At 30.4% G+C, this 60,712-nt stretch overlaps 2 protein-coding genes across 3 annotated transcripts; one reads left to right on the plus strand and one right to left on the minus strand.

Moving 5' to 3' along the window:
* Nucleotides 1-530: 530 nt before the first annotated feature.
* Nucleotides 531-7,144, minus strand: LOC132713755 (acyl-coenzyme A thioesterase 8-like). 2 transcript variants are annotated; one of them, XM_060696435.1, is made up of 6 exons: nucleotides 6,991-7,144; nucleotides 4,035-4,180; nucleotides 3,054-3,279; nucleotides 2,004-2,155; nucleotides 1,252-1,443; nucleotides 531-698 (listed from the first exon to the last, which is right to left on the minus strand). In XM_060696435.1, exons 1-6 carry the CDS (start codon nucleotides 7,128-7,130, stop codon nucleotides 589-591), a joined length of 966 nt encoding a protein of 321 aa, XP_060552418.1. In that variant the 5' UTR covers nucleotides 7,131-7,144; the 3' UTR covers nucleotides 531-588. The 2 variants fall into 2 exon arrangements, with proteins under 2 accessions (XP_060552418.1, XP_060552417.1); XM_060696434.1 differs by lacking the exon at nucleotides 2,004-2,155 and adding an exon at nucleotides 2,202-2,359.
* A 2,937-nt stretch (nucleotides 7,145-10,081) lies between these two features.
* LOC132713749 (inositol 1,4,5-trisphosphate receptor type 2-like) lies at nucleotides 10,082-60,371 on the plus strand. Its single transcript, XM_060696429.1, has 67 exons — nucleotides 10,082-10,176; nucleotides 11,008-11,081; nucleotides 11,339-11,466; nucleotides 12,374-12,460; nucleotides 12,760-12,837; nucleotides 13,681-13,761; nucleotides 14,811-14,908; nucleotides 15,382-15,472; nucleotides 15,865-15,952; nucleotides 16,279-16,386; nucleotides 16,753-16,898; nucleotides 17,686-17,764; nucleotides 18,217-18,311; nucleotides 18,679-18,804; nucleotides 19,164-19,214; nucleotides 19,724-19,804; nucleotides 20,161-20,346; nucleotides 20,614-20,736; nucleotides 20,942-21,046; nucleotides 21,506-21,616; nucleotides 22,013-22,090; nucleotides 22,455-22,587; nucleotides 22,960-23,069; nucleotides 23,609-23,725; nucleotides 24,037-24,169; nucleotides 24,897-24,996; nucleotides 25,436-25,490; nucleotides 25,677-25,783; nucleotides 26,618-26,717; nucleotides 27,067-27,174; nucleotides 27,314-27,450; nucleotides 27,596-27,663; nucleotides 27,935-27,990; nucleotides 28,313-28,474; nucleotides 28,783-29,021; nucleotides 31,527-31,611; nucleotides 31,858-32,045; nucleotides 32,299-32,412; nucleotides 33,217-33,388; nucleotides 33,770-33,874; nucleotides 34,351-34,422; nucleotides 34,697-34,826; nucleotides 35,300-35,438; nucleotides 37,287-37,445; nucleotides 39,548-39,704; nucleotides 40,419-40,516; nucleotides 41,139-41,241; nucleotides 42,094-42,144; nucleotides 42,399-42,707; nucleotides 43,233-43,307; nucleotides 45,129-45,278; nucleotides 46,921-47,022; nucleotides 47,438-47,521; nucleotides 48,673-48,855; nucleotides 49,126-49,231; nucleotides 49,563-49,678; nucleotides 51,557-51,726; nucleotides 51,991-52,128; nucleotides 52,379-52,540; nucleotides 52,748-52,862; nucleotides 54,161-54,284; nucleotides 54,770-54,945; nucleotides 55,952-56,104; nucleotides 56,441-56,518; nucleotides 57,379-57,498; nucleotides 58,047-58,184; nucleotides 58,487-60,371. The coding sequence occupies exons 1-67, from the start codon at nucleotides 10,082-10,084 to the stop codon at nucleotides 59,219-59,221; spliced, it is 8,541 nt and encodes a 2,846-aa protein (XP_060552412.1). The 3' UTR covers nucleotides 59,222-60,371.
* Nucleotides 60,372-60,712: the final 341 nt, after the last annotated feature.

Below are 60,712 nucleotides of genomic sequence, written 5' to 3' on the forward strand. Positions count from 1 at the left end.
AAATAAAATGCAGATAAAAACAAACATACATAATAAATAAGCATAAAATAGACTGCAAAGTCCAAAACGTCATAATATTATACAATATTTCATTTCCTGTTATACATCCAACCCGAGAGAAGATCAACAACAGATCCATCTTCCCAGATATAACCGGATAAGATATGTGACATAAAAGTAATGCTAAATAAAAATTATCACAGTTAATAAAGTGCTTAAATGTTAGCCTTAGATTTTTTTGTTAATAAATCATAATTATCAATTAAAAATTTGGAAATTTTATTTGCCTTCAAAAGTACTTAAGTTAAATATGCAAAAAATTTGCATTTCCACTTTTCAAAATCTAATTTTAAGCCTCCATCTTATTATTTATTTAGTACAATACTTGTGCATTTCTTTCATTATTTCGCATGTGATACACCCATTCTGTACTGAACTTTCAATCTGTTTTTTCTATTTCATTTCAAAATTATCAGTATCCTATCCACCCTTTTATAAATGAACAATTCCATAGTTTATTCTCAGAATTTGTATTCATCATCACAGGTTTACACCATTATTGTTAATAGGTAGAACACTTATAAAATGCTACATTTTAGACACAGGGGTGTTTCTGACCACCCCCTCCTGGGCCACTGACATTGCAAGTGTTCCATCCTGTTTCCACACTCTTCCCAACACCAAAGCTTTTCCATTTCCTTATGAAACAAACATGAAAATAAATTAGTCAAAACACATGACATTCACATGATAAAAAAAAGTAGTTTTTACAAAGTACATCATCAAAACTGTAAGTTTGTTTAATGTACAATAAAATAATACAAGTAGAAATTAATACTCATATTCATCACTTTTTAACAGAATTCAACATTTAAAAATGAAAATGGTAAAATTTTGAACTAAGATACATCTGTAGATGTGTTCATATGGTGGTTTTAATGGAACCTTTAATAAGTCACTTTAGTGCCATTTAGACTCAAATTTCCAAATAATAAGGTCCATACACAAGTTTCACAAATCTAACAGGTACTCATCTTCTGTCAATTCAAAGACTTACATAGCCTGGGATTCAGGCGTTGATATTTTTGCTTATCCATACCGTACCCTCTATTTCATACTCTTTTTTTATTTTTGATAATAGCCAAACAGAAGCACATAAAATAATTGACAGACTGGAACATTTATTTTTGATAATAGCCAAACAGAAGCACATAAAATAATTGACAGACAGGAACCCAGGCTACGACTTACCAGCATGAGGACTAAAAGATTCATACAGCATCCACTCATCAACTCTGAATGGATTATGGAACCATAATGTATGATCTAATGAGGTCATAAATCGAGTTTCAAAGTTTGGTCCACCGGGCTGTAGTGCCGTCCCCAGCAGGGAAAAATCTGACATGTACGCTGCGACACATTGGTGAAGTTTGTTGTCGTCACCTGAAGGTTAATAATTATCATTTTATTTAAAGGCAAATTATGTGTCATCTTCTTAAGGTTATAATTGTCATTTTATTTAAAGGCCCATTATGTGTCATCTCCTTAATGTTAATAATTGACATTTTATCTAAAAGCCAATTATGTCTTAGGAATGCTATATTCTTTATTTCTCAAAAACTATTTATTTTTGGTATCTTTACTTTATACATGACCTATTCTTTGCATCTTTAGTTCTTTTTGGCAACTGGTATAATTTAAGTGAATTAGTAATTTGAATGGAAGTCAAAATACTACTTTGTTCACATTTTGCTTCATTTATGATAAATTATTTCACCTTTAGTACTACTTTATACAGATATCAAACATGCCCTATAATAATTAATTTAGCATTATAAAATTCATATTTGCTTTTCCTAATTTAAAGAAGTAAAACTTTATTGGTTGTCTGAGGCAAAAATGTGGCTTTAATAAATATTCAAGTGTTATAAAGTGAAAAAATCTCTGTAATCTATAAATGTTACAATTCAGTAAATATGACATTTTGACGTTCATGTATATACCAATAACACCATCGGTTTTCATCCAAAAGAGCCTCCTTGGTTCTCCATCTTTTTGTTTGAAAAACAGTCTCGGATCTGTAGGACGTATAAGTATCTTCAACTCTTCCGCTAAATAATGTTCCCATTCTTTCTTTATTGCCGACCCCTCTACTCTACAATAAAAGAATTATATCGATAAACAGCAAACTAAATATTTACCAATATTTCCGTTGGCTCTCATCCATAGAAGTCGCTCTGGTTTTCCAGTTTTTATACGGTAATAGCTTTCTGGTTCTGTTGGCCTTATCAACAATGGTATCTCTTCGGCTAGCGTTCTACTTATATGTTCTTTTTCTTGATCTGAAACCCCATCTTCACTGCAAAATTTTATAAATACCAATATTTAAGCTCTTTTGCTTAATAATTAAATGATGTAACAAGCTAATACAGAAAAAATTTAAACGTTTTTAATGATAACTATGACATCCCTACTAAACAGTGACTTTTTTAAATTTATAATGATCTTTTCAAATTAGAGCACTCGATCACCAAAGGCAAAACAGCCACCATTTAGTAGGGGTGTATGAAAGACTGTTTAATACTTATAGTCAATTTATTTATAAGTCTGAGGACCACCAAATGTTTCAAATAGCATAAACTTTTTGAAAGCTGACAAAATTTATACAACTTCTGTAAAAATTTAAAATGCTGACATTGACAATGTGAACTGACAAATGCTCGCAATGTTAGAGTGTTGGCATATCTTCAATTTTCAGACCTATAAATCAATAAAACTATCAAGTTCACTTTTTAATTTCTTTCAAATGTTGTGAACAAGGTCACAAAGCTTGTTTTTTAATTATTTAAGTTTTTCTCTAAACGGTCAAATATGTCAAACCATGTATAAATATACCTATTGATTGAATAAACAAATCTTTCCAAAATCAAACAAAGAAGAGATCTTTTACTATTTGTCTGCACTAATAATGAAACAAAAAACAACAACAAAACAACAACATATACAATGTATAATAATAGTAATTACACTGAATTTAGTATATGATAACTTACTCTAATCTCATTTTGAGAATCTCATTTGCATCCAAATATTCCTCTGGCCCTTTCACTTTAGGCATATCCATGGTGTATCTATAAACTTGTTTCTCATCTGTCTTAAATGAGCTCTGCATGGTAAATATAGCCTTGCCATCTTGTGTAGCTTTCACAGACCTACTCGCATAGGTTTCCCCATCACGTGTTCTGTCCACATGGTACAGGATTGGCCAATTAGAGTTACCTGAAATAAAATGATAACTCACATGGAGTCAAATGATAATGATAATTCACCAGGAGTCAAATGATAACTCATCATATTTATACATCAATTGTCTTATACTCATGTGTCAACACAAGGCACTTTTTTTATTTTATTCACTGCTTTTTCTGTTGGTACATGTATGTAATTGCCTATACTCTCCTGCGCATAAGTCGCTCTAAATTCACTTTTAATTGCTAAAGGAGTAATTGCCACAAGTACCATTTGATCAGCTAAAATTAATAAGTCATATAACATACAAATTTTCAAGTATAACCATTAATTTTATTGTGTTCATTAACAAATCAATAATGACAGGCTTGAACCCCTTTTGCGGACAATAAAACTCCAAATAATGCATTTTAAATTTTTTGACTTGTACATGTTTAGTATAAAGAAACTTCAATTTGACCACATCAGCTTTTGTATGGTTCATGCATGGTAATTTTATAAAACATTATCTCAGACATCTGTGAAAAAATAAGAAGAATGGGAATTTAGATCAGTGAAAATGAATTATCAAGAAAATTATCCATCCAATAAGTTGTGTCTGTCTGTCTGTCTATCTATCTATCTATCTTCTTTTTCTGTCATTCTCCTTGAGAGGATGTAGACAGTTATTATTACAGTACATCTCTCCAAAACTCGAGAAGCATTATTTCTAGATGAAGAATAATAAATTCTGATTTAATATAGTGCTTTCAAATAATACAAAAATTAAACAGAAATATGCAAACCTCCTCTAAGAAAGTAGCAATGTAGACTGTGAACAAGATGATCAGGAGATACTGTATTACAGGCTGCAACAAGAGCTTGACCTACGACCTGACCACCAAAAATAAATCTACTTCTACTTGGGTGCCATAGATTTTCTTTAGGTGCTCTGAAATTTGGGGGGAAAAGGATTATTACCCATAAAAAAGGGTACCAGAGTAGAACTCGTGGTACTACATTTTCTTATTTTCACTTCTTACTTTAATGTCTTGCAACTAATTACTTGTTGCTTCTTAAAAAAGACATAAAATTAAAAAAAAACACCCAATTTTGTAGGGCTATCATTGAAAATCGCAATATCGATATAATCATCAATGATATTCAACTGGTTTAAAAATCAATGCCTGACAGTGTTAAATATTCTAGAAATACTTCATATCAGTATTTATCCACATTTCTTGCAATACGCAGCATTAAAATATACAGCATCTTTTAATTTCTGAACTGGGAAATGTCTATTTTTCTATTATAGATTTTACAAATTTGCCTTGTCAGTTTTAACACATTCAGAAGATAATACATTTTAAAGAAAATATTCAAATACATTATTATAAAACTTTTGCAACTTGCTTTTCACTATTACGCAGATCTGTTTTGTTCTTTGTTGGTTTTTTTTTAGTAAAATATCATACATGTCAGAGCCACAGGTGAACGTCGTGTGGCCATGACTTACACTATATCCGGGGCCGTTCCCCCTCTACAACCCAAAACCCTTAAAACATCATCAAACATCATAAGTATTGACAAAAATAAATTTTATGACTCTAAAAGATTATAATAATAAACGCGACGTTTACCTTTGGTCAGAGCAGAAAGATTAAAATGTCAGAAGTCATTCATGCTTCGTATAATATGTTTTTATATAATAAGTACATACATGTACCTTCCTGATAAGAGAGTCCCCAGCGTAAATAACATAATGCAGATGATAAATAGGCAATGTAAATACCTTAGCGCATGGTTTGGAACTTTTCTTTTGTTCTTACTAACCCATTATACTCAGTACACTTTCAGTGAGCATTTGAAAACTGTATTGATATATAACAGTAGTTACAGTACAGTTTTTCCATTATGCTTCAAATAGGGAAAAAAACTCGACTGATATATAACGGTTGAGTTTCTTTCGCACCTGTTATATATCAATGCATTTTTTTTCACAGAGGCTCCAATAAGGCAGTGGTAACGAACATTCCCAGTAGCAAAAAAAAATGGATTGAATAGAATAAAATTAAATAAATAAATAAACAAATACAATGAAAAATATAAACAAAGATAATTTATGAAATGAAATTTACTCTCATTTAATCAAAAAGCCACATCCGTTGAATGAATTATTTCCACTGAAAAAAGCCCTTTAATTAATTTTGAATCAATATTGGTGACAGTTTACAATTCGCCTCAAACATTGGATGTCTCTTGTATATCTTTATTTTTGCGGCAGGGAAAACAACTTGAAAAAACTGCCTTACCTTGAATAGCTGTAATGTTGCTAACAATTTATTTATTTATTTCCATTACAAAAAAAGAAAACATTACGCCATTGCGATAAAACAGTTATAGTATATGAAACTCATTAGTTACGGGTATAACACTGGCTTGGGCGACATCTCGGGATGTTTCTGCAAAAAAAAAATGACTTGGCCTAAAGTTCATATACTATAACTATTAGGTATTCCTTGATGTTGGTACAATAAATTTTATTGTAAGTAGTACAAAAAGAAAACTAAGATATTTTAGTATTTTATCATAAACACATAAAAATAATCATATTGCATATGTTACAATGCATAAAAAAAGACTTTTGTTGTCTCAAAAAATGGAATTGAAAGATTTTCTAATCTTTTTGTTAATATCCATGTCAGTTCAAGTATTCTATAGCCCCACAGGTTATTTATCAAGTTACACTTTTCAATACTTACGGTACTTAATGCACATTTCATAGTCATTACTACCATTTTAATTATATAATTTTCATTTTCAGAATATATTATATCATTTATATAGATCTTATGTAAATCTCAATTTGAGAAGGTAAGAGAGATAATGAGATAAAATTGACAAAAATATGCCAATTATAAACATATAAATTCTTTAATGTATAAAAGGCTACTCATGCTTAAAATCATTACCTTTGACTAAATCAACCATAAGTTACGATAAAAAATAACTACATTAATTGTAATTGGTATAATTTGCCCCCCCCCCCATTTTTTCCATTTAGCATTTATAGTTTAATATTTCATTACCAGATTATAAAATAGTTATAGTATATGAAAGAGTTAGTTACAAGGATATAACATTGGCTGGGGGGACATCAAGGGATGTTTTTGCCAAAAAAAAATCAACCGATATATAGTAGGTACAACAAAAATCCTTATATTTCTTGAATAGCAAAGAAGATATTTCTTCTACAATTGCCTTATTCTAACTAAAGATACTTCAGCGAACAGGTTTTATAGTACTGCTTGACAACGTCAAAATAAAAGTGACATATAAAGTATAAAATGGAAGCCAGAAATAGCTTTATTGTTTTTTTAGCGTATTCATGAAACATGACACAAATATACATTGAAATTAGAATATCTTGATTAAATTTAGATATGTAAGATTTTTGTTCTTTTTTTTTCCGATTTTATTGACTCATCATTTTCATTGTAAATGGCAATCTCCTAGACACCTACATATTTTGTCTAGGGATGGTGGCATGTGTAGTTTATGTTATATTTCTAAAAAAAATGGTTAATCATAAATGTGAAATAATTTCCTGTCACATTCAACACGTACTGAATAAGATAATGGACTAAATACACCTGCGTCCTATCTTTTGAACGAAAGACTACTCGTGTCCGAGGACTATTACACTTTTGACATATTTCTCTCTCAAAAGTTGATTAAAAGAAGACATAAAAATAAAGTTACCTAAAAATATTTGGATCCAATGACTCTAGGGAAATAAAAGAACGTATAACTTCTCCTTCTAAGTCACTGTCAGAGTTTGTAGCCATCGTTCCAATTCTTGACATTTGTTTCAATTTTCTTCCGATGATCCGGGCTGTCATTGCGTGTGTGGGAAAATCCCCGAGTTAGCCGAATGAAAAAGAGCGCCGGTGTACCGTTTTTTGAACGAAATCGTAAGAAATGATGTGATTAGTTGGTGGGATTTGCGTTGATTTAGGATAATGAAGACTAGCTTATCATCACAACGTGAAAATATATTTATATCTAAGATATACAGTACTTTTTTTCTATTTTGTGAAAATAACTTATTTTTTGTTTAACCAGCAATTTTAATAGCAATTATCACAAAACCTTTTAAGAGAAACACTTACAAGTATATGGACGAAAACATAAATGATTGTTTGTTAGAATAGAGCCAGGTTTGTTTAAAGCACTTAAACCAAATAGGTTAACTTTCGCGAAGAAAGGACCTCGTTTCGGGGTGGGGGCATAATCATATAACGTCTGAAAACCTTACACAATTTAAAAGATAAAATATTAACAAACAAAAAGTAGTACATAAAGATACCAGTATATAGAGCGGTTCTTAGACCGATTTTCGTTTTTAAAAGGTTTTTTTTTGCACAATAAAAGTGTTTACTCTGGAAAACGATTTAAGCAAATGATATCAAATTTTGCGCACAAGTTATTTATTTGTAATTAGCTCCACCAAATGCTATAAAAATCTTGCAACATCAATTCCAGTCCTGTCATTTCTTAAAACCTTAATGGTCAGACACTGACATTGAGTTTCCATGAAACAATGCGAAAGTATGACCTAATGGAGTCCCTTAATGGTAGCGTATGAAAATTTACGCTTCCGTAACAGACTTCAAAAGGGAAAAAGCCATCATCAAGAAACATCGTTCATCGGCGTTGCAAAAGATAACATATATATGAAAAATCTTATTTTCAACAAGGTCTTCAATAAACACAAAAAAAAAAGAAAACAAAAGAGATACTACAAGTAATTATAAAGATCATTACATTCAGTACATTTTATCCAACAGAAAAGACGGATATACTATTATATAAAGTACAGCACTTGAATGAATTACGAATTGATCCGAAATTTACCGACATTATAAAAATATATTTGATCGTTAGCGTCTATATAATTGCTGTATTGCATTATTTAAGATTACAAAGAGTCCAGAAATGATTAAGAATATGTTTTATGATTCGTAACATGAAAAATAACTACAGACATGAAAAAAGCCTGGAAAGATGGATGGTTTCAATATTTCTCTCTAGGGTGACGTTATCCTGAACACGTCCTGGTGGCATTAGTAGTCCTTAGATGGAATACGAAATGCAATAAGAACAGTTGAACTCATCCTTCTTGTTATTGCCTTGCAGATTAGGCCAAATATCTTTATATAGGTTTTATGTCTCTCTATTGTTTGATAGGGATTTCAGTTTTCATAATGGTTTAACTTTTTATTTTTATTGTTGATAAGTCCAAGAGAATAAAACATCTCGTGGAAAGTTGGTTTAAACAGTATTAATTTCAAATACATGTAGTTCAACCCAGTTAATTATAAACCATTACATGATTTAATACTGGATTGAAAAGAAAGTCAAAGATTTATGTAAGTTTCTTTCCCGGAAGGTTGGAATAGAGTACAAAAACATTATTGCTAACTCAGCATAAAAATAATTTTAGTTTTGATATAGTTTAATATTAAAGACGCCTCATTAGATCTATGACTTGCTTTCTTTATGTGTGATTAAAAGTGTTTAAGCAGTTAGTAATATGCTGTCATGCGCATAGACATAATTTAACTGAAATATAAAATTTGATTTGAATATTCACTCGATATTTACGTAACAAAATAAGTCATAATACTATTACTTAAGAATGACATAATAATTTAATTCGTTAGTCACTATATCTAAAGGTATATACTGCTTAAATTTGCTGTTTGAAAAAAAAATAGATTAAAAAATAATAAAACAACTTGTAATTACTATACAGTCTCGTGAAATAAATATCTTTTGAACACACAGAGAAAATATGACACGTTTGAAACTTAACGACATGGAGTTATTCAAAAAAATAAAACTGGCAGTTTTTATAAGAATAGACCAAATTAATTTGGTAAGTCTAGGGAAAGGCAGCTTTCAAAACATAATTTATTTACTCATTTATTCAACTTAGACATATATTCTGGATGAATTTTTTAGATTTCAATAAATTTCTACAATAAGGCAGTTTACTCAAAGATGAGCATAATATATCTCTAATAAATATGTTTTAAAGAATGCATTGAAACATAAACATGTGTATGAAATACGAATTATAGGGCAATACATCCAAATAAGAGAGACCGAAACCCAATCAAACCATAGGACTGGCCTATGGGCAAAACATGGAAGCTATCTGCTTAATTACCAAGTTTTTTTTTTCGATTGACAAAACTCCATGTAGACAGCAATTTGAATCGTTTTTTAACGTAAGTCTGGTCCAAATAAGATACGAGGTTTGATAGGAATGAACTTTCATACGAAACATTGGAAGACCATGAGGATCTTCCGGAATATAAATTATATCAGTAAATAAATATTATATTGTTTTTCTAATATTGTTTAATTCTTATTAAGTAGTATGTTTTAAATGGTATTTAATGCTCAGTGAAATTAGATATTTAAAATTGTGTTTAGTAAGTATTGTGGAAGGCTGATTTCATATAAAAATAATCCAAATATATTTTTTTCTTTTTCGAAAAAAAAAATATTAAGTAAAATGACATCTTAGCATGTATTTGTTGTAATTTTGCTTTAATTTCATTGATATCTGTTAAAGAATTTCCTAAAGAAATGATTTGAAATGAATACAGATATTGGCAAAGATTTGAATTGCATTTGCATTACATGTACTTGATTAAAACTATTGTTATTGTCATGAAATCATATAAAACTGATTTTTTTATGTATTTTGTTCAAATATATTAGACTTTTATTACATGTGTGTCAAAGTAGGTAGTTAGATGTAAGATGCGCTAAAAGCAAGATGGCACAGAACTTAGGAGAGTTTCTGTGTGTCGGTGACTCAGTTTGTTTCTTTTCCGTGGAGACGGAAGGATTTGCGTACAGTCTTCAGTCAAGGTAAGTTATTGTTTCAGACTCTTTTTCAATCTTACTGATTTGATACAATAAACGTACATACAAAATTATAGTAGACTGATACTAGTGTTTAATAAAATATAGAGAACACAGGAGTACTAAGAAGAGAACTATCAAGGAATATTTTTTTAGAGCAGCAGTAGTAGTAGAAAAGAGCATCTTCAAATAAAAAGATAACGTACAGTTAACTACCTTATTCCGTCAAATAATGTGAATAAACTGTATTTTTGAAATTTGCTGATATGTATCAGTAACACTTTGGTCGCGTCCGTGTCTGAAATACGGTCACCTGCTGACTTCCTCGACTAGTAAAGCCAGAAAGTCGCATTGTGACATTTACAGTGTTGATGCGACCTAATTTAAAACCCAACAAAAAAACTTTGGTAATGATCCTTAATGGTAGGAAATGAATATACCGATGCGACCAGTGCAAACTATAATCAGTCTGCACTATAATTGTCTGGACATTGTCTGCACTATTCGCTTTACAGTCAGTACATATCTAAAACTATGAATATATACTTTTGTCCAGAGTGACAAAGGGAAAGGTCAATTTGATAGATTAAGCATTTTATGGGTTGATTTAAATCATATGTACTATAGGGATTTCATATCGTATAATTCTTGCAAGAAGTATGAAACTTGTTAAAGTAAATGTGTCGATTTAAGCTGACAAAATAATGTACTCGTATTTTTTAATGTAAAATGGAACCATATTTGGATATAAGAACCATAAATATGGTTCAAATGGACGAACAAAGAGTGCTATACATATACTCATAACATAATGTATAATGTTTGTACATATTTCAGTTCTGTACATAGCCATGTATTCATATATCAAAATCAGGACCGAGATAAACCAACAAAAATACCAAGTGCACAAGGTAACCCTTTATGTACAGTCTGTCATTGTAAAACTGTTTGTCCATATGAAAAATTTATACACTTATTTCTTGTCTTAGTAGTTTATATCAAGTTTTTCAGACCTTAATTGTGAAATTCATAAGAACAGTAACCTCTCTCCTATTGTGTTTAGATATTGAGTTTCGTTATTTAAACGGAGAAAGGTATATTTATTGTTGAAGATATTTGTTTTCAAACCTATCTTTGTTTTGTAAATCATTACCTTTGTTGTTCACAGCATGTGAGTTTATTGTTGGCCTGCAGAACAGGTACAAACTGAACAAGAAGTTTAGAAAGTACAAGTCGATGGTTGCAAATTCCGAGGGGATCATCCATGAAGATGAAACACTTCTCAGACAACACAAGGCGAGTATCTTACTTATCAATATACCCCACCCCTTATGATGTATATTTTGTGTAAAAATAACATTTCGCGATGCATTTTATTGATAAATATACCAAGCCCCTATAATGTATCGAATTAATAAATATACCACCCCTTAAACATATTGAACATGTCAATATACCATCCCTATAATGTATTGAGAGTGTCTATATACCAACCCCAATAATGTCTCGAGCTATTTATATACCACATCCTGCAATGCATCGAACTTACAAATGAATCTTACTATGCCAGCACTTAAAATGTAGCGAACTTTTCAATATACCGCTCACTTTACTTAGACTACCGAACTTTTAAGTATATAAAACCATCCCGTATCTAATTTATGACATGAAGTGTCCCTATCCCTATTAAATGTTCCAAATTATAAATATATCAACCCATATGACTTACTAATATACTTCCCACTATGCAATGTATCGAACTCTCTAATGTATCATCGCATCTTATCAAATTTACCACCCTGGACAGTTGTTATATTGAGATGTATTCGGTTGTAAGATAAATATTACTTCTTTTAAGAATTTGGATTAAATATATGAGTGTTACTGGTTTCTTTGAAAATGGCATGTTTTTGTTAAACCTGTAACTACTTGTAGTAAAAATGTCTTACCTATATATTAATCTACGTGCGCACAAATAGAACTGAAATGTGTTTTGCATTTAAATATTTTGCATTTCAATTTAAACCGTTAAATAAAACACATCTAGCTAAGGAACAATTACAAAGTAATCTAATTGTTATGGTTTACAGTGATAAAGCTTAAATTTCTGTTTCTGTTTGGTATTACAAGTTTAACGGTTTACATTTGATGAGAAAATCATAGTGTCATTTTATCATGCTCATCTTATATTTATAATTTACAGATGGCGGCTGAAGCCGAGAATATGGACAATGCGCAGGAACAGAAACGGCAACTTGGTAAACGGGTTAGATACGGTGAAATTGTACAGGTATTTAATAAGGGCGTATTAGACACAGTGAAATTGAACGTGGTCTTTTAAAGCTAAACTCTAATTTATTAATATCTGTTGTTTTTGCCAATAAGTCAGTAATCAGTTAAATTTAACTAGGCAGAAAAATAACCTTTTGAACACTTTTATTCACAAGGAATATGATTACAAAGCTATTCGGTTATTTTTATAACATATAGTTCCTAAACGGGTATAAAATGCATATATATCTTTGAAAAAGGGGTAACGTAAAAATTGAAAAAAGAGAAAAATATATTCGTATCTTATTTCTATTTTAGTTGAAACATGTGTTTACAAATAAATACATACACACATGTACATCTCAAACGTCACAAGTCGATAAAAACAACATGGTGGTAAGTAAAAGTAAAAAAAAAAATACCTATACGTATTTTGATGTTCTGCACATTTCGTTAAATTTGCACATTTTTGTTACATTGCTTGAAAGAGTTATAAGCAATATTTTGTAGTTTTAGAAGGATATTGAGCTCCAGTTGCGATCGAATAACTAAAATTCATCTATAAGGAAACTCGCTTGAGTTAATGTTAAAATAAACAACATTTTTAAGACTGCTTAACTTGCGGGACAATAACTTGGATGATAACTCAATTTTCTATCTATAGTAATAAAATGCGTAATACAATATGATATCATACAAGTTGGAAAGTCACAAATAAATTGTTAGATCTAAAAGACAAATCTTAGATTTTAAGTATGTCTGTATAAATTCTAGAAATGTCACAATGCAAGACTGACATCATTTATAAAGATATACCACATGGCCATTCCAATGGGAATAAGCTTTCCATGTACTTAACGAACTTATTCCATTAAAGACTCTCAGCTTAATTACAATCTACCGCATGCTCATTTAATTCAAATAAAAATTGAAAATGCCATCAATCTTCTGTTACGTGCATGTTGACTAAGAACTGGACCATTCATTTCGCAGGGACTCACTCCGAAAAAATAGTTTTTTTTAGATTAGACCTGTTTCCTGTTTGTCTAGTCATTGCGAAAGCCATGCAAATCAGACATGCATGTTGATGCAAAGGCAAATGCAGAAAACATATACCAATGTTAAACATACATGTATAAGAAGAACCTTTGTAGCCAAAGCGCGTCACAATTAAAAAATGATATGGTATTTATCATCATGCTCATACTAGTATTTTTCACATATATTTTTATTTTACAGATTATGCTCCAGGAATACAATGCAAAAAATGCTCAATTTAGGATTTTGCCCCAATATAAGGTCAAGTCTGAAGGTGAAGTGGTAGGTATTATAATGTTTTAATCTTTAATCATTGTAAACTATAACTGTTAAAATATAATTAAAAACAATTTTATTTCTTTTTTTGACATTTTGATTTGTTCCTCGTAAAATCTTTTTACGCAGGTGAATCTTTTTGACCTTCTTGTTTTCATCAAGCCATGTGCCATAGTTCATCAAGCCATGTGTCATAGTTCATTCAGCCATGTGCCATAGTTCATCAAGCCATGTGCCAGAGTTCATTCAAAAATGTGTCGTAGTTCATCAAGCCATGTGCCATAGTTCATTAAAAAATGTGTCATAGTTCATCAAGCCATGTGCCATAGTTCATTCAACCATGTGCCATAGTTTATTCAGCCATGTGCCATAGTTCATCATTCCATGTGCCATAGTTCATTCAACCATGTGCCATAGTTCATCAAGCCATGTATCATAGTTCATTCAACCATGTGTCATAGTTCATCCAGCCATGTGCCATAGTTCTTTCAACCCTGTGCCATAGTTTATTCAGCCATGTGCCATAGTTCATCATTCCATGTGCCATAGTTCATTCAACCATGTGTCATAGTTCATCAAGCCATGTGTCATACTTTAACCCCTTTTCTATCAAATTTAGGCACTTCGAATGAACACCAAATAAAATATAGAATTTTGCAAGTGTATTATGTTATTTTGATTCCGATTCCAAGTAAAAAGTAAACAAAAATAGAGCGAATAATCAAAGAAAAAATGATAACAATCAAATATCATATACTTTGTGTTTTCGTGAAATGATACTTGTAACGACTTTAAACTAAAAATGTTTTATAAAAGTTTATGATTCGAACATTTCTGATAGTATGATGTCATTATACTCGTACATTGTTGAGAACAATACTAAATTCTATTGGACGAGCACTCAGCCGTTATACCTATATTAGTCGGGAACTATTGAAATGCATGTAATAAAATGGTATCTAGTAGTACACAAAATCGAGATTGATTAACATGTTTGTTAGCATTTATCAGTATAAATATGGAGGATTAAACTTTGAGGTTGTTGTTTTCTTCAGGTACAAATATACGATCAAATTGTGTTTGAAAGTGTGAAGTCTCCAGGTCACTTTATACATGCTAGTTCACCATTCCAGATTGACCATTTTACATTTGGGTAAATATTGTAGACAATCACAAATTTATAAAGTGTATAAATATCAGATGCTCTCCACATGCTAAATTTATTTCTTGGCTTGATTTCATAAATTTCAATATAATTTTTTATATGATGAAAAATTTATTTTAACTTATGTTTTATATTTATCTAAATTGGTAATAAAAAGACTTTTAATTACATCCAAATAATTGATCATTCATTCATTTATTCATTTATTCGTTCATTCATTCATTCATTCATTCATTCATTCATTCATTCAGTGCAATTTTGGTCAACAATGATGAATGAACCAAACAATGAATTATTAACTGACTAAATTACTGAATGAATAAATAAATAAATAAATAAATAAATAAATAAATAAATAAATAATAAATAAATAAATAAATAAATAAATAAATAAATGAATGAATGAATGAATGAATAAATGAATGAATGAATGAATGAATGAATGAATGAATCTCTTGCAGGTCGGAATTTAACCTTGGTGTGGAAAGATCAGGATTTACATTGATACGATTCAGAAAACGACCACCGACAGAATCACTTATATATATCCGGGTAAGTTTTTGTCCAGTTTTCATTCTTGCTATCATGCAAATAAATATAAAATACCTATTTGTTAGAAACTTGCCATAAAAATATGGACAAAAATCTTGATATTTACCCATATAATCATGTATAATTACATAAACATATTTTTACAAATTCTCTGTTTCGACATTATGACGTTTATATATGTATATGTGTATTTGTTAGAAAGAAAAAAGCATTTGTATTCCAAGCTTCCACGATTATCTAAAACAAATAAACAAGACCACTCAGATCATTGTTTCTGTGAATTACTACAAGATCTGCAAATTCAAAAATTGATCTCATAGCCAGTATATTGTACATTATCACAAAAATATTGAAAATGTTCTGCTGCAGTGAGTCATTCATATAAATTTCAGGGAGGAAACATTATTCGACTGTTTCACAAAGAACTGGAGGCATATGTTGTTGCCGAAGGTCTTTTCGAGGATGAAATCACAGAAGATGGTACTTATATAAACGTTTTGCATATTGCATCCACTTCAGTTTTTATGTAATAGTATTCTTAAAATAAAATATTATGTACAGAAACATTTTTTGTTGTTGTGGAAGATGCACATACTTCCTTCACATTTTTTTTTATATAATTCTTGATAGTTTTAACTGTTTTGCAAATTTTACTGAATGAAAGGGTCTAAAGACTTTTGATACATGTATAATCATACCAATGCTATATTTTTAATTCTGACTGCCAAGTTATTATATAACTTATTTTCTTCAAAAGAAGAATAATTGTTATTTCTTTTATGCCCTTTTTAAAAAATCTTTTCTAGTTCATTTCCGTGTCCGAGTAATGGACCAGCATAAGCCGCGAACGCTGTCCCCGCCAACCTCCGGTAACACATTCTGGGTGATAGAAGCGGAAAAAGGAATATTTCATGGTAATACTAACCATCATTTTATATATCAAAGATATTTAGTTATTTGAATAAAAAAAGAAACAAAAACAAACAAACAATACAACAACAACAACGACAAAAAACAGTAAAATGTTTCGAAATATTCTTTGCGACTTTCCATGTCTGCAAGAATTTGAATTTAAAATTTTGTGAATCATACAGTGAACCTGTTAAGTTAGAATAACCATTTTAACAATATGTTTAACAATGTTCTCCTTTACCAAAACCATATTGGATGCAGTAATTTGGTATCTTGTATTAAAATATATGAATTCGCACTGTAACTGTTTTGTTGTATACTTCAATATTGCGAAAATAAAAAGTTCTGTTCTGTTCTGTTCTGGTAAGGTGAGATTATCCAATGGGAGCAGCAGATACGGTTACGTCACATGACAACAAGAAAATACATATGTATCACAGCAGAGCACGAGGTTATATTGATTGACAGTAATGAAGACCCAAGAACAGTGTTCCGACTTCACAGCGTTATAAATGTACGTTATATCAATCAAATAGGTTACGTCAACTTGTACGCCCTCTTTTAAAAATCCATTCGTAATAAGATGTTATAATTACATATCATGAAATTGTACATGTTAGTTTTTACAATTTTGCAAATTAATTCTTTTAATTTTTGTTTCAATAATGACAATTTTTTGTTGTTTATTATGTTCTATTTATTCCATATCATTATTGTTTATTATGTTCTATTTATTCCATATCATTATTGTTTATTATGTTCTATTTATTCCGTTATCATTATTATTTTTCATTATGTTCTATTTATTCCATTATCGTGATTATTTATTATGTTCTATTTATTTCATCATCATTATTGTTTATTATGTTCTATTTATTCCATTATCGTGAATATTTATTATGTTCTATTTATTCCATTATCATAGCACTAACATTATAGAGCTGCGATTTACACTTGCATTATCCATACCCTTTAGCCTCCTTGTGACAACAGGGCCAGTGCAGACCAAGATTTATCTTTACCGTCTAAAAATGATTTACGATGCTCGCTATTCAGTCTCATCTTTATTTGAAACTGTCCCTAAACGTTCCCCGGTTTTGTTAGCATAAAACGTTGAACTGGTCCATTTCAGATATTTAGACTGGAAAGAGTTAAAGTTCTGTTAACAATGTAATTGCAGACCATTATCATCAATATAGTGTAAGTTTAGCTTGTACGTCTGTGCAGGCTTACCATATTGAACATTAATTATTTCTATTCTTATTTAAATATTTAAAGTTCTCGCATTTTACTGTTTTAAGGAAAGGGACGAGATCCGATTCGAGAGTTACTGCAGGATCGAACATGTTCTTACAGGATCTTGGCTGCATGCACTGAAAGGTAAGAGCACTACTTTTAATGACATTTGTTTTTTTTTGTTTTTTGGAAGTGTATTTAAAAGTAAAAAATTGAGAGATGAACAAATAAAATAATTCATATATTGCAATCGGCTCTTACAATCATCGAAAATTACCAAAAAGTGGTCAACATATACAAAAACAGCCCTTACTGCATTAGTAACGCAGTAAAAATATGGTGATAAAAAACTGAAAAAATAATTCTTAACCACACGTAACATTTTAAATAGAACTTGGATCTTATATGTTTTTACCTTTCTTAAAATGTTAGTACATTTTTCTCAATATTTATTTTCTTGGAATATTTTGGCTCATCTGGAGGCGTGAAGCTTTAATATTTTTTAATCATTAGGCCTTTTCAATAAGATGCGTAATAGTAAACAAAAAATAAAATCTCAGAATGCCAATGTGCTTTTCAATGTCTTCTTTTTCCAGATGAAGATTACATTCGTAAACAATTTCGTGACGAGGAAAGCTGCAACGACCAGTCATTGAAAGGCTTAAGAGTTTCCAGCGCCCCTGTTAAACGGGTAGTACATTAAGGAATAGAAAACTTATTTTGCTTTTACAGCGTGATCATGTATACATTTTTTTCTTGTATGTCAGACTGGTGTTTTCGTTAATGCTAGATGAGTCGCGTGCTGTAAACGTGGCGCATTTAAGAATGAAACAGTTGTTTATTTTTATAGACTTAGTTTATAAGTTTAGAAAAAAACCTTCATATCTTCGTTACAATTTTGTATCCGATTATGCTGTACATTTGTATATGATAGTCTCCACCGAAACCCTGATTTCTAATGTGTGACTATTCTTTAATAATTTGTATGTATCTTTGAGAGATAAGTAACCTGAATTCGAGTCTGTAACATGCTGGTAATTATTCGTATGTATCCGCAGGTGACCGGAAGTAGTGAGAGTCAGTACGATGACGCGTTCACAATACAGAGAGTTGAAGATGAGAATATTCGAGAATTTAACTATGTGGCTGGTATGGTACCGTTCCTACAGAATCTGATCAAAGATGTAAGTTATTGTCTACACGTTACATGACAATTATCACATTTTGTTCAATTAACGGATAAGAAAATAAATGATAAATATCAGGTTAGAATGTCATTTGAAATACCTTATTTTTCCAAGAAGTAATATTTGTTTTAACATATAGCTAATGTTTGCAGGAGCAGCCAACTATCATTATTGCTCTTTATCCGGGTGTTTGTAAACATCTGAATGTAAAAATAATGCTAATATAAACATGAATCACATCTTTTACTTCATGACAAGTAGTTCAAGTATTTATATAGAGAAATGAAATAGAAACTGTTTATTATTGTGTTACATAATCTCTCGGAGGTTTCTCTTTAAGATTTATTTTGCTTCAGAGGCAAGTTGGGATCACCCTTAACTCTAAAAAGACACATCAGACTGTACAGGTAAAATATGTTGTATTAACTTGAATTTATTTGCTTGATGTATGCAACATTGCTTTTAGATTTAATGTCGGTAACAAACGTTCATTGAGAGATAAAGAAAATGTTACAAGGAAATAAGTAATAACCAGGTTTATTGTATTGTGTTAAGTTTGAGGGGTATTGCTCTACAGAAGCAGATGTTACACTGTTCCTTTTTAAAGTCATAGCATTTTGCTACGAGTATTCTAACATGGTCTGTTTTGTAAAAGATCCGCGACAAATTTGTTGTTAATTTGAAAAGATAAATGTTAATTTCGCAAGAAAATCTATAAAAATGGATTGTCTTTGCCAATTGGTAAATGAAAATTCATAAAATTCAACCACATTTCTAATGGACAGGAGATGCTTCATATATATATATATATATATATATATATATATATATATATATATATATATATATATATATATATATATATATATATATATATATATATATATATAAGATGATAAGTTTTCTTTGTTTGCAGGCAATGGACGAACTTCAACATTTCATGATTGTGGAAAATCTGCCAAGCAAAGAAAGACAGAAATTGATGAGGAACCTTAGGGTAAGATATACTGCATTTGCAATATGTTTTCAGTATGAAACACTAAATCAAACACAAATCTGTACCTGAACATAATAATTATACATTCACATTTCTTTTAGTTTTGTTTTGAAAATGTACGTATGTATTAAGTTCTGCATTTCAGACAATTTTTTCTTAAATAAAAGGACATATGTTTTTGAAAATGATGGTTTATTTCGTAAACACAAAGATTTAAAGCAATTAAAATCATGAAATGAAATTATCAAATTAAGCTTTTAAAAGTGACTTTGTTTTCATAATCCAAATTGGTTTTATTCGATCTAACATTGATAAATTTGTATACTAAGAGAAAAATATTATTATAAATTATACAGGTGATAGATTTGCTGGTGAAGATACTACAGTTTCCGCTAGATGGCGTTGCGGATGAACATGCAATCATTCTAGTATTCAAGGAGGCATACGAGATTTTGTACACGTACATGATCGGCAAAAGTAGAAAAAATGCCCTTTACTTTGCAAAATATATCGAGTTCTTCCAGACCCAGTTTACACAAAAGGTAAACATCAGCAGAATATGTCTTCATACGGAAACGTTGATTTTTTACTTTTGAAATACTAGTTCATGAGTAGGTATGTAATTTTCCTACTGGATTCCGACATAAAGATAAATAAAAGACTAAAAAATATACTTGGGTATTTATTAATGACAAATATACAAGTAACCAATGCCTTTCAGTGCATGTTGTTTCATCGTCTGGTAAACCATTGATTATAAAATGACCATTAATTATCTATTTTGAAATATCTTTTCTCATTTTAAACAGGGAGGTATAGGTCTGAACGTTGCTCAGATGATTGTAGAGTTGATAAGAGACAAGAGAAAAATTGTTGACAGAATATCACATCATCAGATTGACGAATTTGTCGGCCTTCTGCAGTCAACTCAGGTAATCAAAATGTTCAAAAAATGTTGTTTTTTACGACACAAATTTATTCCGACAAATGGTTGATAGAGTGTTTATATACAAAGATGATAATATACTATATAGTATGTTTTAATATTGAAGAACTACTGCATATTTCGCAATCATTATTTAAAATCAAGACACATTTTTGGATATAATATGAATTAATATACTTTTTATTAACCAGAATTACAGATTTCTAGATTTACTGCACGTGCTCTGCGTGTGTGATGACATTGCTATTCCAAACAATCAAGTGTACATCGTGCAAAAATGGATGCTTGATAAACCGGTAAGTGCATCATTATAACTCCTTATTGATAATTATAGAACATTACCAATATTAGTAAGCATATATTTTACATATAGTTATAACATATATATCGCTTTACAAACGATTTTAAAGAAATGATTAATTTAGTAGTAATTTCTAAAGAAACATTGTTAAATGATCCAAATAATTCTCATTCCGCTACTTAGGTGAGTAAAAACCTGATGCGTTATGGATCGTTATCATGAGAACACGCCTTTATTCTGGGATCAAGTGTTTGGTTTGCTCGTTTAATATGAAAGCAATATACAGATATTAACAAAACGAAATGTAGAATGTTATATGACTTTCACAAATGCAAGCACATGAACTCAATGCCTACACTTTCAAGGAGTACTAATATTAGTAGTATAGACAACATCAACTGTCATTTAAGTTGTAAAGAAGGACAGTTTTAATTTCTCCATCAATTTATTACAGAGAGGAATATTTTTGACAGCTAGAGGTCAGGATATCAACAAGCAGCCGAATATACTCTACATAACAACAGATGATGCCAAAACATGGTCTGCTTTGCACGACTTTGTCAATGTATGTTTAACAAAACACGCTTGAAAGTATACGTAATGTCAAGCGTACACATTTTAATCGTAATCTCCTTAGGTATTCTTAGGCATACACTTTCCATACATACACCCATTCTTCTTTTAGCAAAATTTGCCTTAACTATGTTAATAACTGAGTATGAATATGGTAATAAAAAGGTAAATCCAGTGATATTTTACATAATTCAATTTTTAAACGAAATGAATGGATTTATACTTTTTTTGTAAAAAAAAGCATTCTTTTTGAAAATGTGTTCACTTATCATTGATTAAATACTTTTGTGGACCAAGGAAATACTAGCAAAATCTGTTTTGTATAAATTAAGAAATATATAAAACTGTACTCAGAATAATCATGTGAACATTGAATTAATGATTTTAGCCAGAACACGAAGAGTATGAGAAAGACAAACACGATTTTCTGCTACATCAGCTAGATCTTTTCATTGCTCTTTGTAAGGTATGTTATATTCAACGTTTCATTTTTCATTTTCATAATTTATTTAAAAATGTGTCAGTTGAATTACGTTAATTTAAACTTTTCAAATTGCTTTAAATGATTTTTAAAACGTTGGGAAGTAAACATTTTGCCCTATATGGAACAATACCCAATTGCACATATGTTTGGACTTCATTCAAATGCGTTATCTTCAATACTATACAATGTTGAAAATTCTTTTCAATTACTCTTTTGATTGTTTAAAGGTACTAAATATGAAAGATGTGTTGGCTTTGTGCATATAAAAGTGTTAAATAACTTACACATGTTTTATAATCATATTTGCAAGGCTTCATCTATTATTTTCTTAATTTTAATAAACAAGGGTCGTAATGATTTTGCTATCAACATAATTACAAAAGAGTCGAGGTTTCTAACTTGGGAGGAAACGTTCCTAGCTTTAAGGTCGTCAATTTTACCAGATGCTATCCGAGCAAAGTACTGTGATATCACAACAAGTTAGTGATGCTTTTTCACATATGTCATTTTTGATACTTATATAATCTCAAAAATCTTTGATAAAAAATTATCACGTTTATAAAATTGATATTTTTAATAATTGACCAAACCACGATTACTAATCAATCTCATTGTACAATATGCAAGTTAAAAATTGTCTTATGATTTATTGATAAATTTTCATATCAGTTATACCTGTCCAGACTTCTGTATTTCTTAATTATTGTGATCTTGTTTAACTATCTAACACTACATTTTTAATAAAAGTAATGATTTGGCAACAAGTGAACATTGCGAATGTTGTCATGTTTTTAATTAAAGTGCAATTTATAGTTTGCTTTGAAATCAATATATATTTCAATATTTTTAAGATCTGTTCGTTGACATTGGAAACAACTATTCCGTCTTGGCATACCCGAATATTTGCTTCGTATATGATTATGTTGGTTCAAAGGATGAAGAAAAAAGTGCAGGAGATTTTGTTAGTATTAATGCAAATTTCATTCATGTGTAATGGTTTTTTATACTGAAATGACTTTAAAAAGTTAAAAATTGATCTTTCAGTAAAACCCACTGTTTGTTCACAAGGTTAACGAAATTAAGATTGAAATAAATAACATGTAAAAATATTTGTTATTAAAGGAACTGAAACACAGAGCCACATCTAAATGAATAGTTAATACATTTATGAATACATTGTACACGTACATATAGGAATTAACATTAGATGCCATTACATTTAAACTTATATTAATCGAACTAATGCAAGTGTTATAAAGTTGACCGGTGACGATTTAATTATATTCTAGTAAATATTCAACTTTTGTTTTACCAAAATGAAATATCACATGATGATATTACGGTAGACAATACTGAAAAAAAAAACAACAACAACAAAAACAACAACTAGGGTTGAACAGGCATTTGTTTTTGCAAATTAAGTGTGTCTTGAATTAAAAAAAATTGAGCAATGGGAAAATTAGAATGAAAACAAGAGCCGTCATGCTTCTAATTTTGCAGATAATGAAAGAGCTGGTCGCCATCTTTCCTGTACTTCGAGACTGGATTGCAGAGTTTTTATCGGAGAACTTGTGCATGTATGCATCAGAGATCGGTCACAACATGCTGATTGAACAGGTCTGTAGTAATAAATGTTGATGTAGTATGTCAGGAGCTTTATTGCGTTTCATTCCTAAAGAAGAATAAAAGGAAAAAAAGAAACAGTGCAATTTTATTTTGTCACCTCTTACGATATTCACATTATTTGTAAAAATTTATGCATTGGATGTATTCCATTTATCGTTTTAAAATTTATTTTTAAAAATAAAAATCCGCCTTTATATCTTCATTTATGCAATAGGCACTTATTTTTTTTTAAAAAAGAATTATTTTAGACTTATTTAAAAGCATTACATATACTTTCTAAATATAAATTAACATTTTTGCAGGTTTTGCGACTTCTGTATTTTCTAGTAAAGTTTGGTTACTATATGGACTCCGAGGATGTTGACAATCTACTCCCACCTTTACTAAACCTTCTTGATGGTAGACACGACTATCCATTCCCTGCTAAAGACAAAGGTATGCAGATTTTGTTTTAATATAATATTATAGTTGTTACAAAACAAGCAGAAGGTTAGGTAAGAGGATTGTGTTGACATGCTTCCATTTGTGACCCACTAGTATCATCAAACTAATTACAGTATAAATTTACAAATTTGTCCCAATATTTCCCGGTCACATTCTTATTTCAAAATCTTTCATTACCATCAATCAAGCAAATGAAGTTGTATTATGTGTAATGCAAATATATTTTGAAATGATGACACTACATTCTCTTTAGTGTCCCTTAAATAAAGAATAAAAGTCGACTGAATTTATTATTTCATGGCAATAAATTGAGTTCCATTTTTAGTAATTACAATTACTAAATTACAAATGGCATTATCGAATATGATATTAACCGAGTGTATGTTAAATACTTAATTTATTGTAGGAGTTAAATAAAGTCATATTACGCTCGTCAGAGTCTCCCATAAATTTTATTCAACTCTTTCAATAAGTTTAGTATTGAATCTATACGTATATATTCTACTAATCACATAGTCAAATTAAAAGGAATGATTTTTCATTGGCATTTTACGCTAACATTACCGCGCTTTCACGCTATGTTTGTATAACGCAATGGCGTCACGTCAAACAAAGTTTTATTACACCAGACTGAGTGTAATATCTATTTTATCCAATGACTTTATTACATACCTGTGCCTTTGTTTATGTGATATCATATCTTATCTTATAATAACAGGATACAGCAAAGATGAAAAGAAAAAGGTACATGCCTATCAGATGACAGCCAGATTTGAGAAGACAAAAGAAACTGAGGCGATTAGTCGAGCAAAGTTCCAGTAAGTTAGTTAAAATATCTTACAGATTTTTTTTATCAAACCCAACATTCGTAAACTAAGACCTTCGCTAATTAATTTCTTGATATAATGATATAAAGCGTGAATTAAACTTTAAATAGTTTTGGTAATTGAAAAAATAATCAGTAAAAAAACTTATACACCTCATTGAAAATAGCCATTACATAATTAAAGTATATATTTCATAAAAGTAACTCATACAGATACCAAACAAAATATAAAGCCGTATTAACATATCCGTTTATAAAATCCATTTTCATGTTTAAATGTTGAGGTCTGCTTAAGCCGTTACAATGGATATAGGAGTTTGCATTTTTCACTGGCTCTATCAATGTAAACCTGCACATTTGCCGTGTTGGTAAACTTTTCAGTGTTCCATGTCTAGGTATAATCATGTGAAAGCATTTATATTGTATTACAGGGTGCTGGAAGTGTTGGATTTACTGTTAACATATCAGAGGAACTTGAGACTTCAGGTTTGGAAATTACTTATAGCCTAGTTACTAGTTTTTATTATAATTGCCGAAAGAAATAATATTTCAATGCCATTTTTATTGAAAAGAGGAATTCTCTTGATTCATTTCAATAACGTATTATTTTATTCTTAGTCATGAGATACTAGTTGTTTCGAGATATAGATAGATTTATCATACTTGTTTTAGAGTTTTGTGGGAAAGTTCAAAATAGCAGAACAACTGGAAGGCGAGGGAAAAACCTCAATCATGACACCGTTACTGTATGACACTTTTAACCCCCACGACCAAAGCAAGTAAGTTATTATCCTATATTATTACCCTCACTATTTTTGTAATTTAATTTCCCAAGGTCAAAGGGAAATATTCTTACTGCTAATTCAAGTTTACCATGTGTTTAAAAAAAATTTAGTACTTTTCACAATAAAAATCTGAAAAAATAAAAACCTGTAGAAACAGTGTCCAAATGAAGAATTTGTTCAGGATAATGAAACGAATTGCAAATATTTAGTTCCTCGTAGAAATACTATTTATATCCTAATAGATTTTAATATTTGTTTGAACATTAAAGTACAAAATGACTTAGAATATCTTTAATTGTGATAATTAATTCTGAAGATAAAATAAAGTATTCAGATCTATAAATAATAGATATTTAAAAGATTTGATGCTAGTATGTAAAAATAAAAGACAGGAATAAAGAAATAAACTGTATTTTGTATGGATATTTTTGTCCTATAGATAAGCTACTTGCTACATATTTTAGATTTTGTAGTACCTTTTATTGTTTTACTCCATTTGTGATTCAACATTTTATTTGGTATACGTGTTTGTTTGTTTTTCCGTTTGTTTATTTCAATTTACGCATATTCCCAAAAGTATCTCAGTCATATATGCGAGTAGTTTCTAACCATCGTGCCTTGAGAGTTACACCAGTACTAGACTACCTTCCTCCATGCTAAACTACCAAAAGCAACTAACGCCAGAGAGGTAACTGGATTAGAAATCATCGACTCTAACCCCTCGACCACGGGGCTGTATTGATATACGTGTAATAACGTGCTAAAACACATACAATTTGAATGGGAACAGTTTTAATAACTATATTTACAAATCATTGTTGTTTTTAGGAAAGCAATCGGTGTGCAGAAGAAGGTCAACAAGGAGTTGAACGATATGTTCAAGCTTTCTGCCCTGTTTGACCTCGAATTTCTTACAAAAGTTCTCATGGTAAAACATCTTTATAATTTAAAAACAGTAAAGCAAATGATTTTATATATGATTTGTGTAATAGAGCAGCAACTTTATAGAAGTATATCATCTAATGTCTTGTAACATAAATAGTAAAATAGAGAGAAACAGAATCCCTAAAGAACGCACAAAACGACAGGATTGCAGACTCGGTTAAAAACTATCAAAGTTTCTCAAAGTTAATATTTAAAGTAATGTTCCTTTTGCAAACGGGTACTGATTCCTGATTTTATTTTGGTTAATTTACTCAGAACAGAAACTATGCTGATAAAAGAATAGAAACTTCAGACTCTTACATAGTAATTTCTTAGTCATTCATTATCTGCAGGACTTGTCGATGTACAAAGACAACAAGATGGTGCTAAAATCCATGACTATCATGAACAAGCTTTACTCGACAAAGAGTTGCATGTTTAACATCGGCAGTCAAGCCCAGGTGAGCATATGTTAGAAACCTTCAATCATTCTTTCTTATTTTTATTATTCAACTTTGTTTGATCTTTATTAAGATATTATTATAAAGACCCTAGTAAAAACATTTTGTCGTGTATACAATGAATAATTTTTTGTTCTAGATATTGCTGACACAGGATTCTGCACGTGTGCACAGAGAGGTGTTGAAGAATATGCCAGTCTTGAGGAGACTTTCAAATGCCAAATTAGATGACCTCCAAATAAAAATGATGGGCAGCATACTCGATGATCTTGCAGAGTAAGCCATATTATTTTACATACAATTTGTAAGTAATATTTTTGTTAAATCTGTCACAGTAAGATAAACTTTGCGGTATAGTTCAAATAGATTTGAATAATTTGACTGTTTGTTGTGAAATACACTCTCACTTTTAATGTTTCAGGTTTTGTCATCTACCAATGACACCTGATGAGCCACACCCAATGAACCAGAATATTCTGATAAGCAATGGTATCACCTTTATTTTTGTTTTGATTTCGTTTATTTTAAATTTTTAGTAAGATAAAAAAATTACCCCGTTTATGATGTAAAATATAGACAATCAGATCTTATACCATGTTTACATTGTATTTATCACACTACATACATTTGTACTTATTATGTTGTGTTATGTTATTTTCTATATATTTGTAACACGTTTGTTAAAATAGGAAATAGAAAAAAAATGAGAAAAAGTAAATACCATATTTTAATTGAAATTTTTTATTTTTTATTATACAAGGTGTCCTCGACGTTCTGTTTACAATACTTGAGCAAGATATTGATCCGAAACTGATGGTAAGTATTTTATTTGTTAACGTTTTCTATTCCTAGTTTATTTCTTAATTTTCTGGGTTGCTAAAAGTCTAAAGATAGTTAGAAATGGGAGAAGGATAAGTATTGTGTTTGCTCTTTACAAATTATTGGATAATTGAAATGCTGGTGTCAGAAATAATGTAAAACATATTATAGCCAAAGTTATAAATACAGTTATTGGAAAATTGAAATGCTTAATATATTTAAAAGGCCGAAAATCATATTATAACCAAAGTACAAGTAAACACAGTGACATCGTTCATACATTTAACATCATATTTGTTATGTATTTCTTTATTAATAGAGTGTATATAGTGGTATGGCGGATATATTCAAGAAATCTTTCTACTTGCTAAAGCTGTTAGCGAGGGAGAATTTCAGTGTCCAGTACAAGATAATGGAACGACTGGACATCATGTTAAACGTCAAAGTTGTAGAATCAGACCTGGCAATCGCACTGAAAGAGGTTAAGTTTCAACATATTTATCAAGCTTGATTATGAATCAAGTTCTTACAGTTTATATGATTCACTGTCTATATTAAACATTGTGTAATAATATTTATATTCGCGTGCATTATTATTTTGCCATGATTCTTAAATTATAAAGATTTTACCATGAAAAGAATCAATCAATTAAATAAATTCTGAATAATGTTTCGATTATTTTTCTTATATGGTGATATATTTGATAAATATATTACGAATGAAATATTATATAGTGATTACAAACAGTCAGACGTTTATATGAAATCAAATATTTTTGTTTTAATTAGGTATTCAATGGAAACCAGTTTACCTGCTTAAAGATTTCACAGAAACAAATACAGAAAATTGTCACTCGAATAGCAGAACTTCAGGAAAAAGCTCCAGAATTTCTTGATCTACTTGGTATGGTCGTCAAAGTGTCAGGTCTCAATCTTACCCTGAAAAGGAACCAGGCTTACGTCATGAAGTACATTATGCAGAGCTATCGAAGGGTGGCTTTTGTTCTTGATATGTCAAGGGAAGAAAGGTATAAATAAATATTTTGATGACAGAAGGTTTTTGAAAAAACAATTTTTCGCTATATTCAATAGCGCTGGGAAATATGACAAGAAGAAGAATATAACTTGGTAAAACAGAAAAACTATGTAAACATATCTTTATAGATAGATAGATAGACAGATTTATTTCAGTATTCAGTAAATAACATGGTAGAACATATCCAATACATGATAAAACAATAAAAACAAATATCAATGTAAAGAAATGCACCATATCAAAAACATCATACCAAGGATAACACAAGAAAGAGAACTTAATCTCTTATTTCCATTGTGGTCCTTAGATACTGGTGGTTTTGACAAAGAGAGGCATGAAAATGACTTATCTCAGTTTTAAATTAAAGAAAGACAATAGTATACATAAAATTTTCAAATTAAAATAAATTAATAAAAATAATAAATATTAAGACTAGAGGATAGGCACCCTTAAAAGAGATAATTACCCATTAAGTAAATGTTTTTTAACAGATAATTTAAAATTGTACAATTTTGATTTCATCCTAATAGAAGAGGGTAGTTTATTCAACAATACACATCCATTGTAAGCAAAAGACTTTGATCTGAAACCTTTGACCTTAGGTAGCATATAACAACCACTTTAACTTGACCTGGTCCTGTAAGTTTGAACAGAATCTAATGGAATAAAGTTTTCTCCCATATATTCAGGGGCAAGTCCATGTTTTATTTTAAAAACATTACATAGGATGATTTGATCAACTCTTTTCTGGACAGGTAGCCAATTTAAAATTTTAAAGTGTTCATTATCAATATGTGACCTATAATCAAGATTTAGAACAAACCTTATTAATTTATTTAGTGTGACTTGGAGTTTATCCTTCCAGTATTTAGTAACCCCAGGAAACCAGAAACAACATGCATAATCAAAATGACATTGGATGAGGGCCATAACCAAAAGTTTTTTAGTGTGAAATGTGAGATAATCACGTTTTCTATACAGAAACTTTAACCTTACATTGGCCTTTTTAGTCCCCTACCGGTTTACCGGAGGGGACTTTAGGTTTACCCTCCGTCCGTCTGTCCGTCCGTCCGTCTGTCAGTCCGTCAGTCCGTCCGTCCACAAAACTGGATCCCGCGATAACTTGAAAAGTACTGAAAATATTTTTATGAAACTTGGTATATGGATAGATGGCAGTATGGAGATTATGCACGTCTTTTTCTTTTCTTCCTATGTTGAAAATTCTGGTTGCTATGGCAACAAATAGGCTGAAAATATGGCAAATTTTACACATAAACTGGATCCAGAGATAAAGCAAAAAGTACTGGAAATATTTTTTATGAAACTTGACATATGCGTAGATGGCAGTCTTGAGATTATGCACATCTTTTTCTTTTCTTCATATGTTGAAAATTCTGGTTGCTATGGCAACAAATAGGCTGAAAATATGGCAAATTTTACACATAAACTGGATCCAGTGATAAAGCAAAAAGTACTGGAAATATTTTTATGAAACTTGACATATGGGTAGATGGCAGTCTAGAGATTATGCACGTCTTTTTCTTTTCTTCCTATGTTGAAAATTCTGGGTGCTATGGCAACACATAGACTGAAAATATGGCAAATTTTACACATAAACTGAATCCAGTGATAACTCAAAAAGTACTGGAAATATTTTTATGAAACTTGACATATGGGTAGATGGCAGTCTTGAGATTATGCATGTCTTATCTGTTCTTCCTATTTTGAAAAAATATCAGTTGCCTTGGCAACAAATAGGCTTAAAACATGGCAAATATAACAATATTTGTGATTAGTCAAAAAGAGCTGAAAACTTTTATGAAATTGCATCTTTAATTCAAGAGTTATCTCCTGTTTAAGAATTTTGCTTTTAAAATGTTTTATTTTGGTAACAGGGATGTTTCAAATATTAAATTTAGAGTGTCCTTCAGTCTGTCTGTTCATAAAAACTGTTTCCTGTGATCACTTTTAAAGAACTTTTCCAACAAATGTACTTAAAATAGAGAAAAATTGAAACATTAGTGAATGGCCCTTCAGAATGTTGATGGGGTTCTAACCGGTAGGGGACTTATGGATTGCTTGCAATACTATGATAATTGCTTGTTAATAATAGAACTTGCCATTGCTTCACCGGAGAGAGACTGATCAAGTGTTGCACCTAGATATTTGACATTAGAAGTTGACTGTATATCAGTCCCTTTACAACTGACATGAAGAGATGAACCTGTTTTTAACCTATGTTTAGCTGTATACTAAAGGAAAAAATAGAAATACATGTAACTATATAAAATAGAATTTATGTGACCTATTAAATGAGGCTTTCTTTTATCTTTAAATTCAATATTTTTAGGAAGACGAAATAAATTAATTGGACAAAGTATTATTTCAGAATAAAAAGGAATAAGCAATTAAAAGATGATATCACATTATTAAAGCTGTAGATGTATATCAACTTTGAGCATTTTTTATGTATTGCCTGTATATAATTACATTCTAGGATAAATATACTAACAGACCCAGGTGAGATCGCCAGGTTACGGTACTACATTAGTTTACTGGACTTGTTAGCCGCATGTGCTGAGGTAAATTTATTCATATATCATTTTACCTTGCAAATAATATATATTATGAAAATTAGCATAAAGGTAAATTTTGCCGGAATAGAAAAATATGGTACAAAGTATGACATTAATGTATATGCAAATATTTTGTACGTATTTATATCTTGTTGGCTTTCTTTAGGGATTCTGTATTTATCTATTTTGTAATATTGTGAATATTTAGGAATTATTCTGACCTTCATTTTAATATATGAAGATGTGTTTCAGGGAGAAAACATGTTCATAGAATCCCTATGTCAGACTATTCTACCTATCGATGACCTACTTATGGTCTTGAATAGTGACAAGGTGGATAATGTCTTCAAGAAGCCATTTTTGAAATGTTTGCACCATGTATACATGAAGACTGGAGACACAAAAATGGACACTGGGGCGAGTGAGCTGTCGCATTTTGAGTAAGATAATTGTCTACAGTCGTTTAGAGTTATTGTATGTTTTCTTTTTAACGGTTTGTATTTAGCATTTGTATCGTAATGTTAACAGTACAACATTTCGAAGAGCAGAAAAGTTAAATATTAACGTGTGATTGATCTGCAACAGTTCATAAATTATTACATGTATAAATGTATGACCTTAATTATGCTACATAATTATAGAATTGCTATATAAATATGTTTTCAATTTTATGTTAGTTATAATTTTATACAGAGAAATATGGCATTATATATCGATTGTCTCCCTTGAGATGAACAAACTTACAGACAGCATAAAAGCAGATCCGGACAAGATGGCCATATATATTAACTGTGCACCAGAGAAAAGGTGAGGAATATATTTACTTTATCAACAAAGCAAGGCTACTTATAATTTAAACTACATGTAATTGTATTTATAACTTTCTGCTCTCAGCCTAGACATTAAAGTTTATAATCAGTCAAACTGGAGAAAAATCCTAAAGAACGCCCTAAATGACAAAATTGAAAATATTGCAGACTTTATTTGAGCCTATTCACGGACGGTAGTGGTAATTGCAAGCTACCGTTTGTACCCTCCCCCCAGCATCGGCTTACAGTAGAAATGCATTTAACACTAATTTAACAGTGACAGTAAAAATTGCATCACTTCATCAGTAAGAAAAATAATAAGTTATTCTTGACTAGTTGACTTTATCCTATCTTTATATAGATACATTACAAATTACAGTTTGTGCATTTTATAGTAATGTCATTTAAACATTAAATAAGATAATTACATAAACTGGAATCACAAAAGTCTTTTATAAATTTCATTCTAAATATTTCATAACATGGTATAAGCTTACATTGAGCCGAGCCACGACAAAACCAACATAGTGGGTTTGCGACCAGCATGGATCCAGACCAGCCTGCGCATCCGCACAGTCTAATCAGCGTCCATGCTGTTCGCTATCAGTTTCTCTACTTGTAATAGGGTTGGATCCTGTTCTCTATCAGTTCTCTACTTGTAATAGGGTTTGTAAGCGAACAGCATTGATCCTGTCAGACTGCGCGTATGCGCAGGTTGGTCTGGATCCTTGCTGGTCGCAAACCCATTATGTTGGTTTTGTCGTGACGCGGCTCAATTCGTTTTTTTATTTTAAATACTCAGCGGACAAGCGGCAGCACCAGACTTCGAGTCCAGTTCGTTCGGAACAATGCTGTACTTTCTTGAAGGGGTGTTACCATTCCTTACATCATTTTATCAGTATTTCTATTATCCTGAAAGACATTCCCATCCTAATGAACTTGACGAGACTGACCATATAGCTAAAGCCGTCGTGGTATGTGTGAAAAAATCTCTTTAAATTCTGTTTAAATCACTGACAACATTGTTTTAGATTCACAGATTTTTGTTATTCAACTAGCACACTTTTATTTGTTAAAAATAAGAAACCCATCACTTTTAATTCTTAACCGCGAAAAGTTCGCCAAAATGTTTTAAAATGTAAATAAGAATAGAAAGCAATATCGCGTGGTTTATAATATAACTGAATAATTTGGATGGTCAAATGATTTGAAAAAACGTGTAATTTTTCAGTTTTTCTATAAGCATAAATTTGTCTTAAATAATAGTTGCGTACAAAGCGTTACAAATGACCGTAACGGTTGTATAGTCATTGAATTTATACTCGAGTAAGAGTTTTGTATTCATTACTTTACAGCTATTTGGAGAGATTCTTGGACCACTTATCCACAAACCACTGCACATGAAGAATATCAGTGAAGCAATTACAGTTCTTGTACCAATATCAAACATGCCCAATTCTGTAAGTTTTAATATAATACTACTTACTATTTTCTTTCCGAAAATGACTGTAAAACCAATTAAGATATGAGTATTTTAGGTTCAGTGCAGAAACTATCAAGTATAATGTGGTTTCTTTGTGGGAATATCCTAATGTGGATGTATACTAACATAGTCATGTATAACATTTAATGTTGAATAGCGCTTAAGTCTGTGATTGTGGGCATGCATGGTAACATGCATTGACCAATAACGTCAATGAACGAGCTAAAAATTACAATCATAAAGCTTTTTTCAATTAGCCGTTTTGTGCGTTCTTTAGGCATACCGTTTTCCCTATCTAATTCAAATTCGATCTCTTAGTATAAATAAATTAATCATTCTTACTTACTCTTCAATAAGTTCTGTCTGACACATACTTGTTTTTAGTGAAAAATATTTGATACGATGTCATTTTTGATATTTAACATGTCTTATTGTGTACATGATAATTTACAGAACATAGAAACAATCTTAGGACGATGGGCGTCTGGCATAGAAGCTGAAGACACATCGAGTGCTATCAGAAAGGTACATGTTTGTTTTTTATCATTATAATTTAAAAACAAAACTGTTTTTCAATATCAATACAAATATTTTTGACTGGAATAGCTAAAATTCTAATGTGTATGATACAATGCTTAATATATTTTTGAAAGTATCCCAAATTTAATATTTGTACGCGTATACAAAAGAATATCTTGCTTTTATTGTGATAACTTGTTTTACCTTTGTCACCGGACTGAAACATTTGATCAAGTGCATTGTGTCCGTTGTTGTAATTTATTCATTTTTATCTAATCAGGGCAACATCGAATACTACTCGGATGAAGTGGAGATTAATGCCAAATTTCGATCGTTTACTAAGAATTGTTCTATAGTGTTTGCCGGCCACAATACTGTTGCTGCACAGCTTGGCTATAACCTTGACCGAGGTAGGTAAAATTATATATATATAATCAAGCCCTACCTTAAGCAATTTTGTTTTCGTTAACTGCCATACAAGTTCTTGTCATAAAATATAGACAGTAGTACAAAATTTTGATTTCAACCCAAATTGTTAAGAAAACACATTGACATATCGAAATAATAGAACCACTCACTTCAAGCGGAGTAACATCACAGTGTCTTCTGTGGTTTAGTAAGTATGTTAACCCGAAATTAAAATATTTATCCTACATTCCAATTTTCTAAATAAAACATAAAAAAACATATATTTTTCTTTGCACTGTTTCGTTTCAATGCCATTCTCTTCCTTTTGCTATTAAAATGTCATGAGATACAATTTTAGATTTAGTTTTGTGATGTGATATCGAATTCAGGAATAAACGATGTTATGATCGAATATTCGGTTATGTCTACCAGTCTATAACTTGCAAGGTACTAAATTAATGTTGTATTTATTCAGAGTATACAGTGTTAGGTGGTGATGAAGAATTACCGCTCGGTGAAGAGTTCCAAAGTTTAGTGAAATGTTTCGTTAACCATAACGAAAAGAAAACGGCCAAAAAGTATGAGTGGACGGCAAAACTTATAGAACAACTCAAGTATGTAAATGTGTTTACATAAAATACAACCTCGTATAATTGAATGTACATGTAAAATAAATCTCAGAAATTAAGGGAATAGCGTTTTATAAAGATTCAATCAAAATGCATATATTACATGGGGTGTTTAAGTAAGTTTTATTCAATTGTGTTTTCATACATTTTATTCATTTACACAAATTTTGAAATAATCTAATAGTTAATGAATACAATTCTATATCATATTCATATCCTAAAGTAATCAGACCTGCAGTAATAAATATAAATTTGTAGCTGAACATTGATTTCCTATCCGATTATTAAGGACAATATATACCCTAGAAATGAATTCAGTTTTTCCTCTGAAATAATGCAAACCTGTGTTGAATGATGCTTTAAACATGGATTTGGAGCATGTTAGATATTTATCACATGCAGAACGAAAACAGTGTTGAATATGAAATAATTTGTCATACAAGTAGCAAAACTTAAACTAAATGGTAATTTGTCTTCCACACAAAATGTGCATTTTATCATGTCATTACATTGATTTCTGTTGATAAAGTGCATGACTAATAAACTTAGCTTTATCAATCACCCCAAGCTTTATCAGATACCTCATCAATACATATTTTGACCTTGACGGAACTACTTTTTTCGGGTCATTTCCGGTCTACTGTTTACATCGGATACTACAAATACTACATATTTTGATACGATGAAAATAAAACATTTTAAAAACACAAAAAAAAATTGTTACTGTTTTATTTTTATTTTGTTGTATTGCTTCACACTTTTTAATAAATTAAAAGAAATAATTTTTTTAGTCAGATTCTCCATCGCCTTTTACAGATCAAACTGGCACTGTTACAAATAAGTCATTAGAGTCCATTTCCATATCTCATACTGCAGTTTCAACGGAGTCACATGGCCAAATTAATCTTGGCCAAATCAGTTACCCCACCCACTCATCACAGCAGATTGCTTTATCCAGCAACAGCTTAAATTCCATATTTTATGGCGCAGTATTGCATGTCAACAACCTGAATGTTTATTCAAGTCGGTAAATTCCCTTTAAAAGATATAAACACTTGACGATGAACTGGTAAACTTAAAATTTCCATTTTCCGTGAAATCAGCTGTTCAACACTGTTCAACTACATTTTCAAATCTTGTTTACTTTGTGTTTTCTTATATCCTGTTTATTAATGTCACACTGATATGTCTCATGAAACGCTTGATATTGAATAAAAACACGTAATCTTATTTTGTGAATTGATAAATCCATTTAACCCAGACATTATGTCCAATTTTCATCTATCGATTACGCTCGTTCAACGTTCATAATCCATACGTCGGTACATTCAAGATGGCGACATGAAACCAAAATATCAAAAATATGCGAAATTTGAGAAATGAAATAAAAAGAATGGACTATTTTTTCCTGACACTGGATTGGAAATATTTAACTGATAAACTATCAATCGAATAGAAATTTTGAATATGAACGCGTCACTTACAATTAACTAAAACATTCGGGACTATTTCTTTTTTATTTGACATTTCACATATTATTGCGCGCCGTCTGAACACGAGAGGTTCTGGATAGGGTTTTGCTTCAATTAAAAAACATCATTTGAAATTGAAAACATGACAAATAGAATACCAAACAAGTGCCTAATATTATAAAATTTATCAGGCTCGGCACGAAAAAAATGAAGAGCTCGGTAGAGCCTCGCCCTTCATTTTTTTCTTAGCCTTGCCTGATAAATTTTATAATATCAGACACTAGCATGGTATTCTCTATATTTCAAAGACGAACGTGCATTAACATGTACGTGTAATTGACGTTGATATTTTTCATAACAGAATATCATCGGGATTCACTAGATTAACAGAACAGGCAAGACAGGAAATGGACGAACTGAACATTAAATGTTTACAAATATTGAGGGCCATGGTGCATAATGAAGAACGAAGACTGCCTGATGACTGGCCAACAAGAACAGCGGAACCAAAAGTTGCAAAGTACTTACTATTAAATTGAAACAAAACACTATTCTTAACTTAATTAAATTTAATATAATGCATATGTCATGCTCTGAATATAAACTTTGCAAATTGTACAGAAATATTAAACGGAACATGCGGATTAAAATATTAAAGTGACTTCAGGTGTAAACAAAACAGAGGGTGTTATCTTTGTACGATCTATAGCTTTATGAAGATGTTTGATATATAAAGGAAAACAACGTCTTTTTCGGTATAAATATGACTGATAAAAAGAGCTAATTATTGTAATTTAAGAAATACGTGGGTTTATTTGGTCATCTGTCAAAATTTATTACAGTTGTTTAGGCAGTAGCGGATTTTAGGGTATAGCGGATAAAATGGCAGTTACAATGCTCCTTTCCATCAAATATGCCTTTTTCAAAATAATACAATTATACCATCAAAAAGAGTGATATATTTGCCATCCGTGGCTAATTTTGTTTTATTTATTTCAAATTGCACAGCGAGTTTTTCTTACATAAATCAGAACGAGGTAACCGGATGTTGTCACCGTCAGACTGTTTATAAGCGCTTCCAAAAGAAATAAACAAAAAACTATTGATCAACACCAAATTAAGTAATGAAATATTGACATGATTTGGTGTAAAAATCATTTGTTTATAAATTTGCAAAAGCTTTTACAGATATAACTCCTACTGACACTAAAAATTATTGAAAATGAATAGCAAGTGCTTCTGTCAGTAACGGATTTTACATTTGGGGGTGGTCTCAAAAATTTTTTATGTGTCAAAACGCCGTCAAAAGTGGATTAAAAATAGACTTTAACAAAAAAAATATCCCAGTTTTAATGGTATAATATTAATTATTATTTATTCTATCTTTTTATAATTTAAACTCAGTTGTATTGATACTTTGAATATACCATCATTATTAGCCCTTCTTTCAACTAGATTATAAGATTAATAATGGCTTTAATGTAAAACAGACCTCTTTTTCATTGAACTTTGTTGTTTCATTTTTCATACTTAATACACATGCTCAGCTCAAGTTTATTGCCAAATTTTTGTAATTTATGTATTCAAAATATATAGTTTACTTTTTAATTCATCTATACAGATCTTAGGAAATATTGTTTTTATTTGTTAAATTGCAACATATTATACGGTTATCATTGCTTGTATACTGTGATGTTACAAAATAAATAAATAATTTTTAAATAAATAAAGCTATTTACTATGGTTGATATAATTTTAGATTTTTTAAAGAAATAACTATGGTAAACTATAGCTATGTTCAAACTATTACATGTCACAGTTGTATCATAAGTTGTTGACCAGATATTTATTTATAAATTTATCTACTTGTAGAAAAATTTGAAAGATTACTATCAAATGTAACATTTTTCATTCCAGTAACCCCAAAACATGTTTCTGTGACATGTACTTAGTAAATACTAAATTTAGGACGTTTTGAGTCGCCCTCATTGACCTTCACCTACCTATCCCATACTCCCCAAAGCTATCCGCTACTACCTGAACTATATGCCGAACATAAACAAAGAGTACTACATGTAATGTCAAACATACTGCTAAAAATATTTTATTTTAAAAAGGGAAGTAGTTTGACTACTGAATGGCATCAATTTGATTTTCTGAATATTATTATTAAAAACATAAGCAGCGCCGATCTCCTTAGCTATCCGCTACTGCCTAAACAACTGTACAACTAATTTAGATATTTAAAAGATATTTTCAAATTAAAAATACAAAACAAAATTAGTTTGATCATTTGTAGCAGAGCATTCTGATTTACATTTTTATTTGAGACAAAGATATCAATAATACTCATTTTCTATCATGGCAAAAAGAATTTTTTCTCAGATATTTAAGTTGAGTTTAATATCACTTGCATAAAGTTAAAATAATTAACATATTAATGTTATGATAACTTTGTTTAAAATTCAGAGTACAAATTTATCGATATGTTAAGTCAAAATATTTATTGAGATATATGCAAAGAATGAATACCGAGGGTATTTTAGTGTTAAAGAAAGCAATACAAAAATAGCTTTCTATCTAAGCTAGCTTGTACATTGTATACATTTGTATTTTTATCAGGATACTACGAGGAATTGGGAATATTCAAAAGTTTTATGACTCCAAAGATGCCATGATGAAAATATTACCACATCTGGCCACACGAAATGAACAAGTAGCGAAAGAAACTCTTGGCTTTCTCTGTGCTTTATTGTTAAACGCCAACAGAACGGTCCAGGTATGTGTAGTGGTTTTCACTAGAAGGCAATGTCATGTAGCGTAGCACATGTGTACTGCTGGTGTGTGATCGTGAATGCTTTAATTTTGTCAGAGTTCATAGTATAATGATTAAGGGTTATGTTGCAGATAACCATTTATACACAATCACATGTCAAAAAACTTTATTACGAACTAAATTAGAGAAAATTTTCTTTACTTGAGGGAAAAAAAGAAAATTACTTCATATGTTGACAGAAGTATTTTTAAAAAAAATATACATGTCTCAATTTTTCACAAGAAGCTTTAAAACGTTGAAAGTTTTGTAGTGAAGAAAGAGGACAAGAAAACATTGACATACAAGTACCTTTGCAATACATTCAACATATATATACATTTGACTGAAAAAGCATTCTGTTACGGTATTTATTTTAGTGTTGAAGTATTCATGATATGTGATGCTTCCTTAATTAATAATGTAACATTATTCATTTTTTATATAAGCAATGACTCTCGGAAGGAGAAACCGAGTATAGTATAAACACATTTATTTACAGATTGCTTTATTCAATAAGTCAATGAGTGGCCTTTATTTACAGGTTGATTTACACACCTGAGACTGAGACAGACTTAGAGATGATCTTTAACATAGGTTTTACTGTACATGTTTAGATAGTGAAATGATATGCAAACGTGCAAACATTACTTACAATATGTTTCTTTCACATTTATACAGGAGTCAATGATGAACTATTTCCTGTCAACAAAGGAAGAAGTATTTTTCATGGCCATACGTGATAGAATGTCATGTTCAACCAATACTATTAAGGAAAAGTAAGGAAACTTTTTTTTCTATGACAATATTAACACCAAGGCACAATTTACTTATTCACATTCATTAGCATAAGGTGGCATTATGCCAATACAGAGGTATATAATGAGTGAACAGGAGAAAAGTCAAACTAAGTTTACACGTTGCCATAATTCATTTTAATTTTATAGTTTTCTCCACATAAATGATGAAAAACTCGCATAGCCCGAGTGAATTTCTGTAAATATCTATTGGATTTACCTGTAACGTTAAATTCGTTAAAACAATGGGGCAGTCTTATATTTTAGGTTAAACATTTTCCAATATCAACTGTAGGTCAATTAATATTAAATCAGTCAATATTTTGAAATATATGTATATAGTCAATTCAGCTTTACTTGGCAATGAAAGAAATGTACATTATATCATTTTAAAGTAAGCAAAGGCCTGTTGATTTTACAATCATTCACTTGTAAATTCAAAGATTCAGCTAAATGTTTCTTAAACAATACATACAATAATAATATCATTATTATAATGCGATCAGTAGATAGCATATTATATGAATGTTGTTTCTTTTCCTGTGTTTAATTTCATATAAGACAATATCAATAGTTTAAGACCGACGTGAAAATCGTTTTTCAGGCGGTCTCTTCAGGCACAAATGGATGTGCAGAAAAAGAAAAGCTCTACCAAAAACGTTACGTCAAGAGGTGATAAAACATCGGTGTCAGTTAAGGCCCTACAGGCAAGTTGATTACCTTTTTTATATTTCAAACTGGGAACTTCGTCAGTTTGTAATGAAGTCACAGATTTTAATTGTATAAATTTTAATTTACAATGCTCGTACTCGTTAAGGATTAGATTCTTTGATTTCTTTTTCAACGAACTCCTGAAATTTAATCTGTAAGTTTATAATAATATGTTGAAGTCCGTGCTACGGAGCGTTGACGGTAGCTTGCATTATTACTACCCACCGCCAATAGGCTCAATTAAACTGAGTCTGAAACATTATCAATTTTGCCGGTAAGGCGTTCTTGAAGTTTTAATTTTTATATGTTCTAAACTTTTCTGCTGCATATATATATAAGCTATTAAAGAAAGAAAATTATTGGACTGTGTTCTGTCATCATATTGCTTACTGTGAATCATTTCCATGACTCCCAGTTAGATATGTTAAATAAATGTCTTACTTTTATGATTAAAGCTTCTAAAAATCCTGTAATTTCAAGGATATAACATATACACATTGGAAATGTATCATTTTAACATTTTTGTATGCGCCTTTTGTCATTGATTGACTAGCGATTCTGTATAAAATACATGTACAATTTTTTCTTTATAAAGAATATAATTAGTACCGGCAAAATAAAATTCAAATTAACTCTTGACCTGATTGAACCACTAGGACAGAACCTGGCCAGATTGCACTTCCATGTAATACGAATATGTTCTTTAATTGTTATTAACTCAACTTTTGTATTTTGATACTGAATTCTCATAAACATTGAATGGACTGCTTCAAGTTAAATGTTTGGACAATCCATTTCACAAAATCAGAAGGTTAAGGGAAAATGTCTTATGCAATATAATATTTCAGCAAATTCAAGCGTATGAAACTGCGTTGCGGCTACAGAGGTTGAACGGATGGGTACGTATCATTAAAATTCTGATATTGTTTTACAATAAATCTTTAACTTTAAAGCTGATCAATCAAATCAATTTTAAGTTTTTACATGGATGACATAAACAATTTTAGTTCATATATGTTAAATATGTTTTACAATATAAATACAGTGTATATTATTTTTTATTGCAAATTAAAATGTGTTATATATGTCATTTTTTTATGTCTTTCTTAAATAAAAAGAAACTACATTTTCAATAAATTTTACTTTTGCTAAGAAACCAAAGCGACATGCTCCAAAGAATGGGCACAAAAACGGAGAGTCTAAAGACAAGAAGGAAAAGATTAATAAAGCAAAAGAAGCTGAAAAAGATAAAAAGAAACAGACAAAAGCTCCAAAGACTGACAACAAAGGTAAAAAGAAACCGACTCATGCAGATGGGGCAGAAGTTGCAAGCACAACAAAAGATGATCTAGCTTTAATCAACGACGCATTTGAAGACAATGAAGTGGCTGAAGTTAAAGTGGAGATACCTGACGAAATTGAAGATCCAAATCCTGATGAAGATGTTGAAAACGCCGAAGAAGTATATTATTTTCATAAAATATGACTTGTTTAGATATCATCGAGATTATAACGTGCATATGATTTATTAATTTAGTGCATTTTTAATTTCAAAAATAATTTACTTATCTGATTATGGACACTCAGCAATGTTTGGCTTTTATCAATATAGTTATTAAGATCAATTATTAATTCTATTTAGACAATTTCTAAAATACCTATTTATTCAATGTTTTTGTAATCATTTTAAAGTAAATGTAAAATTTTTAAAGTAAATTTGAAATGAAGAAACATCTGTCAGCCTGAAACCAGTGCTTGTATACATGATCTATTTGACATGAAATGCCATTTATTCATCATCCCTCAGGTACAGACTCACTCAAACCGAGCCTGCAATTTTCATGTAAGCTCGTTGTGATTAATGCTTCCAAATGATCACCCTTCTTCCAGATTTTTTATCTATCATTATATTCCATACAGTTGAAAGAAAAGGATAAGGAAGAAAAGTCCTCTGAGGACGAGGAAGGTGAAACAGCTATGATGTCAGGAAATGATTGGTTATATCGAACTGGCACTGAAAGTTATGGCCCGCATGTGTGATGGACAAAATCATACATTACAGGTATGTTAACATGTATAGTGATAAGTTAAACAAAATTAATGATTAGATAATTAATTACAAACCGGTGCATTTACATGACTGTCTGAATAAAAAAGTAATTTATGTCAATTATGTTACATATATATTTTAATAACGAAAGTAATAAGAAGTGTTAAACTCTATGTATAAATATTATAAATTGAAATTAATTGTTAGCATAGTTTAAACAAGAACTTTTAGATACATCTTTCATCGAAAATAATAAACTCGCGTAAATAACACGTCAACGTACAACCGCACGAGCGTATGTAATAGTAACATAATTCTACGAAATAGAAACATTTGTTAATGTTCTAGTAGAGATTATCAATCCGATTGCAATAATTGAAGGTAGAAAAAACATTTTCCATATAAGATGTAACTGAGTATATAAGCCAATTCTTGAGCAATGGGTTCTCATGTTTTTTCGGTCGTCACACAGAAGAAAATATATTAAAATATATTCAGTTGGGAAAAATTGTTATAGAGAGCATGTCTTAGATAAGAAAAACATAGCAAAGTTTTACACGGACATTTTGACTATTCGCGGCATAGCCACATGGTCACAAATAACGCGTCACTTTGTCTTTTTGAATTAAATGGACTCCACTGAAGTTTTTTAAAACAACGGGACTTGAAATAATTTTTCGAAATTAATGTTTCATTTGATGTAGGTTTGACCATTTAACCATAACTTTAGTCTAAACGATCAGGTCATTCGCTCACTCCGTATTTTCCAGAGTAGTTATTTTAATTGTGAAAAAAAGACCAACAATTGAAAAGCGTTTCACTTATTCTTAATTTATGTATGAGTGTATTTCTTCACTATCTTTAATATATTTCTGTTTTAAGTGCCCCAGCTGATATATATAAGAAATTGACATTTTAAATGATCATTTGGACCTCAGTGGTGTTCCTTTAACTATTAACCAAATAGTTAAAAAAGATACATATTTGAATATATCTAAATTAGTACCATTACAACTTGACGATAGTAGTTCTGTTTGTAATTTTGCCGTATATATGCAGGATTACCTCCGAGATCAACCTGATAATGTGAAGTCATTCAACATTGTTAGCGAAGTCACGCATTTTCTAAATGTGATGTATTCAAACATTAATGCTCGATCAATCGACCTGGTATGCCAGCTGTTCGATACAATGACTGAATTCACCGCCGTAAGTTTTAATCGGATAAGCTAAAGCCTAACTTGACAAAGAGCAAAAGCGATTCAAATGCCGTTTTAGGTATTACAGAGGTTCGAGGCGTTAAAGTCAGTCTTGTTGTTTGGCATGTCGTCTAAGCTTAAAGTTTAATTGCAAGGAATCGAAACAATTTTCAATATATGTGGCGGTCGAACTTTATCGCCCGGTTTATAAGCGACATTAAATCTAAAGTAGTCTTTTCCGGAAATTTAAACCGTTAAGCCGTTTAAATGTTTTGATCACCTTTTCTCGTCTGGTCAAGCTTTTCTAACCTATAGCCTGCTAGCTTCAACAGAATTTACCCAAGTGTCTAGTGCAGATTAAGATCAACCGACACATACGTTCTGATCATAGCCTGTACTGTTCCCGTTTTAGTTAGTTAATATTTTTGTTAAAGGAAAAAGGCTTTTTTTTGTCCAGTTTAAAAGATGGACCACTAATTGATAAGATAATTAGGTTAAAACTTAAGTTAAACATTACTTTTATCAAAAACATAAAAACATTAAGCTTAGAACAAACGCATAACAACATTGTACTGGCATTATGGTAAGTAAACAATAAAAAATATTAATCATATTTACATACATTTTAATACAGGATTATCTTAGGGAGCAACCAGATAATGTCAAGTCGTTCAACATAATAGGGGAAGTGACACAATTTCTAAATGTGATTTATTCAAACATTACGGCTGGCACTATTGACTTAGTAGGCCAACTGTTTGACACGATGACTGAGTTTACCGCGGTATGTAAAGAACAAAGATAAACAATATATATTTCACATTTGCACAATTAAATTCAAAATCGACACAACCACTCTATCCCGTCCACGTGTCGAAGTATTGAACTCACAGTCACAAAGATGCAAACATGCGTTATTTTCACAACACAAGTTTGCTTGACATTCATCAAAGTTGTCACACGCTCATTATGTCCATTGTTCAACATTCAGATTATAATAAATACACTTCCTTTATGTTTAATATAACTCAAAAGGAAACTATAGATTAAGGGATCAATAATTCCAATACTTAATTGTTTCATACGGTTTTACCCGGTGCTAGGTGCATCAGAGATGTTGAACTTGTCATTATCTCTCCCTCGAACAGACTCAATAAAAACTGATGATATCCCTTGTTCAAGATTTTTACACCATAATCAATACTGTAGTGAAATGACATTGGGTATATCTTTAGATAAAAACTTTTTAAAATATTTGAGTGCATAAATACCTTCATTATCACAATCTTAACTTGTACTTTTGCAAATCTGGAAACTTTGGGATAGGAAAATATATAACTATTTAAAACCTGTTTGATATATACTTTATAGTTTTTTAAATTAGAGACTGAATTAATATTATAATCAATTACAAATATCGTTTTTGGTCATTCCTCTACATGTGGTGCACTGTATTGAAAGTAGCAAACAGGTACGTGTGTTTTTTTTTAACTTGATACCTCATTAAATGGTCAGATCTAAGTTATTTAAATCTTCATCATGATTACAAAGGGTTTGACTGATTTCACTTAGCATGAGGGTAAGTAGTATTTGAATTTTATTTGGAACTTTATTTGATTCATTTGTGCAATTAAGTTTTGCTTTATATTTATCAGTTATCACAAGATGAATGTCTTTTAGCTTAACCCCATCATAGATATAATTTATACGCGTCAGTGTTGCATGTACATCTGGATTACTGTGTAAAATATTTTTTAAAAACAAATACATACAAAAATTATCCCGTAATTTCAACAGTTATGGTTGGACTAATGATCAAATTTTAAGTTGATAAAGCACAGTAATATAGTTAGGTCTCATAAATTCCCCACTGTATTAATTTGGAAACAGATTTGTAAAACTGCTAAAGGGAGATATGAATAGCAATGCCTTCTGCTACAAGAATTGATCTGATTAATTGGAATAGATATCAGTACAAAGACTATTAGGTGTGAACGATGTTCACTGAAATAAGCCAAGCAAACCGCAAACCAAATAAGACCACCGGATATCGAACAAAAAAAACGGGGCACAATACGGAAATATTTAAGACTTGGCGGCCGGTTATATGCAACCAAAAAGTCATTCAGCTATTTTCCCTGCATTTTATGCGAGTAAATTATGTGTTTTTTGTATAAATAACAAAGAAGAAAGTTAAGAAATGTATTCCCATTGATATATAAAGTGCAATATAATTTTTTATTAAACAAAAGTAAGCATTCTTAGTTTTCTGTGTGCATATAAAGAGACATTTAATGTTTGAATGAGTTTGTAGGTAGCCTTCACTGAACATTGCTTGTACCATGTTTTCGTTTTTAAGTATTCTAATGCATAAAAAATATCGGATACTTGCTGAAAAGAAAACAGGATTTTTTTTTATTTTAAAGGGAAACCAGGAAAATCGCATTGTGATATATGACAACAAAATCATTGACTACATCAACTTTATTTTACGAGCTGGTGAAATCGGAGATTGTCCAATAGATAAGGTATTTGTGAGGGATGTTGCATCGTATTACCTCTCATGTACAGACTCAATAGAACCGTGTCTACAATTCTCATGTTGTTTTGTTTTGTTGTGATTAGTGCTTCCGAGGTTTTTTCCGGATTTTTTGATTTATAGTATCCATTTTTATTGAGTTTTAGTTGTTATAAGATATACTTGTATATCATAAGATATAAACAAGAATCAATAATGATCTGTAATTTCTGAAAAATAACAGTTTATATTAAGAGTAAATAAATACATGTATATATTTCATGAAAAAAAAAGTTGTAAATGTTTAGTTAAATTAGATACCACTACAAATGAAAAAGAAAAAGACACGAAAATTAACAAAACCTTTAGTATATGTAAACATATTTTTTTTGTATTAATATATCAAACGTTTTTTTTCTATTCAGATCCTGTCACTGAGAGAGAGTATCTCGAACTTAGTTCTAGCATTAGTTGAGGAAAATGGTGCTGGTAAAACGCAAGTAGCAATGGTAAAATTTTAATATTCATAACAACATATCACTTCTTCTGATTGATAGAATCTGCAAACAAAATAGCTTGGTTGTGATATATTTTGTTTTAATGTATTTTATTGCAATATTTGCGTATAACCAAATGCTTATGTGTGATTCAAATGATCCAGTATAGGAATCTATTAAGTCGAGGTGTCAGCTGTGTGCGAGACAGGAAAAGAATTAGATAATATGTATAATTCTTTCTCTAAATCAAAATCAGATTGATGGTCAAAAGGTTCCATTTAAAAAAACAAACAAAAAAACCCCCAAAAAACAACAACACAGGCTTTTCTAGATTTATTAATTGGTGCATAATAAGATGTGAAATGGGAACGAAATTATTTTATTAATTGATTAAAGAATAGTTAGCGAATAGGCGTTTACTTTTTCCTGCAATATTTTTTGATTATATATTTATTGAATCGGCACTGTAAAAACAATTGTATTTAAAGGTTTCTGATACGAATTTAGTTTTCTTTATCTTTACAATTGTTAACCAATATGAAGAAAACACATTTCACATTTCGGAAATTCAACCCAGCAATTAAGACCAACACTCTTTGTTTAAGAGATATCATACAAACAGGAAATAGAACAATTTATACCACAAATCTTTAAATAAAACATAGTCATTGATGATCACGCAAGGTTAAGACAAGAAAAAATAAATTGCAATCAGAATTAAAATTATGTCTTTAATTGGCGAACTTAATTCTAGAAATAGACATATGCTTCTTGTGTGCATTTTTTTTATAAATTACTTTTTTTAAAGCAGAATGCCACCAGATACCGGCTGATTGTAGGAAAAATTCTGAAGAGCATTTAAAAGTAAATTATCGTAAAGTCAACAAAGGAAATAAATAACACATTGCAAACGACACTTACAGCCCAAATAAATTGCAAAAAATAAATAAATAAAAAATAGCTCTTGAAAATATGGTGAAAAATACTGCAAAACGGTCATTAATAGCACATAACATAGAAAGTATTACTATTATCTTGAATCCTTTAACATTTCTTAAAAATTCAATACAGTTTTCTCAAGTTTGATTTTCCTGAGATGTTTTGGCTCATCTTGAGACATGTAGCTTTACGTCTTAGCCTTTATGTATTTTTTCTTTATATAGGAAGTAAAAGATTCTCTTGATAAAAAAGCCGTTGTGAAATTGATGACTGAAAGCTTTGAACATCATGGGATAGACAAGAAGAAACTTGCAGAAATGAAGTATATTGAACAGGAAGGTCATGTGCCTCAGCAGAAAAAGAGCAAAATTGCTTTATTCAAAGAGAAAATTCTGAGATCAATTGGGGTAATTTATATTAATATCAAGTCTAAACTATTTTCTTTAATAAAAGATGTAAAAAATGGTGAAGAATTACACTCGTCTGGTTAAAAATTTTCTGGTTAAGTACTTGTACATCTAAATGAATTTCATATCTATACTTTTTATGATAGTGCGATAAAAGCATACAGAAAACAGTGCATCGATTTTTATCACTGTCTAATATTTCATCGTAAAAAAACTTCCTTTATGGAAATGTTTGAAACGATTTCAACAGTTTTCATATTTGATTTGTAGAATAAAGACAATGACGAGTTTGCTGAAGAATACGAAGACGTTGGCTATCGTTTGTATCTAATACTTGCTAGAATGGTAGACATAGATGTTCAACTTTTAGAATCACGTATGGATGCCTACATTTAACAAACTAATTGTTCCCTATCTTAACTTAATTATTGATCTCTAACATTAAACTTCTTGTCATAAACGTCAATATCAACTCTGCAATTTTGACGTAAAATATAGAATTTTAGGAGTAAAGAATTTAGTTCATTATGTAAACTCTTTAGATTATGTCTGAATAAAAAATACACCAAATGAATATAGTTCTACTACTGTGATACTAATTCAACTATTACTTTCAGCCAAAAATGATTGGTTTGAATGTTTCTATAAATATGTACTTCCGTTTATTTTTCTCAAAATAGACATAGTTCGATTTATTTACGTTTCAGTTCGGATGACGCCGTTGCAATTGAAGGCTTACAATTTTTACAAGAAAAATTGCCAGTCCATTGAGATAGTAAAAGATGACGAATTACAAAAGGCCAATTTCCGCGTCAAGACAACGGTATGGCAATGTTTGATACAACGTGTTTTGGACGTTTACATATACTTAAGTCATATTCAATGCATCGACAGAAAAGAAAAAAATAAGAAAGTGAAAATCCTATACCTAAATTAAAAATAGTTCATATTTTATAAGAATTGATTTGTAATTTATATACACGTTTATTGATGACATTTTGTCGGCTCATAAAATTCCTTTATTATTAATCGTATATTACATCCGGTAAGCTTACCACAAAATGAAATACACATATTCGCATTTGCTTAAAACGAATGGAAGCAAACTTTGAACTATCAAAGTTTACAGATTAAATTTACTGACTTATTAATTGATATTTGCCTAACCTTAAACCATTTTCATAACAATACTTCAGTGTAGATCGCAAATATATTTCAAATTTATCATAAACATCAGCATCAAGTACTATTACCGCTTGAATGTCGAAGTCAGTTCGACAGACATCTATGTAATATCATCATTTTTAATTCATCAGCGGATTCATACTTAATGTAAAATCAATTATAAACAACCGGTGAGAAATAAGATTCTTTGCAAATAATTTACAGGGACATCCGGCTATACAGGTCTATTGATAGTTGCCCCAACCCTTTGCTATAGTTGATATTAATAGAAATAGTATATTGCCCTACGTAGAAGTGTTTGAAAGTTACACATTAACCTAACTAGTGCTTATGATATAGTTAAGGACACGTGACGCTAACAAACCTGTAGAATTGCATAATCAGACCCTATTTCGTTGCTAGGAGAAGCTTTTAATTGAGAATATTTTTGAAATGGGTTTCTTTTATTTGCCGAAACCACTTAAGATATAATTTCACTTTTTGCAACTTTTATTTATTTCTTAGAAGAGCAGAGACAACCCAAATATGTACATTAAATTGCATATCGATCCTGTATTTTTTAATTTGCTTGTGTAAATTTATTTTAGAATTGAATTGGCTTGTTAGAGGTATTTTTTTTATCTTCACTAAATTGTCTGATTTAAGAATGTATGTTTGTTTGCCGCTTTCATAAATTGATCTTAAAATTACCACTACTTCTTAAGTAAAGCAAGTTCAAACGCTTTTTTTACTTTTGAAAGTTTACTTAAAAGTTATTTTAATGTATTAAAGATATGTTATTGATATTGACCTCATTCAAAATATTTTATCATCAGAACGTGTACATCTTTTTCTTCTATATAATGCACCATGTACTACTTTAATATAATCTGACTATTACTTTACCTATGTGTTTAATCTATAAATAAACATGTATGCATCTAAATACCCAATTCTAGTTGGTTTGAAAACTAAAAGATTCGCTTCGTATTTTCTATTTTTCTCATATTTCGTTCTTCTTGTCATTTTTTACTTGCGATATGGACATTGTCATTTTCTTTCTTCTCTTTTTAAACCTTTTTCTGTTCGTATCAAATAAAAGTCACAAAATTTCTCCCGAAAACACAATTTTCATTTACATTTACAAATTTACAATATTTGCTAAGATTTCATTTATTTTGCCTTATTTGTAAAACAATTTTTAATAGGAAGTGCTTCCTTCTTCTCGTTTATTCATTTTTTGTTGTCTTAAAGTTTTTATTGCTATTATATTTAAATTTCTCAGTTTGATATTTTTAACAAAATTTACAGCATTAAAAAGGATTTTAAAACCTTTATGTTTCAAGACAAGTAAAATGATACGTTATTTATTTATTAATGTTTGTTCAATTGTTTGATTAGATTTACTTTCTCTTTCTAAGTCAAAACAATCGAAATATAAAAAATAGGTATATTATGATTGAAAACAACTCACCATGAAACGTATGTAACAAATAAATAATTCAGACGCTTTGTCACATAAACCATTATTTTATAGCGGGTTCTTCGAGAGGAAGTGAAAGAGATGCTGAAATGGAGCGTTGATAGGTCATCGCCTAGCAACAAAATTCGAGACTTGATGGCATGGTCTGTAGATATCATGAAAGATATTGCTTACCAAAGAAAGATTCTTAACAACCCTGTAGCTGTCGTGCTAACAAAGGGATGGTAAGTGTGTCTGTTTAGCGTATTGATCACACAACTCTCTAAACAGAAAGATACCAAACAAAATTATTTCTTTTTGTTGTAAATATAAATTGCCAAACAATTTGAGATCGTACTTATAGGTGATTTGCTTCAGATGAAGAAAACGTATACAACAAAAGCTTTTAATGAGTTGGGTAACAAGTTCTTTCAAAATTAGAAAAAGTCAGAAACTTTATCAGAAATTTTCATTGACATACGAGTATATCGCTTACTTTTGTTCTTAAGGTTGGTTTGGAACAATTCTGTTACAATTCTATCCTTTGCCATAAACATCCTGATGTTAATGACATGGAACGCAAAAGCATCTTTAAACACATCAGGAATATATAAGAACAGTACAGCTATTCCACTAGAAGTAAAAGAGTAAGTCTTCCTTCATTAATTTATCCTGAACATTTTCTTAATTGTTGAAATATTAGTTATTAATTGCTGTCACTAATTTCAGAAGTAAAATTGTACAAATTAAAAAAAATCATTTATTATGCAGTTACATAACTGAGACGACATTTAAATCCATGTAATTTGATATGTTAAATTTTCTTCTGTGAAATAATAAAAACCTAAAATCTGTATTTTAGAAATAAACATGCATCATACCCCTTTATAATTTCAGTCCTATTCCCGAAATTAGCAACCTTACTGCAGATCAATACGCACTGGCCCTTTTTGTACTCGGGGGATTACACAATACATTCTGTTTCCTGGTCCTTATAAGCTACTTTGTTGGTAATCACCCACGACTGCCAGATCCCAAAGCAGCATTTCTTGAAATCAAGTAAGAAACTAAACATTTTCACGACCCTTTGCTCATTCAAGACAGCCTAACTAGAAAATCTCTTTTGTGCATTTTTATGAACTTGTTTACGGAGGAAGTCGATGTGATTGGTTAAGAAACGCTTAAAAAGTTTTTAACGCAAAATTCTTTTGATAAACCCTTAAATAATTTTGATGACTTACTTACTTACTCATTACATTGTTATAGGGAATGTTTATTCGCCAAGAAAAGGGAGGAAGAAGACCTTGATGAAGATAAAACTAAAGAGCACGTAGCCAAGATGGATGCAACACTACTTAGTTTTACAACATTTTATTACATCGTAGGTTGATTTAAAATAAAGTCCATATGAATTTTTTTCTAATTTAAGTGACATTATGCTCATTTGTTTCAACTTAAGTTTAGTGAGTTGTATATTTTAAAAGATTATCTTAATGATGATTAAACAATAATTGATAAAGCATATAATACAGTAAATTCTCTCTGTTAAGACCACTAACGGGTCTGACTCAAAGTGGTCTTAATAGTGAACTGGTCTTAAAAGTGAATAAGTCACTTTAACAGCTGACGAAGTCCAACTTAACTTAATGTATACCTTTTATAGTTTTATGCACATGGTAAATGTACTTAATTAAATGAGTAAAAAGAAACACATTTTTTTAAACAAAAAACATTTTTAATGCATGATAATAATTATTATACTGTACATCATTAATATGATGAAAACATTAATTTACGACTTCCACTTAAGAAGAAAAATATGAGGTATTAATATAGTATGACTCTCATTATGATTTATACATTAATTACATATCGAAATAAAGCACACATGAACTGATAATTTGGTGTAATTAGCAATTTTTACCATACTTGGTATAAATTGTGATGCACAACAAACAATTTTACATGCTATTTACTTGTTTATCACATCCTAATTACGCTGACAAATTAATCGTTCTCGCACCATAGCTGCTTAGATTAATTAGCCAGAAGTGGTTTAAACTGATCATGTTGACGCTTGAACTCTAAAGATACATCGTAAAGCAAGTGTATATAAGTTGTCTAAAACCAAAAGGACTACTCCACTCTTTTTAACCAATCATTTCTGAAGGATATTTATAGATATCTATGTGAGTCACGGGGGTCATTGATTACTCAGGTGATGTTTATCATAAAATTGAAAACAAGAAATATGACAAAATGTTAAGTTACTTTAATTCAAGCTCAACACTCGCCATTTACTCTTTGATGGGCATAATGTCTCTTAAATAGCAAAATGACATAAAATTATTATTAAAAACGTGGCTTTAACACCAGTAAGGTAACAAATGAATATAAATTCATTCACTGTTTTTAAAACAGTTATTTTGCTTTTAACTTGTTTTATTTATTTTATTCTTCAAATTCAAAATAATCAATGTATCATTTATTATAATGTGCGAAAAACCTGTTTAGTTCTTTGAATTATTTGTGATGAAACTTTTATTCGTTGTAATGTCTCGTTTTAATTTGTACTAAATATACACATGATACATGGAACAAACTTAATTTGAATTGAATGAATGTAATTTTTTGATACTTGTAACTTCTTTAATAAGCCTTTTTGTTTTTTTTATGCAGAGCTTTTTTGCCCTTTCAATTGGTGGTACAATGTTTCATGGATATTTCTTCGCATATCATCTTCTAAACATTGTAAACGGGAACCAGCTTCTTAGTGGTGTAATCAAAGCGGTTACACAGAACGGTATTTCTTTGAATAATGTTTACCTTTATATTCAATGATTAATAAAGTGCAAAATTCGACGGATGTTGAAAATAAAAGTCATAAACTTTAATGCGGTTGTTTTTCGCCAAACTGAATCAACTCTTGCAGTTTTACCCATATTTTGGCTTGTACATATCATTTTAGCACTTCAGGAGGTAGATTTTTAACATAAATTAAATTTGCAATTGAACTTTCACTGTTACTTTAATAGTTGAATTTCAACATATGTTTAAATTATTTCTAATATTATATAAAAGGAAATGGTGCTATTTTTATGATTTTTAAATTGTTCCAATGCTTTTAAAATTAATATAATCGTATTTGTAATTCGAAATGCTCTAGAGTTTTTTGCTACTGGAAAGTTTTTTTGCAGCCTAATGTAAAACAGATTTAGTTGATGTTAACAAAGTTGTTTCCTCAAAAGATATTGTGCCTAACAGAAAGATTATTCCGATTATTTTCAGGCCGATCGTTGGTGTGGGTTGGTATACTAGGATTGTGCGTGTTTTATCTCTACGCCATAATTAGCTTTGCTTTGATGAGAAGCATGTTTGATCCAAACGATTATCTTTACTGTGACACACTATGGCAGTGTACATTGACAATTATCCGATACGGTTTAATTGGTGACCTGTTTGATGTAAGTACTTGTTTATAAGAGCTTTTAACTGTTAAACACATGCTACGGGATAGTTCCCTTGTGTTCATAGTCTACCAATTAATGACTCGTCCAATTTATTAAAATCACGAAGGAAGTCCTCCTATAATGCTATTACACTGTATTTTGGTACAATCATTTTATGTTATTATACACTCAAATGTGATATTATGTGTTCCGTCACGCCAGCCTCTTTACTATCACTGAATAAATTTATCTAATTATTCACATCTTATTTTTCCCTTCTAGTTATACATTATATAGAACATTAACTGGATTAATCCTTTTTTTCGGAGCACTTTATTTTTCTTGCTGACTAAGTTTTTGTATAAAACTTATACTGTACTCGTTTATCAGTATCCTATGAGCAAAACTATCCTATATGCTTTTAATTTTTTAAGTTATTTTCATGATTGTCACGTTCTAATGTTCATATATTTATTTTCATACCACTCAAAACAACGAAACATATAGAGGATATTTAATTATTTTTTACGCCACTCGTGAAATATTTATTTTCATACTCTCAAGAATTAATCCTGTTTTTATAGAAAAAAACTTGAATATTCTATTCTGTTAATTATCTAATTTTACTCATTTCGGACCTTATATATAGAGAGACTTCTCTTTTAATTTAATTTATGTATTTGCTGAATTCAGAATAAAGAATAAATAAAAGACACCAGTGACAATACGGAAAATATGCTTCACTGCAGTGAAAAATGAATTTTTACAGTGAAAATACGGAAAATGAAATTATGCATCAATATGTCAGAATGTTTTATTTATAAGAATAATAATTATTATAATTAATGTATATATTATTTTGCAAAAAATCTATTTAATATATAATTCATGTAAAAATTTAATATTTGTATTTAACAAATAAATAAATAAATAAACAATAAAATATATATCATGTAGATTTTGGGTTAATGCAACACAGTATTGCTGCACTGTTTACATTAAGCATTTTATTATATTTTAGAACATCAAAGCTCACAAGACAGAAAAGAATTTCCGAATGTTCGGATTCGTCGTTTTGTACCACGTGTCCTTTTTCATATTTATCACAACTATTGGATTGAATATCATCTTTGGTATTATTGTGGACACATTCTCCGAACTTAGAGATTTAAAGGTATTCTTTTGTGCATTTAGCATTTTTTGACTGTACTAAATGTAATGACATTTAACAGTTTGATATAACCAACGTTTACAACGTTAAGCAAATTTGTAGCGTTAGCGAAGCACATACCAAAATACTGACTTTTAGGCAGTTTGTCTTGTAATATTTTCATACCATAATCAAAAACCTTTGAAGGATAGATAATTTTGTTTCACCACACCAGTTCATGACACTGTAATATACTACAGACAGTACATTTGTATCATATGTACAAATAAAGTATTATAATATTATTTTGTACTTTTACAAGAATATGTATGTTCATCATTATTGTAATATGTTTTGTAGTGGACGGCAGAATCTGATATGAGGGACACCTGTTTTATTTGTAGCAGGAACAGTTATGATTTTGAACATCATGGCAACGTAAGTCAGTCAATTTTAATGAATGTTAAAGAAATGTATAAAATTGAGAACGTCTTGAAGTGAATTAGGTGGTTCTGCATGTAAACATATTTCAACAATTTGTTAACTTATTCAAGTAGTCGCCATAGAGATGCTGGTTTTCCTGAAACACTCTTTAATATCCAGATGTTTAGTTATGAAGTCAGTTTGAGCAATATTTCCGCCGCGTTCGTACTATCACATGATTATATTGAAAAATATATAGATCTACATATAGTGCAATTATAGAAGACATTTGCAAGTGCATTCTTTAAGAATATTTCTTTTATTAATCATTATAGTCATACATTGGATGATATTAAATACAAAAAAGTTAAACCGATTACATTGAATTTACAAGTAGTTTAATTGCGTTTCTTGATAAATCTATAAGATCACGTGACTAGCTAAATGACAAGATTATCCTAATTGATTGATTGCATGCTACAAATTCTTATTCAGTTAATGCAAAAAGCCATTACATTACATAAAGGCATGATATGTGATGTATTTAAACAAATTGGCAGAAGAGATAGGCGAATTAGTTTGTGGAGAATCATCTAAATGTGACAGTTGCATGCAATCCCTAGAGGATATTTTTGCAAAAATATGTGGTTTGTTAAAGCAATTTAGTTTAATAGATTGTAATATGTGCATGTTAAACATGTTTTAAGGTTGAGGAAATCCCTTTAAACTGCATGTTGCTATTTGTAATAATATACCGGTACTTGATGCTTAAACCAAAAAAGAATAAAAGAATACTAAGTACCTTGTTTGACAAAGATTCTACTTGAGCTGTGTTATTTAGTAATGCTAAAAGAAGTATAATTTTCTGTACTTAGGGCTTTGAACAACATGTTCGTCATGAACATAATATGTGGGCGTACATTTTCTTCTTTATTCATTTGGATGGGACGAAACTCAACGATTACACTGCTCTAGAGATGTACGTCTTTAAACATGTGAGTGAATAAACTCTTCACTTGGGAATATTTTCTTTCTAACATTTTACGACTTAATTCCTTTACATTTGTTTGCTAAAGATTCTGCTCATTTAACACGAAAAACAGGCAAAATGTTCTCACAGAATCAGAGCAAGATGGATGTAAAATAATTTAAACAGAGATAATTATCAAAACAAGCTTAAAGAATTAGATAAAATATATAGTGCAGCTTGCGATATTGTCTAGTTTTTTATCATATCTAGAAATAAACATGCATCATACCCCTTTATTATTTCAGTCCTATTTCATGGTGGACCTTTATGCTACTTGTAGTCAAACACCGTAGCTTTATGATTTTGAAATGGAAGAAAACAAAAAATCCTTGAATTTGTTTTCCCTTTATTAAAGCTTATTAAGGATTTATCCAGAGAAATAGCGGAACATAAGTTAAAGTATTTCACATCATGCTTTCTTACAGAAACTGGTACATATTTGATCATAGTATCATTTGTAGAGATAAAAATCCTGTTTTTATAATTCACTTATTTGAAATATTCTTTTTCCAGCTCCAGAAGGAAAATTATGACTTTTTCCCATTAGACCGTGCTCTGTCCCTTGCTGCCATGGGCCAAGATTCTACAGAAGTCAAGATTGATGACTTACTCTATCACGTTACGTCCATAGTACAGAAACAAAAGAAAGAGGTAAATACATGAAAAGTACTAATTCAACGAGATATTATGATGTATTTTTTTGTAAAAAAAATTCTATTCAATTCTGGTCTGTTGGAAGATCCTTCCCTTAATACTAGACGAAACACTTCATACACGTTTTTGTGTAAATATGTTTTAGAACAAAGAAACACATTCCTTTATGTTTAAGCAAAGATTTATCCAATTTTACGATGTTATGATGGCAAGTTTAACTCAAACTGTGTTTTTTATGAAATAAAAAAAGCAAAATTGCTATTTTTTAAATATAATTTCATAAACAATTGTCATTTTAGGAACTGGAGAAGAAGAGACTGGAAGAAAAAATGCGACAAGTAGCGTGGGAAGAGAGACATCGCATGGTTCCAATACGAGACAGTCTTAACATTGCACAAAACGAAGATTACTTACTTGTATCACAGGAGCAAGAAGATCAAATATTTGATACACTTGTAGTAGGAAGTCCACCTCAAGGTCTGTCACCAACTTACTCTCGAAGAACAAGCGTTGCTACAGCAACAAGAAGGCCAAGCGCGGCAGGATCCGGGTACCAAACACCACTAAATCGCCACGACAAATACCGCCGTCGTCGAAGTGTGAGTCCTATGGAAAAGGATACACTTTACCGCATTGTAAGTCCTTCTCGTGGGTACGATGATGACCTGGTTTCATTATCCGGTACACAAGTTTACGGATGGGAAGAAAGAATTCATAGCCCTACGTTGTTTGGTTTAGATGAAGATGTCCTCGATATAATTCCTGTCCCGTATAGTCGTCGACAGTCTTTTGACAGACTTCGTAGTCCAAGATTGAGCATTGCACCGGGACACAGAGAATTGCAAACCTATTATTCTGAGTCTGATCCTACCCCATATCTACGTCAGCTTGCACAACAATATTCACAAGAAAGGGAAAGACGTCTTTCACAACAATTCCCAGATGGCCAGCCTCTGACTTTACCTCCAGAAACAGAGAGAGGGGATACAGACAGTATTACGTCTGAAGTTGGTCCACCCGATACGCAGTTTTGAATTATGAGGCGAGAATAAAATATAGACACATATAAAAAATGAACAATAAACAATTTTCAAAATATTTGACAAGTTAGAGTTTTGTAAAGAACGAGCGCTAATGGCTTGGAACAAAGAACACACAAAATAAAAATCTATCAACTCTAATAAGCACTTACCATTGTTTTGCATTGTAAGGCTTATTGCTTAGGCACACATATCAAAGGATTTTGCACGATTTATAATAACCGTAAACTGATTTTGAGGACGAATAATTTATTTTTATTTGAATTTATCTATGTACTTTAAGAACATGAAGCGTATAAAAGTATTTTAGAAAACATTTGTATTAATAAGGGATTTCCCCGTTGGTTCATCTATTTTAGTAAGGTGCTTGTCAAATGTAATAGTGTGACGTCAGCATTATTTCCTTTGGCCACAGTGGTGTATTTTGTAATGATTTACAAAAGCATTTTAAAAACATGACACTGATATGATACAAATATTTTACAGTATTATTGTTATGTTATTGGTGGCTGATATTTTTACTAAATCGTAATGATGATGAGGTTTTTAAAATGCATACTTATCGTCTACGGCAAGTATCTTCCCCTTTGCCCTTAGTCTTATTTTATTTAATTTAACCCCCCTCCCCAGGTCTCCTGTCCTCTTACCCTGTGCCCTTTGACTTTGTGGGCCTGTTTTTCAATCAGTTATTTGTTTTCTTTGAATTTCTTATCATGTACAAATTATTGCCTATTTTCAATCATTTATTTGTTTTCTTTGAATTCTGTATCAGTTACAAATTATTTTTTTTAGTGATTAGCCTGTCCGTGCTCTGCCTTGTGTCCTGTCCTGTTCTTGTTTGGGTCTGCTTAGGCTTCTTGTCACTGGTTCTTGTTGCTGGGTCATGTGGGGTTTGCGTTCATTGAACGCAGCCTTTCCTTGATGATTTTGTTTATCATATTTTATATTTAATTTGTTACACCATGACGCCTGTTTATGAATGTATGTTTATTAATAATTCCTCATAATACTCATTTGTAAGGAAGGACATTCATTTTGCAGTTTCATTTTTTTACATCCCACAGATGTTGAATCGACCAGACCATGACACAACCATGAAACAAGTCCGAAATCAGATTTATAAAAGGCACAAATAATAATAGCTATTAAGTTATTTTAATTAGAAATTTTATTTTACAATTATTATTAAAAAAAGTAAGCTTAGAATTGTTTATAAACAATATTATTGACATGAGCGTGTAAAACAGAAAGTCATCACAGCATCAGGAGAGTCAAAGGCAAACTGTTCTATTTAATCTCTTGTATAATATTGCATGACTATGTTTGAACATACTGACTCTTAACAAAGACAATAAGGTATAATGACCCTAGGTTTACCCCATTATTTAGAATTATTCCATTTAACGTCAGTTCATTTCAGATGAATGATAAAGAAATTTGTTCCCCACAATAGTCATAAATGTTTGATATTGGCATCATTTGACT

Source organism: Ruditapes philippinarum, unplaced genomic scaffold, assembly GCF_026571515.1.
Source record: "Ruditapes philippinarum isolate M1 unplaced genomic scaffold, ASM2657151v2 ctg272_1_1_1_1, whole genome shotgun sequence".
Classification (NCBI taxonomy): domain Eukaryota; kingdom Metazoa; phylum Mollusca; class Bivalvia; order Venerida; family Veneridae; genus Ruditapes; species Ruditapes philippinarum.

Bases quoted from the DNA above. Each gene is read 5' to 3' on its own strand.
- LOC132713755 (XM_060696434.1), bottom strand. From the start codon at position 7,130: ATGACAGCCCGGATCATCGGAAGAAAATTGAAACAAATGTCAAGAATT. The intron at 4,181-6,990 runs GTAACTTTATTT...CCCAAATTTCAG, and splicing joins TTGGATCCAAATATTTTTAG to AGCACCTAAAGAAAATCTAT. The intron at 3,280-4,034 runs GTTTGCATATTT...ATTTTATTTCAG, and splicing joins TTGCTACTTTCTTAGAGGAG to GTAACTCTAATTGGCCAATC.
- LOC132713749 (XM_060696429.1), top strand. From the start codon at position 10,082: ATGGCACAGAACTTAGGAGAGTTTCTGTGTGTCGGTGACTCAGTTTGT. The intron at 47,522-48,672 runs GTAAAATTTTAA...TTCTTTATATAG, and splicing joins GTAAAACGCAAGTAGCAATG to GAAGTAAAAGATTCTCTTGA. The intron at 52,541-52,747 runs GTAAGAAACTAA...ACATTGTTATAG, and splicing joins GCAGCATTTCTTGAAATCAA to GGAATGTTTATTCGCCAAGA.